General features: G+C 30.8%; 4 protein-coding genes and 1 long non-coding RNA gene across 5 annotated transcripts; 3 read left to right on the forward strand and 2 right to left on the reverse strand.

Moving 5' to 3' along the window:
- The first annotated feature begins 2,218 nt into the window (after positions 1–2,218).
- Positions 2,219–3,650, forward strand: LOC108471622 (photosystem I chlorophyll a/b-binding protein 3-1, chloroplastic). Its single transcript, XM_017773215.2, has 3 exons — positions 2,219–2,566; positions 2,659–2,720; positions 2,797–3,650. Exons 1-3 carry the CDS (start codon positions 2,426–2,428, stop codon positions 3,410–3,412), a joined length of 819 nt encoding a protein of 272 aa, XP_017628704.2. The 5' UTR covers positions 2,219–2,425; the 3' UTR covers positions 3,413–3,650.
- A 16,145-nt stretch (positions 3,651–19,795) lies between these two features.
- On the forward strand, positions 19,796–22,807 carry LOC108473942 (transmembrane 9 superfamily member 12-like). The gene is made up of 2 exons (XM_017775773.2): positions 19,796–20,115; positions 20,451–22,807. Exon 2 carries the CDS (start codon positions 20,526–20,528, stop codon positions 22,503–22,505), a length of 1,980 nt encoding a protein of 659 aa, XP_017631262.1. The 5' UTR covers positions 19,796–20,115; positions 20,451–20,525; the 3' UTR covers positions 22,506–22,807.
- Positions 22,808–26,186: 3,379 nt separating this feature from the next.
- LOC108473135 (uncharacterized) lies at positions 26,187–30,112 on the reverse strand. The gene is made up of 4 exons (XR_008273769.1): positions 29,869–30,112; positions 26,990–27,066; positions 26,833–26,887; positions 26,187–26,260 (listed from the first exon to the last, which is right to left on the reverse strand). It is a non-coding gene; the product is annotated as an uncharacterized LOC108473135 (long non-coding RNA).
- Positions 30,113–37,851: 7,739 nt separating this feature from the next.
- Positions 37,852–41,270, forward strand: LOC108471107 (uncharacterized). Its single transcript, XM_017772692.2, has 5 exons — positions 37,852–38,075; positions 38,524–39,592; positions 39,694–40,033; positions 40,190–40,262; positions 40,883–41,270. The coding sequence occupies exons 1-5, from the start codon at positions 37,998–38,000 to the stop codon at positions 41,066–41,068; spliced, it is 1,746 nt and encodes a 581-aa protein (XP_017628181.1). The 5' UTR covers positions 37,852–37,997; the 3' UTR covers positions 41,069–41,270.
- Positions 41,271–61,930: 20,660 nt separating this feature from the next.
- On the reverse strand, positions 61,931–65,259 carry LOC108474184 (glucose-1-phosphate adenylyltransferase small subunit, chloroplastic/amyloplastic). The gene is made up of 9 exons (XM_017776108.2): positions 64,759–65,259; positions 64,359–64,655; positions 64,005–64,274; positions 63,700–63,879; positions 63,111–63,214; positions 62,914–63,025; positions 62,676–62,774; positions 62,462–62,581; positions 61,931–62,251 (listed from the first exon to the last, which is right to left on the reverse strand). The coding sequence occupies exons 1-9, from the start codon at positions 65,014–65,016 to the stop codon at positions 62,135–62,137; spliced, it is 1,557 nt and encodes a 518-aa protein (XP_017631597.1). The 5' UTR covers positions 65,017–65,259; the 3' UTR covers positions 61,931–62,134.
- Between the last annotated feature and the right edge of the window lie 6,830 nt (positions 65,260–72,089).

The raw sequence follows: 72,089 nt of genomic DNA on the forward strand, positions 1-72,089 counted from the left end.
TTAATTTTGGAATGACAAATACTCTTATTTGTTTCGACGATAACTACATTTGTGCAAGTCAACTACAAGTGGTTAGAAAATATTTCTAATTTTTATAAATTTATTTAAGTTCATTATTAAGTTGCTAAAGAGATTGAAACTTTTTTTTTTGTTTTTTTATAATTAGGCCGAAGATTAGATTCTCTAGACATGTATACATAATTTATCTATGAGGCCGTTGCATATGATTGAACCTTATTTGGAAGTTGAGAGATTCTTGCATGTGTCCTATATGCTCGGGGTGTAAATTGGACCCCACACTTATTAGCGTGTTGGTGGAAAGATGGAGACCTGAGACATAAACATTTCATCTTCCATGTGATAAGTGTACAATCACATTCAAATACGTTCAATTACAACTTGTTTTACTGGTGAATGAGTCAGTCATTACTGGATCAGTGGTCGTTGGCGATTGGAGCGGCATTTGTGAGCAACTGTTAGACAAGGTGTGAGAAGTTTTGATGGTGGTCGGATAGAAATGAAATGGTTGCAAGACAATTTCCAAAATCTCAATGGGAGTTCAAGTCCCCTTGAAAGAGAACAACACGCCCAAGTGTACATCCTAAGGTTAATCGGAGGTGTTCTAATGCCCGATAAATCTCGAACACTTGTACATTTAAGGTGACTGCTACAACTCGTTCGAAACTGGTGACAAAGTTGGGGGCAAGTGTACTGTCAAGGGGCGAGCGACTATCACATTGGACAAAAGCTGGAAGTCATTTCAACTCGACAACAGTTGCTGTAATTAAATCACCGACTAATAACTACAATCGTTGTCACCCTGACTCGATCTCCGGCTATTGTTGCCACCTCGACTTGAACTCAAACTTCTCTCCACAGCCACCATTGCTTCCCGTTTTCAGTGCTTTTGCATCCAACTTTGTTACGAATCTTGCTTTTGGTGGAGATAGAGAAAAAAAATAAATTGGTTATAGTGGAAAGCTCTTAACTTTTACCCTACGATTATCATCTCAAACTTTTGCATCGGGTTTATAAACCATCCTCTTTCAGTGAGGTGGAAATTGAACTCGTGACTGCATAATCACTGTTAGGTGGACTCTCAAGTTATACTCCAAATAGTGACCCCACATTAACATCAGTCAAATAGGAGCCCCACTTATACTTCAACCCGTGACAGTATATGCACCGTGAACTCGAGGCCTAAGTTGCAATATGAAAGGCTTCTAAGGCAATGGTTTCATCCCAACGCGACAGATGAAATGTATGGGTTTCCGAGCATTATCACATCACCCGTCAACTGAAATATACCTTTAAGCTTTCACAATGTCTATTTTAAACACAAACACAAACATAAACACAAATAAATCGGCCTACAATTATTTCCGACCCTAAACCCTTAAAAACCTTAACTAAACCCTAAGATCCATTCACTACCTTAAAAGCCCTAAACCTTAACAAAACCTTAACCGAAACTTTAAACAAACGCTAAAAACTCGACCAAGGAGAAAGAGCTAGATGCGTTTTCTCCTCACTCTCCAAAATCAACCTATTCCAATAAATATGCTCCAAATCGGTTTAATCACTCAATTAACTTTAAAATTCAACATTTTTGCCTAATTTAGCAAAAAATATGATGATATACTCTGTATTTTTATTGAATGTAAGATTAAGTCTTTGTATCTTATTTTTTCAATCTAAAAATTATATTCCAATCATTATTGTAGTTGTTACTTGTTAATTTGAATTTTTTTATCAATCATATAACTTACTCAACATGTCAAATTGACAAGTTTTGATAGAAAATATTTTTATAATTTTAATTATTGATTTGATGTTTTAAAATCAAAATAATTGAAAGATTTAATTTCTAAGATTAAAATTTAAATTTTATCAAAGAAACTAACAACATATTTTAACGTATCTGATACAAGCGTATTAGAGAGTTCCTAATTATGAAACCAAGCAAATTCCATTTTCAACAAAAAAAATAAATAAATAAGACGATTTTTTTTTAAAAAAAGGGCATTTTCCCTCGTGGAAGATACCGCTTAATGTTTATCTCAGAAAATCCAGATTTTTTTGTTGAGACCTGAGTGAGAAACTCAACCAGGGAAAGAGCAATGGTGGAGAGCCAGCCAAGTGGCACTTAAGTTTCATCTGTCAGCTACACCCACATCATCTCTTATCAACTTAATCAAACCACATATTACGTGTACAATCCTTGTTGGACACCCAGATCCCAACCTAATCTCAACTATGACTCAGGCTATCATTTCATCCCTCCACCAGGATTTTTAGGCCCCCCAAGTAGTGGCTTAGATTGACCCTTATTTCCTGCCTTAGTTTCATTGAAGGCGGGACTCTCAGACTACTCTTTCGAACCAGCTCCACCATCACCCCCAAAAAACAAAGCAAATTGTAGAAGATGGCAACACAAGCACTTGTATCATCGTCTCTTACCTACTCAGTGGAGACTGCAAGGCAGATTCTTGGAGCTAAACGACAAATTGGGTCTTCAAGGAAAGGATCCTTTGTTGTTAAGGCAGCTTCGACTCCACCCGTTAAGGTCTCATTCTAACCATGATCTACTATTGTTTTATGTTTTGGTTGTTGGGATTACGTTCTGATGATGAATTTTGTTAATGTGGCATTTTTCAGCAAGGAGCTGATAGACCTTTATGGTTTGCATCTAAACAAAGCCTTTCATACTTGGATGGCAGGTAAATGTTAACAGATGCAATCATACATGCAATTTGGGGCCATCTCTATGAGTGATCTGATTTTTCTGTTTAACAGCCTTCCAGGTGATTATGGATTTGACCCCTTGGGACTCTCAGACCCTGAAGGTCCAGGAGGGTTCATCGAGCCTAAATGGCTAGCCTACGGTGAGATCATCAACGGGCGTTATGCTATGTTGGGTGCAGTAGGTGCGATTGCCCCTGAAATACTTGGGAAGGCCGGTCTTATCCCAGCAGAAACAGCCCTCCCTTGGTTTAGAACTGGTGTGATCCCACCAGCAGGGACATACAACTATTGGGCAGACCCTTACACTTTGTTTGTGTTCGAGATGGCACTCATGGGATTTGCAGAGCACAGAAGGTTCCAAGACTGGGCCAAACCAGGTTCGATGGGGAAACAATATTTCTTGGGGTTCGAGAAGTACCTTGGAGGGTCTGGTGAGCCGGCATACCCTGGAGGACCACTGTTTAACCCACTTGGTTTTGGGAAAGATGAGAAGTCATTGAAGGATTTGAAGCTGAAAGAAGTGAAGAATGGGAGATTGGCAATGTTGGCAATCTTGGGTTACTTCATACAAGGGCTCGTGACAGGTGTAGGACCATACCAGAACCTGTTGGATCACTTGGCTGACCCTTTCAATAACAATGTCTTGACTAACCTCAAGTTCCATTAGATGAAAGTGCCTATATTTGTTCCATGGAACTACCCCCCCCCCCTCCGGCTAAAAGCTCCATTGCCAAATCCCTTTCTGCTCCTTTCTTGATCTCAGTAAAACATGTGTAAATTTATTCTGTAATCTGCGAGAAAGAACTGAAATAGACTTTGTTAATGCCACTGTAATATCATGAGTTTCTTTTTCATCTCTGTTGCTGAATGATATATATAATGCATATATACACCTATATCTCAAACTCTGTATCTCATCACATGATTAATTGTGTTCCAGTTCTTTAAGTTTAATTTACTTGTAAATCTAAAATCACCTCTGTAGCACAAGCAATGTCAAGCCAGTTGCAGTAAGTGGCATATCGTAAGTTACCCATGATGCTTGCTTATCTTTTTGTTACACATCCTAATATTTTTTTCATTAAATAAATATAATTTTAGATCACTTTGAGAGCACAAGGCTTCACAATCGAAAAGTTTATATGTTTTAAAAAAAAAAATCAACATAATGAAATTTGTCTATAAAATTATCATTTGAAATTTTTGTGAACCCGATGCCGAGAATTACATTTACTTATCTTATATCCTTCATGTAAAAATGATTAATTAGTAGCATTGTGATAATATTAACAATCTCCAGATTATTAACTTATATCTTAATGTGGTTTTGAAACAATTAGATAGTTATCAAAGAAGTCATCAAGAATTCATCTCATCGTTTATGACTTATTTTCAAGAAAAATGTGTTTATATGAAAGATGATATCTAATAATTTAATTATAAAATTATTATTTAGGTCTACAAATTTGTATACCTTACTTGTCAAGGCATAACCTAGACACCTAGAGTCTTTTATATCAAGTTTTGGTTTTCTAAGATTTGGAAACCTAATCAAGGCAAAACAACTCTCGACTTTAAAATAACTCAAATTTAGTTTATAACTTTTTCTGTAATGGCCCAAGATTTACGGACACCGAAAAAAAATAATATTGAGCCTCCGTCTTAATAAATCGAATTAGTAAATAATTATTAGGAGTAGTTATAAGTCTAGTAGTGAGCTTAATTAGGTTTTAATTAGGTGAATTTAACTTAATTAATAGTAATTAAAAAAAGACTAAATTGAATTAGGGAAAAAATCTAATTATAGATTAATAGGAAATAACAAGGACCAAATAGGCTACTAAGCCTATTTGGGAAGATGAACTGTAAAATGGAGTAAAAATCTAAGATTTTTACTTAAACAATGATTATATAAATATTTAATTTAGTTATAAAATTTTATTAAATCGATTTAAAATAATTAGATTTTTATATGATAAGTATAGTATGATTTTGACAAGTGAATGGTGATAAAATATGCAAATGTAATAATAATATGTATATAATTGTAACATAAATATTAATTACTTTTTATTTAAGTAAATAGATATTTCTTAAATTAATATTATTGTTATTATTATTATTATTATCAAATAAATTGAATTATGACAAATGCAGGTTGGAGATAAAATACATGTGTAATAATATGTATAATACAATTGTAATACATGTATTGTTTATTAAAATAGATATTTATTATTTATTTATTGTTATTAAGTAAAATATATTTATTAAATAAATAATTTTATATAAGATTTTATATGACAAACTAATTAAAAGGTGATAAATATAATATAAATATTTGTTAATAAAAGATATTTTATAATAATAATTATTATTTTATAATAATTATTATTAATTAGTATATATATATATATATGAAAGAAATGAAACAAAGAAAAAAAGAAACAGCAGGAAAAGAAAGAAAGAAAAGAAAAGGAAAAACTAAGGGTTTAAGGTTAAAGCTTTGATTGGTAAGTTAATTAAGCCTTTTTTACTTAATTTTTATGTTTTAGAAGCTTTAAAACAAAGTTTTGTTGAAATAAAGTTGAGGTTTTGGAAGTTCATAGGTTTTTAAGCATGGTTCATGTTGAACAAATTGTTGAATTAGGGATTTAATTGAATGAATTTCAAGTTAGAATTGATTAAGGGATTAAATTGTAAAAGAAGTTATAAGTTTTATGTTAGAGGGGCTAAATTGAAAGAAACTTGAGATTAAGGTTTTACTATGAATATTTGATGGTTAGGGTGAATATGATAGGAAATTGAATAGAAATGAAGTATGAATTGAGTTAAAAAAGTAAATGAGTTAATTAGGATCAAATTGAAATCAAGGTTTGAATTAAATAGAAATTCAATTATTTATTGTGAATTAGTGATGTATTAATAGTATAAATTATTTTAATTTTCATAGCTAACAAGGAACCCAAGGCATCGGCATTGAAAGGAAAGGAAAAAGTTATCGAGGAGTAACTGAATAAATCCGGGTTTGTATTACCATAATTTAAATTATTTACTATTAATTGTTATATATAAATTATGTACTTGGTAAGTGAATATGAGGTAAGTGACTTTATTGAATGAATTTGGGAAAATAGAATTGAACGATGAATATGTGTTGATATTGTATTATATTTTGAATTGTATGTGAATGGATATTAATAGTATATTTGAATTGATTTGAATGATTTGTGATTAAAATTGAAAGTGAAAGTGAAATTGAAATTGAAAGTGGTATGAATTGTGAATTGAAAATCCCTATTAACTAGTCGGGCTAAGTCAGATATAGTTGGCATGTCATAGGATTGGAAGTGTTTAGGGATGCTTCGACCTCGAGTTGATGATACACTGGGTGTCATTATATTACTTCGGATTGATTCGATGAGGTACTGGGTATCAACTTACTTCGACTAGGCCGATGAGACACTGGGTGTCAACTATTACTTCGAACTATCCGATGAGGCACTGGGTGCCATACTAGAGTGTTTGGTTGGATCTGTGTATCCGCCAAAGTCCGAGTCTGTTAATAGGGGTAATTAAAGGAAAGGTTAAATTGAATAAAATGAATTGATTCAGCCATTGAAAGAAATGTGAAAATGGAACATGAATTTAAAAAAAATGTGATTTGAATGTGGGTATAAAAATAGAAAGCATGAACTAATGGTTCATGAGATGGATAATGGCTCAATATAAATGTATATGATTTCAATTGTTGATTAACTAAATTGAATTGTATGAATATATTGAGAATGACAAGTTTATGTTTGAATTGGTCTAGTAAAAATAAATAAATAAATAAATAAATAAAGTTATATGATTTAATGATATGATTATTATGTTTATAATTTGAATTATGATAATACCACTGAGTATAAAAATACTCAGCGTACGGTTGTTTTCGTGCGCAAGTTAATAGGTGTTCAGAGTCTCGGTTCAGCATCTAGGCAATCCCGACTCCAGTGCAAAACTCGGTGATGTATTCTTCTTTTGGTAAAAGTGGCATGTGCATAGGTGTTATTTTCGTCACTTTAAAATGCTATATGATTTTTTTTGTAAAGAATAGTATTTGGTATTTTGGTGTTTAAACTAATGAAATGGTATGAAAATTTATATGATATACATGGTATAATTGGTGCTAAATTTAGAACGGAATGAATGAAATTTTAATTTAATTATTAATGGTAATATAAATGTTCATAGAGTAAATTATTAAATTAATGTTATAGGTATGATTTTAGTACGATTAAACATGAAATTACATTCGTTGAAATATTGGTTTTGGATTGGTTCTGGTTTGAAATTGCAGGGAAGGTTAGATATTTATAAAGGGGTTATATTAAGTTTAAAAAAAATCCTCAAAGCACCCGAACAAGTCCTGATTCCCCTCTAATACGTATTTTGGGCCTTGAGAGTCTAATTAAGGGACTTTATAATTATTTTATAAATATAATATGTTCGATAATTATTTGAATATTAATCGTAAATTGTCCGATTGTCCGGTAATGCCTCGTAACTCTATTTCGACGACGATTTAGGGTTAGGGGGTGTTACATTTCCAAATTTCATAAGATGTTTTCAAGGACTGATTTTGTGGTACTCTATTGAGAATATAATTAGCAATAAAAATTAATTAGCAATAAAAATAAGTTCTCCTATAAATTTTTAAAGGCACTAGTGTTATGGGCCGTGATTCAATGTCTGTGATCATTGTATAAAGAATGTCCTATGGAGGTCAATCTATTAAATAAGACTCATTTGACCTACTTGAACAAGCCCGATTCAAAGAACAAGTGACGAAGCCCATCTACTTGAAGCCTTAGTGGCCCAGTGAAACACTTATAGAAAATTAGAGCTATCTTGGTAAATAGGGAAAGTAATCTTAGAAGATTTGTAATATGATAAGATTTGATTTTGTAATCTTGGGGTTTATGCAAATCCATTAATTGTAGATATGCTTCAATCTTGCCCGTCGATGTAAGGCTAGTTGTACCGTTGGATTTGGGGGAGCTCAACTATAAATAGAGTGACTCCCCTTCATTTATTATCATCCATTGTATTCTATTCTTTGGTTAAAGAATATATTGAAAGCATTTACTCAAACACCTTGTGTGTGTTGTTTTTTTTGTGGCTATTCTGTTTTTTTGAGCTTTCTTTTGTCTTTGAGTTACTTCCACTTTAGTTTTCGGTGCCTTAGAGAATTTCTATCGAACATTCTCACTTTGCGAGAGTTAAGCTGACTTAAGTAGATTTGAAGCGAAGAAATCGCCTAAGACCGCATAGATTACAAGAAGAAAGGTCTAAGCCCCGTGACAATTGGTATCAAAGCTAAGATTGTGAATGCGTCGATCAAGATGACGAAAGAATTTGTCGATCAAATTGAGCCAATATAGACCCACGGAAGGGCTAGGAAAGTAAGTTGATCGAAGGACATGTTATCGTCTTTGGAAGGACAAGTGGTCAATCTTGAGGAGTTAGTAGGGGATATGAGGGAGACACTCAAGGAAATCAAGGGACGCACTGCTGAGGGGCTACATTCATTGGAGGCGCAGCTCAAGGAATTTGTGTTAAAGTTTCTCAATTCCAATGTGGAAAAGATGCAAGGAAGGCTCAATTCTACCGAGCATAAGCTAACAGTAAGGGATGATGCTCTCGAGGCCATGGTGATGGCTTTGAAGGAGGAAACAATGGCCACGACAAGGGCTTTGAACACGAGAATCAAGGAGCTTGAGGAGAGCTTGCCGTGTGTCAAGCCATCATGGGAAAAAGAGTATTGGGTGCAACACTCAATCGTGAGATAGATGTACCAAAGCTGAAAGAGTTTATAGGGACAAGGTCCACAAGAGATGTGAACAACTTCTTATGGGGAATGGAGCAATACTTATGTGCCAAAGGCATCATAGACAATACTACTAAGGTAAACATTGTTGCTATGTATTTCACTAATGTTGATTTGTTATAATAACATCGTAGGTCCACGGATGAGAAGCTTGGATGAACCGTAATTGGGATTTGGGAGGAGTTCCAAATGGAATTCAAGGCACAGTTTTACTCAGATATGCTGAGGACGAGGCTCGAGAAAATTTATGTAGGCTTACGAACGAGGCACAGTTAGGGAGTTTAGTGAACTCATGCTCCAGATTTTCTATTTGAGCGAGGAGGCATTTTTATCCTTCATAGATGGGTTGAAGCTATGGGTGAAGCAAGATTTGCAACATTGAGGAGTCTAAGAACTTACCAAAGCCATGACAGTAGAGAAACCCTTAATTGAACTTGCTTCAAGGAAAGACAAGTTTGGGTCTTCCAAGCCCAATGGAAGGACAATGATAAGGAAGATGAAAAATGACATGGAGAGTATGACAACATAATAGTGGCAACAGTGGCAATGGGAAACCACAAAATAGGAAGTGGAAAACTAACAACAATCTGAAGGAGAAAGGTAAAGAGATAAAATGATTCATTTGCGAAGGTCCGCATATGGTAAGGAATTGTCCCAAGAGATCTTTGTTTTTTGCGATCAAAGGAGATGATGAGTCAAAAGAAACGTCCATAAAGCTTGGTTTGATCATGAAGGGTGTCAAAGCTAAGAGGGCTAAGAGGTATAAGAAGAAACTAGCGGAGTGCTTCTTATGTTGTGGGTTGCATAAGTTGCGAGATTGCCCAGAGTGATCTAAGTTATTTGCAACCAACAGATAAGATAGATCGAAGCCTAAGGAGGATAGGCTATAGTGTTGGAAAAAATCCAGTTTGCAAATGGTTTTCTTGCACAGTGGAAAAATTTTTTTTTGAAAACTGAACTGATTTGTAATATTTATAACAATAAATCAATTATCAAATTTGCACTTGTGTTTTCGACTAGACAAATCATTGTTGTTTATGGTTTTTAACTGAATGCCCTTCTCAACTATTCTCGTACCAAATGGCCAAAAGGACTGATTAGACATATGTGATTAGGGTTCAAATGGCTTCTAATTAAGTTCCAACTTTTCGCCTATTAATTATAAACTCATTTAGTTACAAAGTCATTCCACTATAGTATCACGACTGAGCTCTTATCCAATGACCTTGTCATAAGTGTATTACCATCACAAGATATCCTTAATCTCTTTGAGATAATATTCGTTCTCCCAATATAATCATATTTTATCTCATGGTAACCATTACACCCTCCTTCATGAAAAGTCAATTATTATCAAGTAGTAATTAAGTCATTCATCACAAAGACGAATGACACATGGTCACGTTTACTTTTCATCAACCATGTAATGCTAATAAGATGATATCATTTACCCATATTTTAGGCTATGAATTCCATTGTTGTGAATGACGTTACATACTGTAGAAGCCGTCGAGCTAACACACTAGCTTTCGTTTTCTTATCTATTTGAACTCAAGTTTGTACTTACACCAAAATATATGAGTCACACATACATAATCTGTCATCCACTCAGGATTTCGGTATGTTACATTGTAAATGTCACAAGTGAATAAATCCATAAACAAATTTAGGATCTATTTTTCTTTGGTCCAATCAGTCACATCTATGTCCCTATCTTTTGGGAGTCATCAGCTCTGATGCCCAAGACAAAGCATCTTCCTTAATTGGACTTGATAGACAGTATATTAGTCTTTTAATCAATTTTCTCATTTTCGATTAGACTAATGGCATGTTTAGGATTGTCTACTAATATAAGTTATCTTTTTGTATTACGATTCGACTGCACAATACCACTTAGTATTACTTAAACATTAGACAACCAATGAGGTCATATTTGTTTATATTTTGCTTTGCATGCAAAAAACATGTGAGGACATTATACAAAGTAAATTAATGTAATTCATGAATTATTTTATTAACCAATCTATTCAAAAAAATTACAAGTGTGTATAGACGAAAATACTACACTTAAGGCATCAGATCCAACAGTCAAAATTGGTTAATAAAGATTGAGGCACAGACCAAATCGCTCTCTTGATACAAAAAAATGATAAAAAAAAATTATTACTTGTCATCTCTTAAGATATAACAAGCCTAATCACCCATTATACACCTTACCATTAGAAGAATAAAGCTTTTAAAATCATGAATCTTTCTTCACCAAACAAATTACAACTTTTCAAAAGAAAAACTTAAGCGACTATCATTTTAATAGATATTATCCTAAAATAATTTAAAAGAGAAATTAAAATTTTATTATATTGTCAATATCAAAGTCTAAGATAAATCTCAAATAATTTTATTCCTCTAAGATGAAAAAAAAACTTTTTCAAAGAGTGATTTAAAGTGAAGAATAATCTCACTATTTATATAGAAAGAAAATAAAATAGTGCATTTTTATTTTATTTTATTTTATTTTGGTAAATAGTGTATTTTATTCTTACTAATTAAACTTAAAACAATTATAGAGTAATTGTAAGTCTCAACAATAAATGATGATACTTAAAAGGAAATCCATCAAATAATTGGTAAACCCATTTTATAAATTCACGAGAGACATTTCGATAATTTTCTATTTTCCTCGATTTTTCAACAATCTTGATCTAAATTAATAATTTAATTCAATTTATTAATTTAGATAATAAAATATTCATTTCACTTAATTTTATCATTTTGATATTTTTATAAAATTGTCCCTAAAGTTTTACTTTTATTCAATTTAGTCCCCGAGTCTAAAACTAGCAAATTAACCACTTTAATGTAACCCATGCTAACTAAATATTCATATATATCTTCCTCCTCCTCCTCCTCCTCCTCTCCATTCCATATCCTTAATGTATATATAATTCCACTATTTTCTCATATGTTCATATCAAGCTGTCCACTTGAGTCATAGTAACTAAATTATTTATATCTTGAGCTAAAAAACTCTAAATTAAGAAACACTTGATGTTTCTGAAACTAGAATCAAATATCTTTCTACCATAAAATTTTAAGAATTTATAATTCAGCCAATAAGTACAATAAAATCTTCAAACTTACCCCTATTCTGTTGTTTAACAGTTTCGACCTTTCCTTACAAAAAATTAATTATCTTTTAGCACAGAACTTGGATGATGTTTCTGTTTGTTTCTCTTGAAAATAGGCTCATTAAGGATTTAAAAATATAAATTTAAGTCCCTAATTATTTTTCTCCAATTTTTTATGATTTTCCAAAGTCAAAACAGAGGAACCCAAAATTATTCTGACCTTGTCTCATAAAATTTATTATATCTCACAATTTACAATTTCATTGCTTACACTGTTTCTTCTATGAAAAACTAGACTCAATAAAATTTAATTTCATATTTTATTCAACCTCTAATTTGATTTTCACAATTTTTGGTGATTTTTCAAAATTTAACTACTGCTGTTGTCCAAAACTATTTTAGTGCAACATATTGATGACCAAATTTATAACAACCTTATTTCCATTCTTTACAATATTTCCCATCATTTTCTCTTATTTCCCTTCACTAATATATCATGAACATAGAACCTTATATAAGAAAACTCCACCTTAACATCATTTTCATGCTTTTGATATTACCTTACATGAGAAACTCTACTTAAAATATATTGAAGTCTTAAGGTTCTTACCTTGTCCTATTGATTTCAATCTTTAACTTAATTTTTCTCTCTCCTCTAGCTTCTATTTCTTGAACCCAACTTGATATTCTAACTCCCCTTAGTCTCCTTAACATTTTTCTCTCTTGGTAGTTATGGAAATTCTTTTGATTTCTAGGTGAAAATGGTGAATTTTTGGTGGAAGGACTAAATTGTAAATAAAGCAAAACTTTCTTTCTTCTCTTCCCTTCTAACGTGAAATACATGGAAAGATGATGGATGATGTGTGTGTGTGTGTGTGTTTTTTTTTTCTACACACACACATATATATACTAAATAAAATAATAAAATAATCATCAATATCTTATTAAAATATTAATAAAATAATATTTATCTAATTAATTAATTTAAAATATCATCAACATAATAATTACATTCTAAAATTCTCTCTTACTAATTGACCATTTTGCCCTTCATAATCTTTTAAAATTCCATCATTGAGTCTTAATTTAGAAAAATTATGATTTAATCCCTCATAATTCTTTACCTATTCGATTTGGTCCTAATTCATCCATTTTCTTTAGTTTCTAGATTATTTCACCCCTAAAATATTTTCACTATTGGTCCTTTAACTTTTTATATTTACACTTTAACCCTTCAAATTTTGAGTATTTACTATTGGGCAATAAAACTCTTTCACTTTTACAATTTAGTCCTTTCTTGAATTTATAATGTAATATATAGTAATATACTTCCCAATGTTGACATAATAAAATTTTCCTTTTTTCACTTTATTTCCATACTTAACTATATCAAGGATAATATCTTACTTTCTTATTGTAGTAATTTTGAGGTATTACAACAAAAGATAGAGATAAAAAAAATTAAACCACAAAAACTCGAAAACAAAGAACCCTCAAAACTTAAACACAAAATTATCTAAATGTGTTATGAGTTCTAATATCTAATGAGTGTTTTTCTCTAAGGTTGTAAAAGAGCCTATTTATAGGCTAAATTCATAAGTCAAAAATAATAAAATAATCTAAACTAATTAGTGTGTGATTGAAACAAGTAAACAGAATTTAACTAAAAGATTATTTCTAAAATTTGACTAAAAATAGGAGTCATATTTAACAAATCTCCACCTTGACTCATATTTCCACAACGCCATCTTTGCCAAAGCTCGCCACGAGCTTATCTTGAACTATGCAAGAAATTAACTGAGTCGAATCTGTGCTTAGAAACTGGAAGACTTCTAGCCTTCAACTTGTACACTGCCAAATCAAAACTAATCCGGGTCTGATTTTCACGAACACAGTGCCCTAACTTTTCAAAACCTGCATCTAAAAGAGAACCTCTCTTTAACGAAATGGTCATACATTTTTCCATCCTATGACCAAGTTGCCTCCACTCCAAACGAGTTGACTTCGACTCTGTAACGGACGAGGGACGTCTGATTTCACCAGTCACTGTAGAACCTTCCAGAATATAAAGACTGTCAATTCTTTTACCTTTTAATAAAACGAGAGTTCCATAAGATACTTTAATGCCGTTCGATTCCATATTGATTCAGCTTCCTTTCAAGTCTAAAATACTTAAGGAAATGAGATTCTTTCGTAAATCAGGTACATACCTGACATCTGAGAGTCTCTTAATCGTCTTATCGTGTATCCTAATTTTAACAGTACCAATACCAATTACCTTACTAGATGAATCGTTTCTCATGCGCACAACTCCACCTTCAACCGAACTGTATGTGGAGAACCATTCTCTATTGGGACACATGTGGAAAAAACATCCCGAATCTAGGATCCACTCAGACGTGAGCTTGGAGTTATCGCTCGTTGACACTAACAAGAAATCATCACGCTTTCATTGGCCAAATTAGTACCAGCTACATCTTTCTCGTTACTCTCAGCAGCTCTTTTATTTCGCAGTTTATAACAATCTGCTTTAACGTGACCTAACTTTTTACAATAGCGACACCTTTTATCTCGTTTCTTTGATGCTATCAAAACGGAAGCTTGCTTATCTGCCTTGCTATCCAAATGAAGCTCATTGTCAGGTTTGTCTCTACTCAACAAATGACCTTTCACATCTTCGAACGAGAGTTTGTCTCTGCCATAAATCAGGGTCTCCCTGAAAGACTTGTATAAACGGGGTAAAGAGCACAATAATAGCATATCTTGATCTTCATAATCAATATGAAATCATTTAAAAGAGTAATGAATTGACAGTGTGATCTCTAAAAAGCTCATATTCATTCATGCGAAACGTAAATAGATGTTGTTTCAACAGTAAACGGTTAACCAAAGACTTAGTCATATAAAGAGTTTCTAACATTTTCCACAAGACAGATGAGGTCTTCTCCATCAATACCTCTTGCAATACCGTATTCGCGAGGCACAACTGGATTGCAGACAAAGCCTTTTCATCAAGCTCTTACTATTCTGTTTTATTTAGATTCTCAGGCTTCTTCCCGATAACAACCTTTTTCAAACCATATTGAACTAGAATTGCCATCATCCGAACTTGCCACAAATTGAAATTTGTCTCACCATCGAACTTCTCAATTTCAAATCTTGTTGCTACCATATCTGAATGGGCTGATCTATGAAAATTAGACTAGTTCTGATACCACTTGTTAGGATCGACCCGATTAAGCAACGAATAAGTAAAAATAGTAGAAGAAATTGATAAATTGAACACCCAAATTTAACGTGGAAAAACTCCTCCAAAGAGGATAAAAAACCACAGGCAAAGATAATTTTACTATAATGGCAAAAGAAACGAAGAGTACAAAAGATGAAGATAAAAAAAAAAACTAAACCTCGAAAACCTGAAAACAAAGAACCCTTAAAATGTAAACACAAAATTCTCTAAATGTGTTATGAGTTCTAATATCTAATGGGTGTTTTTTTTTAAGGTTGTAAAAGAGCCTATTTATATGCTAAATTCATAGGTTAAATAATAATAAAATAATCTAAACTAATCAGTGTTTGATTGAAACAAGTAAACAGAGTTTAATTGAAAGATTATTTCTCATTTGACTGAAAATAGGAGTCATATTTAGCCACCCATATTTTGGGCTATGAATTCCACTGTTGTGAATGACGCTACATACTGTAGAAGCCGTAAAGCCAACACACTAGCTTTCGGTTTGTAATACCCCATACCCGTACCTGAGACCGGGATAGGATACAAGGCATTACCGAAATTTTCAGAATAATTTCAATTAATTTATATTATTTAGTATTTCATTTTCATGTTTCATATAACATCTTTTTCATATATTCAATTCAAAATATCATATAAAATACGATACAATACTTAAATTTTTATATTTACATGCTCATTCAGGGTATCCGAACCTACCTGACTAAATTGCAGAAATACCAAGATTTAGGGGCATATTGGTAATTTACCATTTTCCCAAATTTCACCCAATCTTAAATTGATAATTTCATTCAATTTATTAATTTAGATAATAAAACAATTTATTCCCTTCAATTTAGTCATTTTTGACATTTTTACAAAATTGCCCACTTTTATTCAATTTAGTCCATGAGCTTAAAACATGCAAATTAGCCATGCTAACTGAATATTCATATATATATTTTTTTCTCCTCCTCCTCTCCATTCTACATCCTTAATGTATATAACATTCTTGTAAGTACGATTTCACAATTTACTTATTAATGCTCACATCAATCTGTTCACACGAGTCATAGTCACTCAATTATTTATAATTCGAGCTACAGAGCTCGAAATTAAGATCCGTAAATTTTCCCTAAAACTAGACTCACATATCATTCCACTATAAAATTTTGAGAATTTTTGGTTTAGCAAATTAGTACAGTTTATTCATTTAAGTTTCCCCTGTTTCACTATCCAACAGTTTTGACCTCTCTTCACTAAAAATTAATTATATCATAGTACAAAACTCGGATAATGTTCCCATTGATTTCTATTGAAAATAGACTCATTAAGGATTCTAATCATATAAATTTGAGACTATAATTAATTTTCTCCAATTTTTTGTGATTTTCCAAAGTCAAAACAGGGGAACCCGAATTCATTCTAACATTGTCTCACAAAATTCAATATATCTCATAATTTACAAATCTATTGCTTACATCGTTTCTTCTATGAAAAACTAGACTCAATAAGCTTTAATTTTATATTTTATTCATCTTCTAATTCGATTTTTACAATTTATGGTGATTTTTCAAATTTAGTCTACTTCTGCTGTCTAATATTGTTTTAGTTCAAGATGTTTATTACCATTTTTCCTCTAAATTTCAAAGGTCATATAATTCAGTCCTTGCTCAATTAGCCCATCTATTAAGCTAATTTTTCTCAATTAACATTTTATTCCATCATTATAAACTATTACACAACCTTTGAAAATCATCATTTTAACACTAAACCTTAATTCACAACTTTTTCACAATTAGGTCCTAAAATCAATTTCTATTGAAATTACTTGATAAAATCATCAAACAACAAAATCAAAGCTTCAAATTCATTTTATTTCATCATAAACAGCCAAAATTTATCATTGATATCTTTTAATTTTGTTCATAAAATAAAAAACTAATGAATTAAATACTTGGACCTAATTGTAAAAGTCACAAAAACATAAAAATCTCAAAGAAAAGGGTAAGAATTGAACTCACATATGTCAAAGTATGAAAAACCAGCAGCTTTCAGACCTCCGATGGCGTTTTTGCTGAAGAAAAATGATGATATCTCTAGATTTTTCAAATTTGTCTTGTTTTATATGTTTAATTTGCAAAATTTCCCATTTTGCCCTTGTTTCTCGTTGTCTTTTTTGCTGATTTTCTTGCCCAACCGTCCAGCCCATACAATTTGGGTCCAATTCCTTTTAAATCCCTCCTTTTTAATCACTTAAACTATTTAATCACAATTTAATAAATTTTGCACTATTTTCAATTTAGTTCTTTTTAATTAATTGACTAACCAAACGTTAAAATTTTCTAACGAAACTTTAATACTAACTTAATAACACTCCATAAGTATTTATAAAAATATTTATGGCTCGGTTTATGAATCTGAGGTCTCGATACCTCGTTTTCAACCAAATTTACCTGATTAATTCTTTTAAAATCTCAAAATTCACTAATTAAAAACAATTCTTTTAAGTTCGCACTTGGCTATAATTATTATTTGTTAAAATTTCTAAACATACTCGTCGAATTTAGTAATCTCGAATCACTGTTTCCGATACCACTGAAAAATTTGGCTGTTACACGGTTCCTTATCTATTTGAACTCAAGTTTGTACTTTCATCAAAATATATGAGTCATACACACATAATCTATCATCCACTCAGGATTTCGGTATGTTACACTATAAACGTCACAAGTGAATAAATCCATAAACGAATTTAGGATCTATTCTTCTTGGGTCTAGTTAGTCACATCTATGTCCCTATCTTTTGGGAGTCATCGGTTCCGATGTCCAAGACAAAGCATCTTCCTTAATTGGACTTGATAGACGGTATATTAGTCTTTTAATCAATTTCTTCATTTTCAATTAGACTAATGGCATGTTTAGATTTGTCTACTAATATAAGTTATCTTTTTGTATTACGATTCGACCGCATAATACCACTTAGTATTAGTTAAACATTAGATAACCAATTAGGCAATATTTGCTTCTATTTTGTTTTGCATGCAAAAACCAGGTGAGGACATTATACAAAGTATATTAATGTAATTCATGAATTATTTCATTAATCAATCTATTCAAAAAAATTACAAGTGTGTATAGATGAAAATACTACACTTAAGGTATGAGATCCAACAGTCAAAATTGGATGACAAAGATTGAGGCATAGACCAAATCGCTCTCTTGATACAAAAAAATGATAAAAAAAATTTTTATTACTTGTCATCTCTTAAGATATAACAAGCTTAGTCACCCATTATACACCTTACCATTAGAAGAATGAAGCCTTTAAAATCATGAAACTTTCTTCACCAAACAAATTACAACTTTTCAAAAGAAAAACTCAAACGACTATCATTTTAATATATATTATCGTAAAATAATTTAAAAGAGAAATTAAAATTTTATTATATTCTCAATATTAGAGTTTAATATAAATCTCAAATAATTTTATTCTTACAGAATGAAAAAAACTTTTTCAAAGAGTGATTTAAAGTGAAGAATAATCTCACTATTTATATAGAAAGAAAATAAAATAGTGAATTTTATTTTATTTTATTTTGGTAAATAGTGCATTTTATTCTTAATAATTAAACTTAAAACAATTATAGAATAATTGTAAATCTCAACAATAAATAATGATACTTAAAAGGAAATCCATCAAATAATTGGTAAACCCATTTTATAAATTCACAGAGGCACGTGTGTATATATATATATATATTTTTTTGTTGAGCACTTTAAGCTTTTTTCCCCCAGGTGGTGACAAATGTTTAAAGGCAAACAAATGATGGTATGTCGTAGAGAAAGACAAAGTTTATTTGACAGTTGGCCGACCTTTGAATTGAATTGCATTACAAGGATGTAACTAAACTACTTACTATTTACATTTTAAAATATAGATACCTTTCCATCAAATTTAACATTTTTTTATTCAATAACACTCTTGTTTTAATAATAATTAATGCTAATACATGTGTCATTATTTTATCTCTAGAAGACATGGAACATATAAAGAGGCATGTTACTCTGTTAAATACTAACGTATCATTCATAAGGTAGTTTATATATTAAAAAGTACTAGTTTTTATTAATTTTGAAATAATTTAAAAATATATATAAATTTAATGGTTAAAATATATAAAAATTAAATAGAACATTTAAATGACTTTTTTGATAAAATTAGAGAATTAAAAAAATTATTATACTTAAATAAAATTAATAAAGATGGTTGCGGTTCATCATGAATCAAGACAAAAAGTTGATGTCCTTCGTATGTGTAAAGGAATTAGATGGATAAGGTTAAGGATGGTTGGAGAGAAGAGTTCTAAGTGTCTAAAAGTGGTTTCTTCAACCCCATCCAGGTATTACGATTAGGTTTAAATATAAGAGACAAAGAGAATCCATACATATTAAATTTACTGACAGTAAAATTATAACATTATAGGTTAAAGATGTGACTTTTAGGATAGCCGAATAATCAATGAGCTCAAAACTCCATGTACATCTAGCAAATGCGGCTCAGCGAGGGTATGTCATGGTATTGCCTGATGCTTATGGTTGTAAGATTCATTCGACGAAACATGTGTATGGCTCAAGAACTTCAAAAAAAAAAAAAAAAAAACAAATTTATTGTTAAGAAGGTGCCTTGGTTTTTAGGGTATTTAAATTATAAGTTAACGGTTTAATTATCTTAGTACCAATTAACTCAGTAGTTTATTATATGTATTGATTAAACAATAAAATAAAATATTGTAAACAAATAAAAACGGTAAACTCAACCAAGGCAGATCTAACTGGAGTTACGGTAGTAGCGGTGAAAATTAAAAAGTCGAGTCGACGCCTCTGTTACTCTTATCACAACTTTCATTGGCCAAAATTTTTTTTACTTTGTGTACCCATGACCCTAATCTCCGATTTAATCTGTTGAAAATACTCGCAAGAATCCCGGTAGCTTAAACCATTACCAAGGAAAAGGAAAAGTTAAATCCATAGGCCTCTGCTTCGTTACCACGCGTTTTCCGTGGTGTCCAAGGATCCAATATTTCATCAGTTTCAGTTCCTATCGAACTTCAACCACCCTAGATCTGTCTCAGGTTCTTCTTCCAATCTTCTTTTCTTGTTTATCCATCCTTTTACTTTAATGAGTTTTTGTTTCTATATATGATCTGCCATTTCGTCATCTGTTCAGTAGTGTGATTTTTCTTTATGAACAATTCTTTGAGAAGTTTTTGTTGAAATAGCTATTTTTTTATAAAGTATTTTGCATTTTGCTATAGGGATCTGCTGCTTTTAATGTTTGATGTAATGAAATTATTGTATACGCTGGCATCTGGGGCTTTTTACTTTTTGGTGTTTTGCTATTTTAATTAATGTTAAGTTAGGGATAAATTTGCATGGTAACCGATCGTTGAATATTTCTTTTGTGTAGACTTATTTGTATCTTGGGTGCCTCGGGTTACTGTAGCTTAGGTTCGAGCCGTATACTGCAATATCTGCTATTACGATGGTTTTCCCAGAAAGCAAGATGCCTGGAGTTTGCTGGGTTTTTCTGTTACTGCTTCTGTTTGCTCATATTTGTGATGGGTTTTACCTTCCGGGAAGTTACATGCACACGTATTCGACTGAGGATACTATATTTGCCAAAGTTAATTCCTTGACTTCCATTGAAACCGAGCTCCCTTTTAGTTATTACAGTCTTCCTTACTGCAAGCCTCTTGGTGGAGTAAAGAAAAGTGCCGAGAATCTTGGTGAACTTCTCATGGGAGATCAGATTGATAACTCCCCTTATAGGTTTCGAATGAATGTGAATGAGTCTCTCTATCTTTGCACCACCAGCCTCTTGAATGAGCACGAGGTTAAGCTTTTGAAACAGAGGACTCGTGATTTGTATCAAGTGAATATGATTCTAGACAATTTGCCAGTGATGAGGATTGCAAAACAGAACGGGGTTAACATTCAGTGGACTGGATTCCCGGTTGGTTATTCTCCACCAAACAGTAATGATGATTACATAATCAATCATCTCAAGTTCAAGGTTTTGGTTCACGAGTATGAGGGAAGTGGTGTGGAGATAATTGGAACTGGGGAAGATGGGATGGCTGTGTTTCCCAAAGCTGATAAGAAGAAAGCTTCTGGTTTTGAGATTGTTGGTTTCGAGGTGGTTCCGTGCAGTATTAAATATGATCCAGAAGCCATGACTAAACTTCACATGTATGACAAAGTTTCCTCTGTGAACTGCCCCTTGGGGCTCGACAAGTCGCAGATAATAAGGGAACGAGAAAGGATCTCTTTTACTTACGAGGTTGAATTTGTTAAAAGTGATATTAGATGGCCATCACGGTGGGATGCTTATTTGAAGATGGAAGGTGCACGCGTGCACTGGTTCTCAATTCTAAATTCTCTAATGGTGATCACTTTCCTTGCTGGTATTGTGTTTGTCATCTTCTTGAGGACTGTGAGGAGGGATTTGACAAGGTATGAGGAACTGGACAAAGAAGCTCAAGCACAAATGAATGAGGAGCTTTCTGGGTGGAAGCTTGTTGTAGGAGATGTCTTCAGAGAACCAGATTGTCCAAAGCTTCTCTGCGTGATGATTGGAGATGGAGTTCAGATTATGGGAATGGCAGCTGTCACTATAGTTTTTGCTGCCTTCGGTTTCATGTCACCAGCTTCACGAGGAATGCTACTGACAGGGATGATTATTCTTTATCTTTTCTTGGGTATTGTGGCTGGGTATGTTGCTGTACGTCTCTGGAGAACTCTGAAGGGAACTTCAGAAGGATGGAGGTCTGTTTCGTGGTCCGTTGCGTGCTTCTTTCCTGGAATTGTCTTTGTTATCCTTACGGTATTGAATTTTATTCTGTGGGGCAGTAAAAGTACTGGTGCAATCCCCATTTCCCTGTATTTTGTACTTTTATCTCTCTGGTTCTGCATTTCTGTGCCTCTGACTCTCATTGGAGGATTCATAGGGACCAGAGCTGAAGCTATTCAATATCCTGTAAGAACCAACCAGATTCCTCGGGAGATTCCTGCACGCAAATATCCATCATGGCTTCTTGTTCTTGGTGCTGGGACCCTTCCATTTGGAACCCTTTTCATTGAACTCTTCTTCATCCTATCTAGCATCTGGCTTGGCAGGTTTTATTACGTGTTTGGCTTCTTGCTTATAGTTCTTCTACTACTGATCATCGTTTGTGCCGAAGTGTCAGTGGTCCTTACCTACATGCATCTTTGTGTCGAGGACTGGAGATGGTGGTGGAAGGCTTTCTTTGCTTCGGGTTCAGTATCACTCTATGTGTTCCTCTACTCCATTAATTACTTGGTCTTTGACCTACAAAGTTTGAGTGGTCCTGTGTCAGCTATTCTTTATCTCGGGTACTCAATGATCATGGCGATTGCGATAATGCTGTCAACAGGCACCATTGGCTTCATCACATCATTCTATTTTGTCCATTATCTCTTCTCATCCATCAAGATCGACTAAAAGTTTCATTTGGTGATCTTCATCAACTGGTAGAAAAGACATAGGCATGTAAGAGTATGATATATCGGTGAAGTTGCCATTGGTAGCTAATCATGTTACACTCATCAAAGAGACACTCAAAATCATTCAAAATTATATGTTAATTTTGGTGGTGGTTGAGTGTAGGACCTGAGAGATTTAAAAGTCTGATTAGTAGTTACGAGTTTTTGTTTGGATTACATGTAGGAAGTTGTAGTTTGTTGGACGTTAAATCTTGTATTTTATCTCATATTTTTAATCAAATAGAAACATTTACTTTCTAAGATCACAGCCATGGACCATGGTCCTTTTAATACTTCTTTGGCTCATAAAAAGACCAACCATAATAATGAGGTTAAGAATATACAATTTAATTTCTTTGTTTAAATTTCCTTCATTCTCTCTGGATAGATACGAAGGCTCGCTTGAAATGTAGAAATGTTGAAGCAGAAATGTGTGGGCAAAAATATAGATTTAAAAAATGGTTTAGACAAAAAAAATATTTGTTTTCTAATGGGCGGGTCTTGGTAGATTTTTTTTAGCTTATGCCCAGTCGGGCCCGAATTAGTTGTTTTGATGTTGTTTCACTAATATTTTGTTATTATATTATTATTATTTTGTCGTTATTATTTGGATATTATATATTTTTTGTTTTCTTGTTTGAATACTATATAACATTTATTTTAATGTTTTAGGGTATTTATTTTTTATATTTTTAAAATTTATTTTTATATAAAAAAGTAATCTAAAAAATTTATTACGGGCGGGCCGAGACAAGTTCGAGTTTAGCATTTTTTATTTGGGTCGGGCTCGAGTAAAATTTAAGCTTATTTTTTGGGTTGGGCTTAAAAATTTGCGCTAGCTCGGCCCTAACCTAGCCTGACCCATGATCAGATTTAATTTAGTCTATATATTTTTATTTTTAAGAATTTAGTCCTCTATTTTTAGATTTTAAATTTTAGGTCTAATTATTAACATTTATTTTGTTAAATTTGTTGGTGTGCCATTTTGAAAAAAAAAACTTACTTGATAGCTATGTAATTAAAAATATGTTGTAATAAATTTGAATTCAGTAAAATAATTTTAACTGTGTTAACAATTGAATTTAAATTTTAATATATGTAATACTAAATTCTTAAAAGTAGAACTGAAAAAAGAGAAATGAAAATCCTAATTAAATTTCAAAATTTATTGAGTATACGGAAATTTACGGGTTATTATTTTTTTGGTGACAGAAAAAGTACTTAAACTAATTACAGAGTCTAAATTGTCCCCCCTAGCGGGCAGACCTCATACAATAATAAATCATATGTTCTATGTTGAGCTAGTTTAACCAATCTATCAGCATTCTATTTGTTTTCTCTAGAGATATACCGAATGTGCTGACTAATCCGCGTCAGCGGCTGATGGATTCTACTGATCAAAGCAGAATTAGAACCATTTGAAGGCATCTCCTAAGTAGCTTTAACTACCTCAAGATTATCAATTTGAATTAAAACGTTGTCACAACCACGATCAATTAAGAGAACCGAGCCATCCAAGATGCCCCACAACTCAGCATAAAAAACGGAGCAATTCTCTAAATATCTATTAAAGCCCAAAATCCACTCCCTATCTCGATTTCTCGCTATTCCTTCCGCCGCAACAAATCCAACGTCATTCATGACAGACCCATCCGTATTCAAACATGCTCAATTGCCACCTAAATGAAGACATGATGACATACCTTGCGACGTAATCAATGTGCTCTTATTAAGAGAGACATATTGCCTTGCCCAACTCTACGACATATTGATAATTTCATTAGCATTTCGGGTAACCCCTTGAAAAATGAAGAGATTGCGATTCTTCCAAAGGCACCACGCAATAATCCCAAAAAGACATTGACAGTCCACATCTCCCAAGCACCAATCCTGTTGAATCTGCAAGTTTAAAACAAGTCATTACTGCAAACTGCTTGAATAGAATTCAACTGGAATTAAAAAATCTCAAATATTCCTTGCTACAATACAGTCCCTAAGAACATGGATAACTTCTTTGGAAACATGACCACAAACCCCACAAGTCGAATCATGACCTAAGCCCCTGCGAACCATTTCCTCATTGGTAAGCAATCGATGTTTGAAAACAAGCCAAATGAAAAATCTAACTCATTGGGGCCCTTGAAATTTCCAGGAAATGTGTCACCTTAAATATTTTGATTTGATTTGATTCGTAAAATGAGAAAGTGAATTTGTCATACAACCATTAAAACTCCACTTCTCCTTGATAAACTCAGAAAAATCCGGGTGCTCAACCCATCCTGTCAGAAAACGAAAAGGACGCCCCTTTGGAACATACAATTTAAGCTCCTTTGAGTCATCGTCTTCCTGCTTCAATGCCCTTGAAATCCTAGTAAGCTGCCCCTCACGAATATAATGAATCCGGATTCACCGTCGTGAAGCCTGAAACTGCCAGCTCAATATCAAAATTTCTGGTATTCAAATCTAACTCGGTACTTCAGCATAAAATGATATCATCTACCAAAAAGTTAACAGTACCTCGGGCTTTTGACCCGAAATACATGGTTTTCTTTTAGCTTCATAGATTTTCAATGAGCAGCCAACTTTTGGCGCCATTTATCATTCTCAGCGTATATATCATAAGCAATTCAAGCCACTTTAACAAGGGAAAATACTATTAAGGAAATGCAGCAAGAGTTTCAGACTTAACAGTTATTTCAGTCTTATGCAAGGATGGAAAGCCCTTAGAAACATAAACTGGGTTTTTTCAGTACAGTTTTCTTTTTCTTGAACGGTGCTACGGAAACCTTGAACCTTGTCCTACTTCAACCAATCTTGGAGATCGTTATAGTTAATGCAACCATGAAGATTGTCAAAGTTAAAGCTAGCATCGAGGTTGATTGGTTCATTATCATCCCAATTCAGAAGGGCTTCTATCAGGTCCTCATCTTCTGTCTCACTGCCAGGAAGCACAGGCGAAGTTTCCTGATGTGAACTTGCAGGATAGCTATTTGGAGTCGACAAGCTTTCAGATGCAGGGTAAAGAGAGGTTTGAGGCTGATGTCCGGAAGGAGGTACCTCTTGAAGGCAGGGATTGGCTTGGCCTGTCGGTACATCATATGTAGGAGGACAGGCGTTCTGCTGGTTAACATAAAACTGTGATGATGCCGCCACCGTTCCAAAATCAGATGGGCCAGGCATTGTTGCGAATGTTCCTAAACCAGACGAGGATTGCCCTTGCCCATAGGGAAATGCATTTCCAGTAGCTGCACCGCCTAAATGCTGATTGGCCAGTCCAGGGTTTAGATTCATCCTTTGTGATTCCATATACCATAGATAATGCTTCTGGGCCTGCAAAATCATTGCTTTGGATGCTGAACAAATATATCTAGTTGGCCAAAAGCATAAAAAACAAACAAAGAACATCTAATCTAAGACTTCCCATAAGGGATTTAAGTTAAAACAATTGAAATTTCAATTTCTACAAAATGATTATAAATTTCCTAAACAAACTCGCCTGAAGTTGCATATAGAGTCTTCCACGAGGTTCCTTTTTGGGTCCTCGATTTCTTTTAGCTTTAGCTCTCCTGCATAATGTATGCCAATAAGCCACAATAGAGAATAAAAATCTTAAACCAGCTAAGCAGATAAGCAAATTAAACCTGTTAGGCTCCTTGTTCTGAGATGGTGAGTTCAAAGGTCTGAGGCTCCGCGCGCCTCCTTGATGTTGAGAAACTGCCGTTTTTAGAACACATGATCAGCTTGAATATGTCATTCACAAGTTGCTCATCTAAGTTCAAACATCAGTCTAAATAAAAATAAGATATTCCTTCATGTGTTTTGAGTTCAATTTGTTTTGCTTTCCGTCACATTCAAAGGTGGGACAGATTATCCTGAAATTTCATATAATGCACTAGAAATTTTTTCTATTACATGTCAGCTGATGCACAAAGTGAACCATAGAGCAACGGAAATAAGGCCGAGAAATATCATAAAAGCCTCTCATTCATAATTGTACATACAATCTAAAGTGAAAAGCCATTGAAATTTTCCAGTTAGGCTTCTATAATTGTACATACAATCTAAAGTGCTACTATAATACAAATACCAGTGAATGAAATGTTCCCATCTTAGAAAGTTGGGGTGCTAGAAAACATCCAAACTGTTACCGTTTCCTAATTAAAAGATGGTCTTTGGAAAGAAATGATATCGAAAAAGTTGTTAAATAAGAACACAATAAAAATGAATCAATTCGCATGTTTAATATAACATTAAGAATGAAAGCGGGTAGATATAACAAGACCTACCATTTTTGGATGTGTCCTGCCAATCCTTCACCCAAAATTTTCCCAGTCTAAATTTCTGGAATTTAGTAACATTAGGGGAATAAATGATAAACCCTCATAAGGAAAGTTGGTTTTAAGGGCTAAAATGGAAACGCGTAAGTTAAATATAAACACTTACTTGTAAATGACTCTTAACATGGTAAAGATTGAGTCCATCTAAATCCATCAGGTCCAGAATAGTCTTCGGTGTTGCTTCTGAAAATAAGATTTATGGTCAGTTCTATGGATAATTAACAGTTACTTCAGGTGCAAGGTAGCTTACCAGCAGCAACGGCAGAGCCCCACAGTAACTCTAAGAATTCAGTACTATTGAGAAAAATATATACACAGTTGAGTTTCAGAGACCAGAAAGCACAAGCCAAAGTTCAGTTCATGCATGAGGACTACCCGGTAACACATGTCATCCAAAACAGAAGAAACAAGCATGAAATTCTCTAGTAGCAACTTACGAAAGAGCCTGAACAGGATCCAAATTTAAATCACAAAAGAATATGGAAATTACATAAAAGCAATTACACAAACAACGACCATAAAAGCAATAAACTAGTAGTTAAGAAGAGGTGAAAGGCTAGGTGGTTGTCATCTAACAATTAAGGTTTACATCCTCTCGTAATTCTCTTTCTATAATCTCACATATATTCTGTATTTGATTAAAGAATGGTCTTTCATTCAGTTCCATCCATGGCATCATGTAATGGTTCATTCGTAGAAAAAAAGTTACTTACAAATGGAGCTCACACCTTATTGCAGGGTCAAACTTTCAGCTAATAGAAAACAGGTCTAACAATAAAACAAGCATAAACTTGCATTTGTTCCCATCAGCAGGCTTGTAGAGTTGCTCTATTTTTCGGTAACGTCAACAGTTAGAATAATGGGAACAAATCCAAAGTCATCAAAACATCTGTGTAACGGTATACAAGCCGACAAACTTGCAGTTGGTATCATCAAAAACATTATTGAAGAAGTCACTTTTCTTCATCATACATCATTGATGCTAAGTAAAACCGTTAGGGAATGACGTAAAGTATTAAACGGAAACTTATCCAAAAAGAGCACGACAAAATACAGGTTGACCACCTTTCTAAAAACATCTGGCAGTGTTCAACAATATTCCTAGAACGAAATGTAACAGTTCCGCAAATATATATATGTGCGTGTGCATGCACACATGCACGCCCGCTCGCCCGCCTACCAATTTAACATTTATCATACAGTTGCTAATCGACAAATATTTCATCAGCAGCCATCAAGAAGCTATACAAAATACCTAGATTACAGTTAACTCGATCTAATTTAACACATCTGCATAGAAAGGTAGAAAGGCACTACAAAACCTATATGATCAAAAGAATGTCACTTTTGAGCCAATCTTATTTGACATTATCAAAAGAACATTAGTTTCTTTTAAGCAGGCAAAGGTAAGCAATGAGAATGATACGAATTTACACAAAGGGAGAAGAGAAGGCAGAAAACCATCTGTCATAGATGATTTCATTTGACCGTACCTGCTCAAGAATACAAGCTTAAGCAAGATAATAATTACATATACTCAAACAAAGAAAGGAACCTAGCAACATGCAGTTAAAGAAAACAAGAAACTATATGAGGGGAAATTTTTAATATGGATTGCTGCATCTTTGAATGCTTGAAACATATGAATTTTGTCTGAAGACGAAAAATTAGAGGAGGTCCATTTCTCTAAATAAGGATCAAAGAATTCCAGTATTAAATAATTTAAACACCCTTAGATTTGATGGAAAGTAGTAACACATGCTAACAGCAATCCCACCGAACTTACTTCCCAAACAAACAAGCATATAATACAAAAAAAAAAATTATGGAAAAGAAAAATCTTCGAAGTTTGAGCGAGAAAAATGCAGCTAGAGGGGAATTCAAGCATTCAACATAAAATCTAAAACCACTAAGGCAGCCTGGGGTGCTAGATGCATGTTAGAAATGGATGAATATATGAAACAATCTCCCCTTGGACATGTTAACACTTAAAACAACATGCAGGTTATTTCAGATTGATATAGAGGGGAAAAAATCAAGCAATTTTACGAGTGACTCTCTTGTGCCTACTACACATCAACAAAGATGAACATGATGCAGTCGTTCAAGTATTCACATGTTATATCCATTATCAACTGATCTAACATTTTGGCGACAATGAAGTAGAAAATAAGTGGGGGGAAATGAACACTGACTTTGAGGACCACCAAGCTTGTTGACAGCATCAACGAAATAAGCATGGAGTTCATAAGTCCATCGAAGGCGAGGTTTAATCTCATTAGTCACCATGAGGATAGGTTTCTCCTTTACCACCACCTCGTTATTAACAACCTGATCATCATTAATCTCAACAGGGATAGAACGTCCCTGAGTTTCTTGCAAAGCAAGCAATGTGTTATGACCACCGCCCTGAATTTGGTGGTGGTCACCTTGGTTATCCCCATTCACATCACCTTCATGACCATCCACCGCTTCTTTTCCTTTTTCCGTTCTTTTAAACTCACCAGGATTTTGGTTCACAACATTGTTTTCCATAATCGAATCACTCTTTCACTTCCGCTCTACAACTCAGCCTACAACTCTAGCTCCTGTTTTTTTTTCCCTAAACAACACTGTCTTACAGTGTTGTTGCAGGTTAATTTGCAACAAGAAAACAAGGCTACCCAAGATATAGAACAGGGAAATAAACAAAAACATGGCAATAAAACATACATTACCCGCACAAAACAAGAACAAAAAGCTGTGGACCCACAGTAACTGTGGGGGCCACAGGACTAAACAGCAATAAACAGAGAGAAATTAGAGTAATAAATAAAAAAGTTAAGAACAACAATCCGAAGTTAGACACAACGGCTGATTTGTAATTATCTTGATATTGGTAAAAGAGAGAGTGAAACTGCGGAATAGTGGAAGGGAGACTTTTGAACTAGGACAACCAAGGGAGAGGAAATCGAGGGGAAGGAAAGGGAGGAGGGATAAACTTACGTTCCAGGTGGGTGCCAATGCTGACGTTGGTGGCGGAGCATGTGACGTGTACGGTGGGCCGAAGTGGTGGTGCAGTGAGTCAGCAAGAAAAGGGAAAGGCATGCGTTTAGTTTGGTGAGTGAGGTGCATGGGAAGAGAGGCGCCACGTGGAAGAAGAAGTTGTTCGGAGTTTGGTTTTTTGTACTTAATTACAGAGTCCAGGTGGGATTTGGCATTTGAAACTGCCGTCGATGGTGACTCAATGGTCATTAATAAGAGTAAATCCCCCCTATCTTTTACTAGTCAAAAAAGATTACCCAATTCTTCCTTTCTTCAAATACTGTCTTTTTCTTATTGCCAAATTTTCTTCATCCAATTTGGAAAGGATATGAACAATTTTTTTTTTTTTGTAATTTTGAGAAATTAATCCAAAGGCTAAACTACATACTTATTGTAAATTTTTGTTTTGGTCAACAAAAAAGAAAATCTCAATAATAACATTTCCACTTTTCTAATTTTAGTCACTAAATTAATTTGAAAAAAAAAAAACAAAACTACTTTCAAAACGTAAATGAGAAATTTAACTAAAATAAGTGTATAGTAATATTCGCATTTGCTAAATTAAGTACAAGTGACTAAAATCAAAAACTATCAAAAATAATGCTATATTTCAGAAAAATTTTGATGGTCAAAACGAAATGGCAAGTAAATAGTTTTTGTTTTCTTTGAATAACTTATAACCCATAAATAAGAGGATAATGTGCTTTAATACACTCGAATTTACATTTTCCTACATTAACAACAATGTTCATGTCAGTTGAGTTAAGATTCAATCGGCAAAGGGAATAGTTTTATATATAACTAGATTTGGTGAATTTTTGTATGAAACAAATTAATAAAAAAATATTATATAAGATCCGATTGTGGTTTTACTTGAAATGATGATATTGAGATAGTAAAAATTTTAATAATTTAAATTCAAATCTTATTATACTTATTTATTTTTCTAGATTTTATATAAAATTATAAAAAAATCTTAAATGATATTTTAGTCATTATACAATTGAATTGATGTCTAATTGACTCGTAATACTAACTTAGTTAGGGCTTAATATATAATATAGATTATATAAATATTTTTTATTATTTAAATTATTGATTGAGTTGATATCGAGAATTAATCGAACATCGATTGAATTAAAAACAGGACTTTTATTTTATTTTATTTTAAAATTTCAATTAACTCCTTCAAAATTTTATAAACTCTCATTAAATCTCCAAAGTTTTGAAAATTTAATTAGACCCCACTTTTTAAAAATTGTCATTAAACCATTATAATTTTAGAATTTTAGTTAGATATCAATATTTCAATGATAAAATCCCCACTAGTTTGATAAATGATATAAAAATCAAGTTAAGATAGTTGAAATAGGATAGAGAAGTAATTTAATAATTCTTAAATATTTCTAATGATTTTCATAGAAAAGTGATTTTTTTTTTGCATTTCTCTAATTTTGTTAATGGAAAATGACTTTTTGGTTAGCTGAAAATAAGTCTAATTTTTAAAAAATTGTCTTTCTCTTTTGAGAAAGTGTAAATTATTTTTCGAAAAAATTCTCATACGAATAAAGTTTTTATATAAAAATTAACTCAAGTTAAATATTATAATAATAATTTTTAAATTTATTTTTAAAAATATTAAAAAATTAAAATATTGATACCAAATATTAATTTTCAGTATCATCAAAATATACATATTTATAATTAATGTAATTTATTATTTTAATAAATTATTTGATATTATATTATGTTTTAGTAATAAAATTCAAAATTAATTTTAAATTTTAAATAATATTCTAAATATTTTTATTGAAAATTATTTTATTTTAATATTTTAATAAATACATTATAAATTATAAATATTAGTAACGAATCTTTTATACTATAAAATATAAATATGAATATTTACTTAAGTTCTGCTTAGCTTCGTTTATGCCTTCCGTTTTTAATGTGATACTGTCCACTCTTTATACATGCTATATATTAATTTCTACTTAATTTTAATTAGGCATCAGTTATTATTATTAAGTATATATAATATATTATCTTATTATAAAATAGATGTCAATTGTCAAGGGGAATGCTTCTATAATATTCCGTAACAAATGCAATTTATATTGTGTTTGTTTAACTAAAACAATTTTAAAATAATTTTAACAAAATTTGCCATACAACAAAATCTATTTTACGCATAACATCCAAACATCAGAAAATCAATTTATTTTCCAAAATTTATTTTTAGAAATTGTTTTTAATTAAACAAACACACTCAAAATTCGCGAAGAATTAAAAGAAGGGGGATAATATAATTTTTTACCCCTTTAATATCTGTACTTTTTTTTTTTCATTTTGGCACTTGAACTTGACAATTAGATCCATTTTGGTATCTGGAGTTGAAAAAATATAAAAGTTTAGTGATGTGTCACTCTAATATTGTATCACATCTTGGTTTTTTAAAAAATATTTAAATTTTCTAGTGATGACATTGTACAATATTAGAGTGCCACACCCATTGTTTTAATATCTTACCGATGGTTGAACAATCAAACCACTAATTTTCGATTCAATTGATTCGACTGTCAGACCAATAATAATTAAATAATTAATTAAAAATTATAATAAAAAGTTATTAAATTGGTTCAACATGTTCAACTGCTTATTTTTGTTCTAATTTTCTATTTTTTTATCAATTTCATGTAGTTCCTAATTCAATTGATTCAATCTCTTTGTTTGGACTGTTATACCAATCAGTTCTCGATACAATTAGTTCGATTGACCAATTCAATTTTATTCTAGTAACACTAGTCACATCATCAAATCTTAATGAAATTCAAATTCAATGACCGAAATGAATCTAATTGTCAACTTCAGGTATTAGAGTGGACAAAAAAAGTACAAATATCAAAACGAACTTAGTTGCCAAGTTCAGAAGTAAAAAATTATATTATCCCCTGAATAAATTATTCATTTACAATTTTAACTACTTTTACCAAAGCTTTTTTTAAATATGTTTTATATATATTTATTTTAATTTACACAATTTATTATCTCCATCAATTGTATGTATTAGTAATACTGTTTATTGAGTTTCAAATGATATATTTCATTATCTATTGTATGTTACTTTAAAACACTCATCTATATTCTAAATTCGTGGTTTTCACATGCATATGTGTGTGATAGGATTTCTTGTTAGTATATTATAACCCTTGACTGAGTTGGTGTCACAGGTTAACCGACTTGATACTCGGTTAAGAAATGACTGCTGTACCCCTTTATTAAATTAGTACTATTATTATTTTGATGGTCTTTTAGTCTTTTCATACTTTTACATGGTTTTTAAATAAAATAACTAAAATTAAAATATCTAGGAATTGAACTTGACTTTAATGGATTTATAAACAAATTTTTACCACCACACAAAAATAATTTATGGGTAAACTTAAAAAGTTAACTTTTAACATAAAATATTTTCTCTCAACTAATTTGTGTATCTATATCTATTTATACCATCATTATCTGTACTATCAATAAAATCTCTAATTATGTTAGTATTACGAGTCAATCAAGCACCAACTTGATTAGAGAAATTACAAAATGACATTACATAATTAAAATAAATTATATTATTTTTGAGTACTTTAGTCTTTATTTTAACAAAAACCAATAAAAATATGCATATTGTAGGAGTTGAACATATGCCAATTAAATTAGTAAAATCTTAAAATTACTATTCAACAAAAGTTTCATTTTATTATTTTTCATGTTTTTATTTTAATAGGCACAATTTATTACTTTCATTAGTTGTATAAAATCTTTAACTGAGTTGGTGTTACCAGTCAACCAAGCACCAACTCGATTAGAGAAATTACAAAATGACCTTTTATAATTAAAATAAGTTATATTATTTGAGGGTACTTTAGTATTTTTATTTTAATAAAACCAATAAAAATATACATATAGTAGGATTTGAACTCATGCTAATTAAATTAATAAGATCTTAAATTTACCATTCAACTAAAGTTTCATTTTATTATTTTCGTATGTTTTTAAATTACTATGCACAATTTAGTCTTTTAATTTTAATAAAACCAATAAAAAATATACATATAATAGGAGCTGAATTCACGCTAATTAAATTAATAAGATCTTAAATTTACCATTCAACTAAAATTTCATTTTATTATTTTCATATGTTTTTAAATTACTACGCACGATTTATTACTTTCTCAGTTGTATAACTATACTATTAATAAAGTTCATGACTGAATTGGTGTCATGAGTCAACCGACACCAATTTAGTTAGGAAATTACAAAATGACATTCCATATTAAAAAAGTTATATTATTTGAAGGTATTTTGTCTTTTAATTTTAAAAATAAAAATATACATATGATGGGATTTAAACTTATTGCATTAGAAAAGCTTTAGATTTATTACTCAACCAAGACTTTATTTTGATTTACAAATACATTTTAATTTTATTATGCACTCTTTGTTATCACCATCAATTTTATATTTATACTATTAATAAAATCCTTGTCTAAGGTGATATCACGAGTCAATCGGGCACCAATTTAATTAGGAAAATTACAAAAGTGACCATATGTATTTAAAATAAGTTAAAGGCACTTTAGTTTTTATTTAAAAATAAAATAAAATTGCACATTGTTGGATTAGAACTCATGCTATACACAACAATAAAATATTAATTTACTACTAAACCAAAATTATATTTTAATATAATATTTACATTTTAATTGTATTTTAAGTATGTAGTTTTCACAATTATATGCGTGTGATAGGTATACTAGTATTGATAATGTTATTGATTGCGATAGTGTCACGAGCTAACTTGACATCAACTCAAGAATGATGATAACACTGTGATAAACAATTGTGATGCATTTAATATTCTTTATTTAATGTGTTTACGTGTTTAAATTCTATAATACTCACAATTTAATTTTTTTCTTTTTAATATCATACATATTGCATGCGTTATTATTGTTAATTAGTTTCTAACCATACATTTCATTATTTATTGTATGTTGTTTTTAAATACATCTTTATGTTCTAACTATGTAGTTTTCGCATGCATACATGTGTAATAGAATTTCTAATATTTATATAAAGTGCTTTATTGAGTTTAGTGTTACGACTTAACTCAACACTAATTCAGATTAAGAAATTACTTAAAATCTTCTTTTAGTAAAGACTGTAATATTAATATGATCGTGTTTTTCATCTTTTATTATTTTTATATGAAATGTTTAAATAAAATAACTAAAAATGCAATGTCTAATGATTGAACTAGAGTCTAAAAAGTGTTTAATCATAGGCAATTTACCATTTCACCTACAACTTAATATACAAAAGCGGATACAAGGGGGGGCTGGCAGTGCCCTGGCCCCCTAAAATGGAAAATTTATATTTAGGCCTTTGAAATTTTTTAAAATTTTAAATTAGTAAATATAAAATTATACTTTAGCTCTCTTAAAATTATAGAAATTTATTTTTAATCCTTTAAAATTATAAAGATATAGACTATAAAAATTAAAATTTCATTTGGTCCCTAAAATTTGTTATGACTTAGCCCTTGTTAATATACACAATTTTTTATAAATATAAATTTAATATTACGTTTTCTTTTACATACATAGTAGGTATGATAAAATTTAGATTATTTTATTTGTGTCACTCACATAATAAATGTTATAGAACTATAATATTTAATTTTAAAATTTTGAAGGAAAAAAATTACTCATCTACAATATATATAAAAGAACAATTTGAAGAAACTTTTAAGTTGGATTTTTATCGTATTATTAAATTGAAATATTAAAATAATTAATTATTATTAAAATAATTATAATTTAATTTAAATTTAATAGTTAAAATTTAACTTAAACTATTGTGATAAAAATTGTAAATAATGATATTTTCATTATCATTGTTAAAATAATTATAACTTCATTTAGATTCAATAGTTAAAAAATGTTGAGGTAAAATACTATGATAATAATTATGGCACCTCAAGTTATAATTTAATAAATTAGATTTAATAGTTAAAATTTATAATTTAAATAGGATAACTCAATTAAATAAAAGATTGATGTAAAATTGAGTTTTAATTTGGATTGAATTAATTATTATAACCATATAATAGAGAAGAGATTTTATATACCAATTATTGATTAATTAATATTAGCATTGTAAATCAATTAAAAGTTAAGTTTAGTTATATAGATAACATTCATTAAACATATTTAACCGAGTAACAATTAAGAAAAATTATCAATATAAAATTTATGAATTATTAGCATTAATAAATTAAAATATCTAAAAAGAACAAAGAATGAAAAGACATTATTAAAATATATTTGCATAACATAGACACAAGAAAAAGATGAAAGATTATTTTAATAGATCACAAGAGCTTTAAACGTTGGGTTGATGATGTCACTCGTCTTAGAGTTGTGGGCGGTGGACCACAACTGCCCGTGGTCAGTGGAGTTGTACTAAATCCTGGGAATATAGCTTTCAAGGAGTACTGAATGGGCTTTTTGTCTTCCTAAACTGACGCTTTAATCTTTTTATTTCATAGTCTTACCCTTGTTTATTTCATGCTCTTCGAGTATTAAAATGAATTTCCTAAAATTACATTAAATTTAATTAGTGAAATAAACTTTAATTGAGAATTGGTTAAAATATGTAATAATTTTTATATTTTTTATAAATTTAAAATTTAGTTCTTATATTTTATTTTAAGAATTTAGTTTCTCTATTTCATATTTGAATTTAAATATAACTTTTAATAATATTAAATTTTTTGTTAAATTCAAATTAATTGTGATGTCATTTTGTGTTACATTACTATCAAGTGAATATTTTTTATTTCAAAAGGTCATACCAATAAATTTAATAAAAAATTATCGGTGTTAACAATTAAATTTAAATTTTAAAATTTAAAAAATAGAGACTAAATTCTAAAAATAAAACTACAAACAATTTTCTTTCCGCATGTTACAAATTGGGAGGAGGTGACAATAACAGGTTATAATGTGCATATAATCCCTGTAGTTTCTTAAAATAAGAATTTAGTCCTTTTACTTTTTAAATTTTAAAATTTAAGTTTAATTTTTAACACTGTTAATTTTATTTTGTTAAATTTAATGGTGTGACTTTTTTATTGGTACATTATAAATATTGTTATTATTAATTCAACCTAATTTTAAAATGTTTAAATGTTTGGGTTAATTATTATTTGGTACACTGTGAGATTCGTGGCTGGCCCTCCCAGCAATGTGATTTTCAATATTCGAACATGTGTCTCCTTATAAAAATGCAATGTAACTTACCATTACACCAAACACTTTCACATTATAAACATGAGACATATTTTTTTTGTCACTCATACTATATATAAAGTAATCTAATAAATATAAAAATCTAAAATGCATTCCTTTTAATAGAAAAACCTAAAAAACATTAATCAATCGATAAAATCTCAAATTTACATATAAATTTTAATTCAATATGTTATGTGATATATCAAGTTTGATTTAATAATTATACACATAAAATTTTGATTTTAATTTTGAAACTTTTATTCTTTATTTAATTGTAAACATTTTAGAAAATAAACATATCTAATTATTTATATATAACGTCTAAACAGTAAAATATTACTAAATTAAAAATGGTGTGAATAATTTATGAAAATTAAATTAAATTAAAATTATATATATAATTTTATAAAATTAAAGCTAATGTATTATATTTCACATTAAAAAATTAATATTTCTTCACTCAATAAATTCAAATGTTTATAGAAAGAAACAATAAGAAGCTTAGTCGGTCCAAAATAAATGTGGGCTGGGCTGGGCTGGGCTTGGAGAAATTTGTACATAAATTGAGCCATATATAATGAGGCTCAGCTTTCATTTTCCCTCTCAAACGAACCCCAATTTTCCCACTCAAAAGTGAAAATCCTAGAAAATTTTCCATACGCTGGTGAATCAGCGATTCAAAATCTTAAAAATAAACCAAACAGTGAGTCGAAGAAAACCTTACATTGAGAAAAAAAAATGAAAACAAAATCTCGTGCCGTTAAGGGCAGAGCTATCGATCCCATACCTCCTTCAAACTTCCGGCTCCTCTATCAGGTACCTTTCTCTTTCCTCTCTTTTATTTTTATTTTTATTTTTATTTTTACTCTTGCTTTCGTTTGTTTCTCTGGAATCCACGACATCAAAGCAAACAATTGCGAGATTTTTGCTTGTTTTACTTCACTTAATAGTTTTTATTTTCCTTTGGAGCCTGAGAATTTGTGTATTCTTATTGCGTTCGTATTATTTGTTGTGTTATACTCCTGTTTAAGATTGAATATTTATATAAACTTTAGCGCTATAATTTATGTCTATCCACTTTTCTCGGCTTTCAATTTTTGGAAGTTTCAATTCTTTCACCTTGCCAAGTAAAGCCTAAGAGTTGAAGTCTTTTTCTATGTACTGTCAAAGTGTGGATGTGAAAGTGAAAGTAATCTGCATGTTTTCGAAATGTCTGCATAATATGACTTATTTCCTCATTTTTTTAAAAAACATTTTGGTACAGGATGAAGCTAATGAAGAATGTCGTATAAATGGAAATGATGCCGGAGTATCAGAGGATGCCGGTTTTAATCAAGATAAAGTTAATAATGATGATGATGTTGGTGGTAAGGACGATGAATTTGATGATGAAGATGAGGAGGAGGCTGATGGTGGTGGCAGTGGCGGAGGCATTTCTGGTCATTATGATAATGATGTGATTCCTGATGATGTTGATAAGGTGGATGAGGATGAAGCTAATGATGAATATCATATAGATGGCAATGATAACGGAGTATCAGAGGATGCTGGTTTTAATCAAGATAATGTTAATAATAATGATGATGTTGTTGGTAAAGATGATGACTTTGATGATGAACATGAAGATGAGGAGGGTGATGATGATGGCAGTGGCGGAGGCATTTCTGGTCATTATGATAATGATGTGATTCCTGATGATGTTGATATGGAGGATAAGGGTGATAATGTTGTAGTTCAAAATTTTGTTGAGGAGGTGGATGAATCCGCAGGAGTGAACTGTATGATAACAGATTTGTTAGGAGGAGAGTTTGGTTACAGCTGCAATGGGAGAAGCGGTCAGGTCTTGGTTTGCAGTGAAAATGGCTGCTCAATTGCTATACATAAGATGTGCATTAATATTGAACCTCAATTTGATGATACTGGTAAATTCTACTGTCCTTATTGTTGGTACAAGCGAGAAGTAGCAACGACCGAGGAATTGAGAAAGAGAGCCATGTTGGCGAAGAGGGAATTGTCGAACTTTATGCATTTCAAGCGGGATGGTGGAAATGAAGAGAAGCTGGAAGCTGGAGCAGAAAACATGAAAGCGGCAAGTCTATCAACAATGGCAGAGGAAAAAAAAGTTGGTGAGTCTGGAAATAGGCTGAACAATGATGCTAATGAAACAATACTTTATAATCAGGAGCAAAACATGTGCGTTGAGTCTGTAGGCAAGGGAAAATCTGATGATGAAAATATCTCCAAGGCTCATGGGTTTGACAACAATGTTGTGGATGGACATCTGCTACAAGAGGAGGATAAAGAAAATACTTCTGATAGTGAAAATGATGGAGGTGATGAGGATACCTGGTGTAAACCACCGTATCACCCAAACCATTTTGAAATTGTGAATGATGCACTTTGTTTATCAATTAAAGGACTTCTAACCTTACAGGTGTACTGGAAGACAACCAAGGGAAGAGTGGAAAGAAAGAGCCAATGTTTCCAAACGCAGTGGGAAATGCTATGGCACTAATAACCGAAGATGCTACAGCTAAGGTGCCTGCAATTGAAAGTTTTGAGTTTCTATTACCTGATTTGGATACTGGGACACCTGTAGTGCGTCAAATGCGCATCAAACACACAGCTCAGAGGGCAAGACCTCAGAAAGTTGATTCACCAAAGAAGTCATCCTTCCAACCAAGTATCAGTGCAATGGATGAGAATACAAACCAACAAGGAAAAGCTACAGCAGCAAAAAACTCTGTTCAATGCCAAGAGTTAACCAAGCGAATGTAAGTTGTTTGGGGTTTTACATCGTGGTTAAGGTAACATGCTAAAAGGAACCATGTTGTGCATGGTGTATTTGTTGCTAGACTGTAGTTCGTGCTGTGGTTTTTTGTTGATTATCATTATACTGAAATTACCTTGTTTTTCACTCTAAATTGCAGCAGGACCCCAATATTGGGTAATGTAAAACGTAGGAGACTACCTTGGACAGTTGAAGAGGAAGATATACTGAAGGTATATGGTTATGAACACTACAAACATATCTTTTTTAAATTCTTTATTTGTTAACATGTACATATTAACTTTTCGGATCGATTCAACTTGATTTATGCTACATTCCTGTTTCCTTTATTTCATTGTATTTGAAGCATAAACTTTCATTGATCATCTTAGTCACCCCTTGGCTAACCAATAGATTTACTATGATGTGTATAATAATTTGTAAGATTCCCCACTTACATCCTTCCCTAATCTAGTAAAATAGCATGTCTCACCTCAATTCAAGATCGCAATGTAGACCCCGTTAAATAATGAACTTTTTAAACTTGTCAGCTTCAGACAGGCACATATACACAAGTATAGTTTTCTGAATAGCGCTGATGACTAACAAAATGATATTGCTGTATTGTAACAATGGTTGAGAATCGGTATTGAATATCTTAAACAGTTGAGGCATGCCTCTCTTCGGCCTTTTTTGCCTTTACAGGCACACGGTCACTCAGAGGTGCTTTACTAGATTTGCTGTGCCCTATGTGGGACTACACTGAATTGGGATGTACATGCTAGCAGAACTCGAAGAATTATCATTGTTACATCAGTTTCTTTTCTTGACTGCCATATGTTTGTGTTGGCAGGAGGGAGTGCATAGATTTTCATTGACAATGAACAAAAACATCCCCTGGAGGAAAATTTTGGAATTTGGTCATAATGTTTTCGGCACAAATCGTCTGCCTGTTGACCTTAAGGATAAATGGAAGAAGATTATGGCCAAAGAGGACCCAAAAAGTAACAAGGGGGTACTGATTGCATTGAAGGAATAAGGTGATGTTTGTAGATGTTAATATGTCCATTTTGGAGCAACTATCTCTCACTAAAACAGATTGGTGGTTGGTATGTTGAAAAGTAGAGGTTATTGTTCTATAAACTTGATAACCTCTTTTGCCTTAGGTTATGGAGGAAGTTGCTACAATGTTGTAATTTTTTGAGGAACTTAGTAAATATGAAATTTAGCATTTCCTAGAATCTATGAATGGCCTAATTTCACATGATTTGATGTTTCTGATTACGCGATAGGACATTGGAAGTGTACAAAGTATTTGTGATGGGTCAGCTGTTGTGGAGATAGTAGTACCAGCCATTCAAAACTAATTACATGACTAATACAACTATTCAAAATTAACATTTACGAGTGTTCTAACTATTGCTAAAAAATCATCGCCTTCATCAAAATTGTGCACATGAATAATCGGGTCATGTTGTCCCCTCTCTGGACTTGATTTTGGAGTATAGGGCGGCCATTCTTCGACGGACTGTCATTAATGCACATCAGCCAAACCATTAATCAGAGCCAATAACAAGCCCTTTATAAAATTTTTGTATCAAAAAATAGGACCATCATCTAAGATTTGTCCATAGGTTTGGCCTAATTAAAATTTTAGACTTGTTTGTTAGGTCCCAGCTCGGCTTAAAAAATAAGATTAAAATTTTACTTAAGCTCATCTAGATAAAAATGTTAAAATCTAAGACCAAATTAATTTTTATTTATTTATATTTTAAAAATATAATACATCAAAATACTAAAAATATTAAAATAAATATTTCTCAACAAATTGAAAATAAATTAAAAATATTTATATTTAAATAACATTAACATAAGTGCAACTTAACAAGTAAAAGCCTCTAAAATATTAACAAAATTAACTATAAAACAAGAGTAATACAATATCAACAAAATAGTAGCAATATAATTATGAAATAGCAAAATAGTGAAAACAACAAAAAAAATAGTAACAAAACAATAAAAAAATAGGAAGAAAAAAAAATAACAGTTTTTTTTTTACATATTCGGGTCGAGTCGGGTCGAGGGCCAAGAAAGCCTCACTCGAGGCCTGACCTGTTTTCTAAACGAGTCTTATTGTTGTACCCAAACTCAATTTTTGAACTTATATTTTTATCCAAACTCTACTATTTTTTGAATGAGCCTTTGGGTTGAGTCGGATGACCCGAACCGACCCGACCCATGGGTCTACTCTATATGCTTTGTTTCAATCACCAGCAATAATACTACGTGTAAGAAAATTAGGCTAAGGAGGATCGACTTTGCATGTATGCATATATAATAAATGAAAAATTGAAACCGAAAAAAAAAAAGGAAAGGAATCAAAGGATATATATATTATAAAGAGGGGAATTCTTGGTTCAACTAAAGGAGGCCATGACACATATGAGCTCATCAATGATAAAATTAGTAGAGAGGATAAAATGATAGTATGGACTCTTTATTGTTTTCATTTGATTAGTTTATAGTTTGTAATAAAATTAATCAAGCTTACGAATACAAGAAGACGAAACATATGATTGGCGTGGAAATGAATGTTATATTTTGTTGGTCATTACGCATTTATTCGCCATTTCCTTACCCCCATTCAACACTCTACGGACCCCTTCCCCTCCAATGCCTTTCCCTTTTTCTGTTTTTTTCTTAAAGATTTTCTTTAATAATTCTTTTTTGGTCTGTCACCATTCAATATCTATAATCCTGTTAAGTCTCATTGAATTTGAAGTTTAGTTAAGTTCAATCCCTAAACATGAGTAAAATTCTTTCAACGTTATTTTCTCTGTTTACAAGATTCAAATTTAAGATTTTATTTACGGAGTATCAAGTTTTAGGGTTGAATTAATTTCAGATTGATCAATTTTTTTTTTTAGATTTTTAAATCATTTGTGATAATTCAATTATCGTTTCTTTTCATGCTAATTTTAGATATTATATTTTTCAATTTTATTTTGATAAAATGAGTTTTATTTTATGACTTTTGAACATATTTTGGTGGTTTTAAATTTTTTCATAAATATTAGTACAAATAAAAGAGAATCAATAACTCTTATATAATACTTTTTCAAAAATATAGAATATTTTTACGTTATTTTCACTATTTAAAATATAAAATATTTATTTTACTTCATACATAATTAAAATTTTATAAATTAAATAAAATTATACTTCAATTTGATTCGGGTAATGGCAATTTTTAACCTGTGAATCAACTAACGTTCAAACACTATGGTTTGAATCAAAATTTCCTCCTTTTTTTTTTTTCCCTCTCCTATCAAACTTTTCACCATTCAACCGAAGACACATCTAAAATTTCTAGCTTCAAGAATTTCAAAGTTTAAATTTCTTCGCTACCATTTTTTCTCCCTGCAAAAGAACCAAATAAGTACGAAATTATATTTTTATTTTGAGATAAATCTCAAAATAATACATGAACTTTGATCAAATATATAATACTATAATATAAACTTTTATTTTGTACAATTTTATATATGAAATTTCTATTCGATTCAATTTTCACAAATTACTAACACAAATTATTAATATAGAACTATTTTGCATTTACATAATATTGCATATAAAAATAATTATATTTATCTAATATATATAAAATTGATACATTTATTTCTATAAATATACAGTTGAATCAAAATAAAATATTTATTTATATATTTAAATTACAATTAAAATTTCTAATTATATCAAATTAAAATTCATATATAAATTTGAGATTTACCCTTTTTATTTTCTTCCTTTTGAAAAGCTATAAGTGACTAATTAGTTAGTGTGTATAAGACCACCTAACTTAAAAATTGTTTTCCATTTTCCTTTGGAATATTAGTTTTATTTTGCCAAATTTTGATAAAGTTCAGGCTTATTGTTCTTATTATTTTACCATTACCAACCAACCAAATGAATGAATGTTTTAAAACCTTATGTATTCCTTTGTTGAAGTAAAAATAAAATATATTTGAGATTATAAAAATATTTTAAGTATTAAATAATGTTTATACTATAATTCATATATAGATAATTATTCTATACGCACAGAGTGAATCAAGAAAATTTTTAAGATGGGCCAAATTTGAAAATGACTAAACATGTTCTTTTTTATAGGAGATAAAATATAATTTTATCATATATAAAATTTAATAATTTAATAATTTTAGAAGGTTTAAAATGTAAATTTCAATTTTTAGGTTGGGATCTTTGCTTGCCTCTTTTGCATGTGCCCTTGGATACCTTAGGGCGAAATTTTCTAACTTCACAATTAAGGTTAAGAGACCACCATGTGTCTCATTTATATATATTTTAATTATTATTTTAATATTAATTAAAAACACTTGTCTACGTATTAATTTCATTTGTAGAGGTAAAAATTCTACCGTTTGTGTATAGATAATTCCTTAATATTTTTAAAATAAGAAAAATTTTGTATACTGCCATTGAAATTTTTAAACTTTACATGTAGGGTTGAGATAATGACGAGTGTTTAATAGAGTACACTAAAATCTTATATATATATAAGAAATGAGACATATAACAATTTTTAACTTTGCTTATGTAATTAAAACAAACACCGTCAATATACCAAATACTAACCTATTAAAATTGAATGAGTATTTAATACACGAGTAATTTACCTTTTTATTCCACAATAAACTTTAAAAATTGTCATGTGTCTTTTCTTTTAAATATTTATTTTTAAATTTTTACTGTAAACATTTGTCAATCTCTTAATCCTAAAATCTCTGCTGTTAATATACCAAATAATTTTTTTAAAATTTTATTAAAATATTAAGCTAATAAAATTAAAATGATTATATATTAAATTTAACTTACAAAATTATAAATTTTACAAAAAAATAGAATTAAAAATATATTTAGGCCAAACGTAAAAAGAAAGTAATATTAGAAAAACATATTTGGCGGAAAATATTAATTATCTTATATTCTTTTTACAATACAAATATAATACAAATTACAATAATAAATTGAGTTTAAATAAGTATAAATAGATTAATATAAATTATAGCGGATAGGTTTTATAATATTGATTAAAGTAAATATATACTTTTTTCAAATATTATTATTATTTTAAATCATTAATTTAAACAAAAATATATACAAATAACTCGTAGATCGCACGTAAATGTAAACTAGTATATATATATATATATATATATATGTATTCTCTAAATAACTGTAAATAAAGGCTAGTTTAAAAGCTTTCATCTCATTTTTCCAAATTATCAAAGGACCAGTCATGAGCTGTAGGCTTTAGATATTAATTTATTGTGGAACTTTTGGTTTTCCTTTTTCAAATAGTTATATAAAGCCATTTATATAGTGAAAATAGTGGTGGTTGAAAAGAAAAATAACTATTTATTTTTCCTTTTATATTAATATTGCTGTGGAAAATTATCTTTCTTACAAATAGTTATATTTTAATTTTTTGTATTAGGTGTAGTTGTAAGTCACGAAGCATTTTTAAAGAGAGAATTTAGATTTAAACCATGAAAATACCATTATTTGAAAAGGAAAACCATAAACTATACTAGAAAAATTAATTTTCATGAACTGTAAATAAACATATATCTTGGTTTCACGAAATAAAAAAGTTCGACAAATATTAATCCTAGGTTTAATATAATTTTGGATAAATTAAATTTAAACTAAAACATACGGAGTAAATACTTATGAAGCAATTTACTCATTCTCAAAATAAGTGCGGCAGTTTAGGTTCATCTTGTTAAAAAGTGATTAAATAAGGATAATTAAATATGATGGTAACTATTTTTGTTAATAAACTATAGTGTAAGGAGTAATTTAGTCACTCTCAATATAAATGGGGTAGTTTAGTCTCAATAAGGACAATTAAAGACAATATTAATTCACAAACCTCGAACATGAAATGTAAAACAAATATGAAAAATATAAAAAAAAAGAAAAAAAAAAGAGATAATGTTGAATATTTTTGTTAATAAAGTATGACATGTTAGAGATAAATTAACCACATTAACTATTTTCATTAATAATCAAATATGCTAATGACACATTAAATTTAGAAATATGGCTTTCAGAGGATTGTACAAAGAGATTGGTTAGTTACATTGATGTAGATTGAGTTGGTAATGTAGATGATAGAAGGAGCACGTATGGAGGATGCTTCTATTTGAGATCAAACTTGGTATCTTATAGTATAGCAAGAAACAAGCTTCAATTTCCTTATCAACAACTAAAGTTGAATACATTAATGTCAGTAGTTGTTGTGCTCAACTTCTATGAATGAGACAAATGATGGAGGACTTTGGAATTGCATCACCATTTCATTCAAGAGCTTGTTGAAAATGTCATTGTTGAATTAAAGTATTTGTCTATTGAACATCAACTGGTCGAACTCTTCACCAAAGCTCTTAATTTAGCCAGATTTAAAGCTTTAAGAAGCTTAGTTAGTGTTTGTTGAGTTTCAAACTTGATAGCTAAGGCAAGGCATCCAAACTCCACTCTTAGATGTCTGTTTACTTTAAGGTTATGTTTTGGTGTTTCATGGCGCCTCGAAAATTTCAATTTTGGAGGGAAAATTTTCCTTATATTTTACCTTCCAAAAATTGAGAGGGAAAAGGAAAAACGATTTAATCTTAAAAATTTGGGTATTTAATACCTTGATTAAGTTGCAATTAAACACGCCTACTGCTCCCCATTTTTTCAGAAACCAAATTCTTTTAAGAACCTCTATGCGTTCTTGATCTATTTTCATCTCATCCTTATTACCTTATTGTTTAAGAAAAAGTTTCTTTTCCACTTACAATGACTCGTGTAAAGGTCATTTCCAAGGATGGTTCTGATGGTTAATCTCGACAAAATACTCATTCTACTAAGAAGGATCTTCAAGTGGTACCCAACAACCAATGACCCTTGTACCAAAAGTTTCATCATCTGATATAGTTGCATTTGTAACTGCTCATGATGGAGTGCCTCCAGTTCTTGAACAACCATTTGTTGATGTTTTCACTTATTCGCTTCCTAAAATTCCCAAGAGGATGAATTCTTCTACCATTCAAGTTTCTAAAGTAGAGAGATGTGAAACCTGTAAAGCTGAACTTCAGTGAATCTTGAATACATGAACGAAGCACGAACTCAAATAAAAAAACGAAGCAATAAGACAAGATTTCAAGACGTGTATCAATCCACTATCTTTAAGGTTCTATTTGCCCCTACCCATACTCGGTATGCAAATGAGTTTCAAGCAAATGAACCTCAATGATACAATAAAACCCGGTGCCTACTTAGGTTTTGCATTGACAAAAATAGTCCATTCAGCACTAAGCAGAGTATAATAAGAAAATCAATTTCTATAAAGAATTTCTGCAATAATTTTTTATAGAACAATCTAATAATAGCAGAAGACGAAGGAAGAATAGAAAGAATTTTTGAGAATTTTTGGTATATTTTTCAAATGAAATCCACTTCTATTTATAGTAACTTTCATGTCTCTTCCTAAAGACATAACTTCCAATAAGTGTCTCGAGTAATCACATCTTTAAAAGAGACATAATTATTCAACTGATATCTCATACTATTCAATTTATATTATTCAGTATAATTATATTTCTTTGTCAAAAATCAAGTGATATAACTTTTGATCAATAATCATAAGACATTACACCCTTTCATTTATAGTTATTGGAACACTATAAATATTTGAAAATGTTCTAACAATCTCCCCTATTTTAAAAATATTTTAGATTTTGATAATATTGGACATCAATTTGCATAGATGAATGTGTCTTACGATTGAACCTTCGCTTAATGAAAACATGTTAAAGTTAATCGAAATTGCATTGTAGACTAAGCTTTGAACCAACTATTCCATTTAATTAACCGAACACATCTCATTCAATGATTTCAACGCTAGTCAATGTATAGTATCTAGGGACACTATTATGGCCATGTGTCTGTGTCCTCTTTTCATAAGTGTTGTTAGAGCCAAGCCCTTGAACTCCTAGAAGCAGCCACACTTCACACTGACATAGGTAGATCCCATCAAGAGTGTTCATGTAGTTATAATACTCCAACATATTTATGTTATGGGTCCATTAAGAGTACATTACACATCCTTCCATTATCATTATGGGTAACTAGCACTTTAATTTTAAAATGGATTTATTTATAGTGCTAGCACTCACATACTAATCTACCGTAATTTGATATGTCAAATTAGACTCTCCATTGAACTTAATGAGCTTATTTTCAAGCAAATTAGTTGTCTTAGCTTTACTTTTTTTTTATTTTTAGTTTTTGTTGTTAATAAATTGTTTTTGTGAGTTTTATGTCCTTTTTGAAACCCAAATTGGTCAAACGTGTCATGGGGGACCAAACGATGTAATTGAATTAGTGTAAGAAGTCAGTAATGGTCCAAATGTGAAGAAATCGTCTTTAGAAAGGGGTATCACGACACTGAGCCATGGAGGTTGTGATACTCATGACAGTGCTAAAGTGAAAGAAAATGAGGTCAACTTCGGTGATATCGCAATACCAAGGATGGGTATTACGATACCAAGACGCCCTAAGACTTCCAAGTGCGATATTGCTTAGAGTATTGCAATACCGTTGCCTGACGAGACAAAAAATGACTACAGAAGTATTTCTTATCCAACACGAACTCCAATCACAATTGGATGTTTAAGGGCATTTTGGTCTAATTTCTTGTGTTTTAATCAGATAAAAAACCACTTTTTGGCGAGAAGAAAGGTGATTGTTTTACTTTAGTTCTTTTTTTTTCATCTTTTTAGCTTTGTAGTTGTCTTCTTCAAGTTATCTCTAAGGTTTTAGTTACTTTTCTGGTTTTAGTCAAGTTGGTAGTTAGCTAGTTAAGTTTACTGTAACTTGGTCTTATTTTCTATTTAGTACTCAAAACTCTTTTATATTTTCATTTTAATCCCAAGCTCTTAATATATATATATATCATCATTTTCTTTTAAAGCATAAAAATTTGATCTTTGATAGTATTTGTAACCTCCATTGTTGCCTACATCCTCTCTTTCAAGCATTCATCAAGAAATTATTAAGCTTTCTTAACCCTATTTCTTGTGCTTAATCTATTGTATGATTTGATTGTTTATTGGGTTGTTGTTTGTTTAGAAATGATGTTAGGTAACTAAGTTTATGGTGATATCTCATAAATATTCAAGTAATATTACTTGTATAATTATAATTCTTTGTCAAAAAGCAAGTGATATAACTCTTGATCAATAACCAAAAGACATTACACCCTTTCATTTCTAGTTATTGAACACTATAAATATTTCAAAATATTCCAACACAACCATGTCCAAGACGATTGAAGAAATGGATTGATTGATTTAACATCCACCTTATTTTGAAAATGACCCTGTTTTTGAAGTTGGTTTGGACTTTCATTGATGTTATCATCGAACAAGGTAATATTGTTTCTAGGGGGTGAGCAAAGTCTAATTCGATTCGAAAAATTTAATAAAAAATTCAAAATTTGAATTAAATAGTTTGAGTTATTCGGATCAACTCAAATAAAAAATTAAAATTTTCAGTTTAACTCGAATATGAATTACACAATTCGAGTTATCCGAAAATCCGAATAAGAAAAGGTAAAATTACATTATTTTGATAAATGTTCACCTTTTTTAAAGTTAAAAATCAAAACCATTAAACTACATTGTTTTGATAAATGTTTACTCATTAAGTTAAAAGACAAAACTATTATATTGTTTATGTAGTTAAATAATATTGAACTTCGTCTACTAGTTAAATAATTAGTCCATGTAAATGCAACATTGGGTATAAATAATAAGATTCACTAATTTGACTCGACCTGACTCGAAATTTTTTGACTCGATTTGAAAAAAAATCAAATTAAGTTCAATTGCTAAAATATGATTCGTCAACTAGACTAACTCAAAATTTTTTGACTCAATTTGACTCGACTCAATCAAATGCTCACCCTTAATTGTTCCGCTTGATACTTCCCATGATTCAACTACTTCTGAAATTGTTGATAATTCTGCTGAAAATTTTGTGACCAATATTATTGAACCTAACATTGGTAATTTTGATAATGTGGATTTGAAGTATGGCTTTGTTGATCCTCCTCTGTCCAATCCTATACCTGGCCTAGCTCTTGAAAATTCTCAAGAACTAGATGTTGTAATAACATCAGCCACAACTACTCATGTGATTCGGGGTGTTACAGCAAAAGTGATTGTACAGGCCCAAATTTGCCTGGGCCCATACACTTACAAAACAAAAAAAAAACAAATAATACAATGTCCAAAAATAACAGGTCTAATTTATAAACCTAAAACCCAAAATACTAAAACTAGCCCTAACCCACTATACTTAAACTTTTTTCAGAAAATTTGAAACCATAGCTAGGTGCGTCGTCGCTGCCCTCGCCACGTCACCTCCGTACCCGCCGTACACCACCGCATGCCAGCAAGTCGTACTTGCAAAGAAGACAATCAACAACAAAACAAAAAAAAAGGAAAACAAAATGTTGTATTTTTTTTTCTTTATTGGCTATAAAAAGCCATAAAAAACAATGTATTTCTTCTTCTCTTTTTGGGTTTTACTTACGAAAATACAGAGAATAGAATCAAAAGCAGAGAAAACAAATTCGGAAAAGGTCTTTTTTTTCTATTTTTTATTTGATTTCGTGCATTTTATTTTATTTTTATTTTTTTAAAACAACAAGAAAGAATAAATAAAGAAATACAAGAGGAGAGGTCGAAACTACCTGGCCCTTCGCGTTCTGTCGCCGTTATGGAAGAGGTTTGTCATTTTCGATGAAAAACGACCCCTTAAGGGTTCGGGGATTCAAAAAGCAAAAAAAGGATTTTTTTTTCTGCCGCCACAGTGGCCACTTGCCGGAACCTTAGGCCGGAGTAGGGAGAGGGTGAGAGGAGTTTGAGAGATTTCTTTTGTTTTTTTTTTTTTTTGGAGAAGAAGGTTGAAATGAATTTAAAAAAAAAAGGATTTAAATAACATTAGTGAAACGGCGCTGTTTCACTTAAGCCTTTTAACGCCAAAACAGAGTCGTTTCATGCTCAACCCGTCCGACCCGACCCGCTCCAGCCTAGGATCCGAGTGTTTTTAATCGGAAGAGCTAATTGCGCTTTTAGCCCTTCCGCTTTTTTATTATTTTGAGATTAAGTTTTTATTTTAATTTTTGCCCCTTAATTTATTTCGTTTCCAATCAGGTCCATATCGAAGCTACGCGTTTTGGAGGGGGATTATTTCCCATTTTGGTCACTCCTTATTATTCGTGTGTTCGATTCGGTCCTTTTCTTTTTATTTTTATTTCGAATTTGCCCTGAATTTCTGTTTTAAATTCAATTTAGTCCTTTTTTTTAGTTATTTTGCTATTTTGTTATTAAAATTAATTATTTTATTTTTATTATTAATATTATTATTATTACTATTACTATTGTATTACTATTATTATTATCATTATTATATTTTCTTTTTTGTATTTACATATAAGTTATTATTATTATATTAAATAATTTGATATTATTTTTAGCACATTTATTTTATTTATATCTTTTAAATAATTTCAAACTTTAGAATATCTATTATTTGTATTATTGTTATTATTATTAATATTACTATCATCATTATTAATATTATTATTTTAAATCCCTCTTTTACATGATAGTTATTTATTTACTCGATTACCATTAGTTTTTTAAAATTTGAATTTCTTAGCTTACTTATTATTTTTCTTTTTATGATTAACTTGTTCATTTTATTCGTTCATTCTCGTTTTCCTTGTTGTTGCTTAATGCATTTATTTTGTTACGTATATTGCCATCATGATTTATTTTCACCCTAAATTCATAAAAAAAGATTCTTTAATAAAGGCAATATTTTGTGTTTGGAAATTTGAGAGATCGTGCCCTAACGTATTGGGTTTGGATTTTTCTCATTTGACCCAAATGACCGAATATCCTTTTAAAATTAAAAAGTATGAGTTTTGAAAATCAAAAGACAAGCTTATTCTCGAGGGTTTAAAATGTCATGTCCTAACATACTGGATGTGACATTTTATTACTTCGGGATAAGAAGATCCTTAGCACCTACTTCGATTTACCCAAACATTTTGTAAAATTAACATTAATAAAAAAGGAGGATCGTATTTTTAAATTCTTTACGAATTTTCAACTTTCGACATTAAGACATTAATAAATCAATTAGGTACCAATTTTGGGCGTTACGAGAGTGCTAATCCTTCCTCGTACGTAACCAACTCTTGAACCCGTTTTCTCGAGTTTCGTAGACCGAAATCGTTGTTTTAGTAAAACAAAACATTTTATTAAAACAAACAAATTACTGGGTGATCCGGTCACACCTAAACAAAAAAGATTGGTGGCGACTCCCCATTTTCATTTTTAAAATAAAGTCGACCCCTTTTTTTTAAAAAAAATGGTTTCGATAGTAATTAACGCGATTTATGTCTTTGATGTTAAGTTGTCAAGACATATAAAAATAAAAATCTACTTGAAAATATAAATTAGCATATAGTTACAAGTTGGGTCATATCCATAGAGTCTAAAAATAACTTTATTTTTAAATAAAATAAATAAAATAAATATAATGATGGGTTTTAGAAAATAAAAACTTATCAAAGAAAGCAATAATTAAAAGTTGAGGAAAAATCATTTAGATAAAGCTCTAGCCAAAGATAAAATCTTTATTTGATTCATAAATCCTATCATCGATGCAATAATATATTCAATGCTTTTAACTAATTAGTTCTAGCTGCTGACTCAACGCTAAACAAGCCATCTCTTTTTATCTGTTTGATAATTAAGAGGCAACTCGTTTGAAATTGCTTTCCTTGCCAATCAATAACCTTGTAACTTAATGCTCAAGGTTTAATTTAGCAGTAACATTAAGAATGAGAGAGATCTAATTTAACTAACAAATTCACCTCAACGAGGTTTCTTTAAGCTATATCATACATCTATACCACATAAATCATGACTACGACATACATAATTATGCAATTTACCACAAGTATTAGAATGAATTAAACAATTCTGGATTTAATTATTCTAATTGACAATACAATAATTTTAAGTTATCAAATACTAGCTGAATATCCAACAAACCTAAATCAAACTACTAAAGAACAAAGAAATATTAAGAACAAATCAGATCTCAAGAATTTATAAAATCAAACTTTGAAAATCTTTTGACTAGAAAAAAGAGTTTAGCAAATCATAAAGTTGAAGAATACAATAAACAAATAGAACGCAATAATATTAAAAAATAACCTAAATCAATTGTATCTAAAAATATGAATATAAAATATTTATAAATTAATTAAAAAGTTTATAATTTTTTATAACTGTTAATTCAAACTCGGATTATTTTTAGAAAAATGAAAACCTGAGTTCATAAATTTATCATTTTAGACAATTATTTGATTAATTTATAAATAAATTATTTAATAGAATTATAATTGAGAAAAATTAACTATTATATTATATAAATATGAAAATTTATAAATTCGTTAAAAACTTGCAAAAGATATTGAATTTTTCTTAAATTTTTGTACATTATATGTTTGTAACGCTTTTAAACAGTATAGTAATTAAATATTATATTAAGATATTAATTCTACAAAATAAGGGTTTTTACCTCAATATTATAAAAAAAAAATTATACACGAAAATGGGTTGTCAGCCAGATTAATTACGAAAATGGTATATTTTTTTAAGTCATGCCTACCTGACAGGCGCAATCGATTTTTTTAATATTAATTTTTTTGTTTAAAAAATTATTATTATATTATTTTTTAATATTTATATTAATATGTATGTAAAAATATGAGTTTTATACGGGTAAAAAATACCCGAAACGGGTCAAGCCTGTCAGGTAGGCATAGAGGTGTGCATGGGCAGGGCCGGGCCCATAAAAAATTTTCAGCCCGTTTTCAAGGCCCGGGCCCAGCCCGGCCCCAAATATGGGCCTAGAATTTTGTCCAAGCCCGGCCCGAGAAAAAAATGATAGGCCCAAGCCCGGCCCAGCCCGGCCCGGCCATATTATTTTTTTTTTGCTTTTTATTAAATAAAAATTTTAAAATATAATAAATCAAATGCATTTAAAATATAAAACAAATATTAAAACAAAAAATAAAAAATGGGACTAAAATAATCTTAAAATAATACATAAATTAAAAATATAATAAAAAGTAATTATATTAAAATTAAAAATTAAAAAAATTAGAACTAAATTAAGAACTAAATTATATTAATAACAAAAATTTTACAATATCAAAATAACATTAAAAACAACAAAAAAAGTAATGTAAAAAAACTAAAGTTACTTAAAATTTAAAATAAAAAATTTAATATTAAAATCGGCTGGGCGGGCCGGCCAAAAAATATTGCCGAGGTCTGCCCATTTTCTAAACGGGCCTCGTTGTTTGCCCAAGCCCATTTTTCGGGCCTATATTTTTACCCAAACCCTCCCATTTTTCGGGCGGGCCTTCGGGTCGGGCCGGGCCGCCCGGCCCATGCACACCTCTAGGTAGGCACGACTAGTCTTGCCTGACAGGTAGGCGCGACACCCCCACCTACTGCTGTTGTTGCTACCGTTGCTTTTCTTTGCTTCTCAAGATCTTGCTCATTTTTCTCCATGCATAAGTCATCACTCATGGAAAAAAAAAACTTTATGGGGGATCTTATAAGCATGGTCCCCCCATATTGAAGCAGCCACCGATTGTGAGAAAGAAATGAGAGAAATGAGAATGAGAAGAAGAAGAAGAAAGAAAAGGGTAATGTATTATTTTAGTAATTTATTATAAAATTATGGTGTTTTGTGAGTTTTAGCAATGTAAATTTTTTAAAAATTGTATAATTATTTTGTTAGCAGTTTATGATTAGGTTATAAATTATTAGTTTTTTGTATTTTGTTATAGTTTTTGTTTTGTTAATAATTTATGGGATTAGGTTACAAATTGTTAGTGTTTAGTGTATTAGTGTATTGTGATTTTTTAGTAATAATATATTTTTAAAAATAATTTTATAGTTGATTAGGTTATATAAATTGTTAGTGTTTAGTAGTTTAGTGTATTAGTGTATTGTGATTTTTTAGTAATATATTTAAAAAAATAATTGTATAGCTATTTTATTAGTAATTTAAGATTAGGTTAAATAAATTGTTAGCGTTTAGTGGTTTAGTGTATTAGTGTATTGTAATTTTTTAGTAATATATTTTAAAAATAATTTTATAGCTATTTTATTAGTAATTTAAGATTAGGTTAAATAAATTGTTAGCGTTTAGTGGTTTAGTGTATTAGTGTATTGTAATTTTTTAGTAATATATTTTAAAAATAATTTTATAGCTATTTTATTAGTAATTTAAGATTAGGTTATATAAATTGTTAGTGTTTAGTGGTTTAGTGTATTAGTGTATTGTGATTTTTTTAGTAACATATTTTAAAAAATAATTTTATAGCTATTTTATTAGTAATTTAAGATTAGGTTATATATATTATTAGTGTTTAGTGGTTTAGTGTGTATTAGTGTATTGTGATTTTTTTAGTAATGTATTTAAAAAATAATTTTATAGTTGTTTTGTGTTAGTATATGATTATAAATTGTTAGTGTTTATAGTTTAGTGTTTTGTGATTTTTAATGTAATTTTTATATTATTATATATTTATTTGATAATTTTTATTGATTTATTAAAATGTTGATTAAATTTGTTGTTATATAATTTTATAGGTTATTTGGAAGTTCTTCTAATTAGGTATGTTTCTAGTTCTTTTTTTTTAATTAGTATGTTTTTATATTTAGATAGTTTATATGTTTTTAATTATATTATTATTGTTATCTAACATAAAAAAATTGTAGGTAAAAATGAGAAATTGTGAGATATTTACCGTGTTTGTTTCTAAAATTTGAAATAATTTATTGTATCTTTTGAAATAAGAAAAATGAATTCAATTTTTTGAATTGCGATTTGTAACAAATGGGTTCTTTGATTGATAATACAAATCACATATCAAGTACCGTTAAGGAGATGGTAATAAAATTTTTATTTCATAATCATGTTATTTGTTGAATTAAATTATATTTTATTAACTATTTCGTTAATATAATAATGTCAGGAGCCGTACCGCATATTGAGAGGCCGTGTTAATAGTATAGGGTTTCAGCCAGATGAACGCCTAATACCGTTCTTGGAGTTAGCTGGGGTCGGATCAGCAGCATTGATCCGGACTTTTGATTTGCGATATGACTTGATTTCCGCTTTAGTTGAGCGATAGCGTCCAGAGACCCACACATTTCATTTGCCGTGCGGGGAGTGGACCATCACTCTAGAAGACGTTGCAGTACAGCTCGGGCTCCCCATCGACGGGAACGCGGTCACGGGCGTAAGTTCGATCTCCAGGCCGACAACCATTTGCTATGAATTACTTGGACGCTCGCCAAGTTAGGGGAAATTTGCTAGTTTGAGGTTTTCATGGCTAAAGGTCAATTTTGAGTATTTGCCGAGTACTGCCAATGAACGAGAAGTGATGCAGGCCGTTCGAGCTTACATTATGCACCTTACAGGGGGTGTACTTATGACGGAATCAAACGGCAATACTGTTGACTTGATGTACTTACCCCTATTATCTAATTTGCATAACACCCGTTCATACAGTTGGGGGTCCATGGTGTTAGCCATGTTGTATCGAGAACTTTGTCGGACGACAGATCCTTCTGCGATGGACATAGCCGGATGCCTCATACTGCTGCAGTCATGGACACTTTACCGGATGCCATTATTGGCATCAATTAGTCACCAATCAAATATATTTTCACTCGTTAATAGGTGATGAATTTTTATGCGTTATAACAATTAGTTGACTTTTTTTTCGGATTATGTTGTTCTAACAATTTTTTTCTTAGATGGAGCACAAATCCGGGTATTGGAAAGTTATACACTATTCCAATATACCGTCTGATGATCGAGAATCATTCTGGAGAGGGGGTAAGTTTTTCCAATATCAATTTTATTTTATTATTTTATTTCACTCGACCTATGTTAATATAAAAAATGTGATTAATTGTGCAGTTCATTTGGATGCAGTATTCTATTCTAGAAATTATGGCGGTTATTCCATCGTCTGTCCGCGTCCGCTCAAACTTATGGTGCATTAGCGCACCCATTATCAATTTTCAAATAGTGGAGCGGTATAATGGCGATTGAGTACTTCGGCAGTTCGATTGCATTCAATATATCCCGAGTCCGCCAGTACGATTGGGGGATATCTAAGGGATGACCAGGAGGGGGAGGCATGGGCTTGATTGGGGAGATGAGCATGAAGAATATATTACGATGTGGAACAACCGGTTTGGAAGGGTACCTCAGATGGATCGTGGCTTGGATCTCCAGCCCTCGTTACAGTACCTACAGTGGTACTGTGAGATAGGGAAACCATTTTTGTTTGGTGGGCGGTCGATGGTAGTCCCCCGCATACGACACGAATTGGGCAACATCTTCCAGATCCGCATCATGCACCAAAGCCGGAGCCAGAGCTGGAACTACACTTTAGAGGTAGTTCTTATCATCCAAATTTAGGGGGCGATGTCTATTTCTCGGGCTCCTCAGGCCATGGATATCATTCAAAGTTTGATATCTTCAGCCCACTACCACCTCAGTACTCCAGTCATCTCGGCTCATATTTATGTCAGTACTCTACTCCTTCCGGCCCGTATCCACCCATATACTCAACTCCTCTGCAGGTTTGTAAAGAAGAATTCCCACGACTCCATATTCTCTTGGCAAATGCAATCGGGAGCACGTTATTGTTCCCATCCTGAGCAATCGCTAGAAGTAAGATCTGTGTATATTTACCGTATAGCATTGTCCCATTTACTTGCACAAACGGCTTGCAGTGGGGAAATGCATGTACACATGGATCAAACGTCCAGGACATCCGTTGAAAAATTCTTTTTCTCGGTTGTAATTGCTCATCCAGGCTGTAATAAGGTTGTGTCTGCAACTCAATGGCAGTCACTGGTACGTACTCCCTCATAGCGGCAATCCATCCCTGCAACTCATTATATGATGCATCGAAATCTCCGTACAATTGTTCCATTGCCATCTGTTTAGCTATCCATGCCTTCCGGTATGACACTCGATACTGGAATCGTGCCTGTATTTCGACAATCAGTACCGAAACTTTAATGGTCGGTATGTCTTCAACCATTGGCATGATACACGTACAGATAGTTTTTGAATCAAGTTTTCGATGATCTTCTGTCATACGTGATGAAGTGCATGTGTGAGGCCCAATAAATTTTCTTATATCCCATATCTGCGACTTTTGGATAAATGCAGCTCGTATCCGCCAATTGCATCCTTCCGCTGACTTCTAACACTCTCCAATATATAATGTCGGTTTAGACACGACGACTTTATAGTCTACTGATATATTCATACTATATCGTTTAATGGCAAATACGCACTGTTCCTTATTTTCGAATCTCTAGCCCACGAACAACTCCTCAGGATCAGAATATACGGCCATCCGATGAGCAAATTGTATTTCAGGGTACTCTGGGAACTCGGCTACATGCGCCGCATCGGGGTCTATCCGAGACATGTGTGCCCCAGGATTATTATGTATCAGAATACGACAAATCTGGTTCCCGACTGAAGACGCATTAACATTTACTTTCTCATTCATGCCTTCATCGTCAATATCATCCGGGACCTCATCCACGTCGGGATCACTTTCACTATCGACTTCATGATCAGAAGGATCACTACTATGGTATACATCATCACCAACCACAGCAGACTCGGGTGCAGCATTAAGATCAATGTCAATCCCATGTATAGTTGATTGAGTACCAACGTATGATACCAAAACCACCATACAAGGTTCTTGAGCTCCATCTTCTTCACCTAATGGAGGGGGATCTTCAATTTCCTCCACACCAGCTAACTCAGCAAATAACTGAATCGGTGTATTTTGGTTGTTCCAAGTCCCACAATAAAAAGCGACCATTGTCTCCACGTCTTCATCGTCTACAAGTTCCATTTCGATGAATTTTATGGGATCCGTCGAAACTGGAAACTTGTAGAAAAGTTTCGAGATCCTTCTCCCACAACGTTTATAAATTTTTTCACTAATTTTTTCCTTCATATCATCAAAAGAGATATTTCTATTGAATCTCATTGCTACTTGTTTGCAACATTTAAATATACATCCTACGCTTGTTGTCAAAATTTCTCCATCAAAATAAACGCATACGAAAAAATGATTCTCTATATTCAATACTAGATCTGTTAAAAAATTTTCAAAATTCTCAAAATAGTTTCGAATAGCAAAAAAGTTACATAAAATTTGTAATGCAAAATTTTTCATTCAGAAGCTAACAAAATTATTAATCTAACAAACTTTTAAATAATAAAATTTCTAACAAAATTCTACATTCTATTTAAAAATAAATAAATTAAAATACCTTATCATTCTTCTTGCTTTCCTTTCTTTCCTTCTTCTCCCTCTCTTCTTACTTATATTTTGTTGCTAAATTTTCTGTATGTTCTTCATCTGATTTTCGGGGGAATATATAGGGGAAAAATTAAGCATGTGGGCCCCACCAGTTGCGCCTACCAAGAAGGCACAACTAGTCGTGCCTATCAGATAGGCTCAACTAGTTGAGCCTGTTAGATAGGCGCAACATGTATGTATACTTTTCCCGTCCATATACACGGGTTGTATACTAACCCGAAAAAAAAATATATAATAATTTTTTAAACGAAAAAAATTTAATATTAAAAAAATCAGTTGTGCTTGTCAGGTAGGCACGACCTAAAAAAATATATCATTTTCGTAATTAATCTAGCTGACAACTCATTTTTATGTATAAATTTTTTTTATAATATTGAGGTAAAAAACTCACAAAATAACATCTCTTTTTTAGGAAATATATAATTTTATTTATTCAAGTGTAATTGGTTTTTGGAAAAAGAAAACATCACTCAGGTAAATTTATTGGTGAGTTATGGGGCTTGGTAAGTGGCGGTTGTTAATTTTGGGAAGGAGTGGACACCAAACATCCAAAGGCTGGAATTTATTAAATTGCAGTCTATTTACTGTGAAATAGCTAAATTATGAGAATAGTCACTTTCTATTTAACTTAGATTATATTTTAAATTATTTATATTTAAAAAGGTTTTTTACCCCAATATTATAAAAAAAATTATACACGAAAATGAGTTGTTAGTCAGATTAATTACGAAAATGGTATACTTTTTGGGGTCGTGCCTACTGTGCACAACCCATTAATTTATTATTAATTTTTTATTTAAAAATTATTATTATATTATTTTAATATTTATATTAATATCTAGATAAAAATATGAGTTTTATACGGATAAAAATACCCAAAACGGGTTGAGCTTGTCGGTAGGCACGACTAGTCGTGCTGACAGTGAGCACAACACCTGCACATTCATTTTACAAAAATTAGTCTTATATCACTTTTGGTCCTCTACTAGGCCTAAAATTAAAATTCTATTTTATACTTGAATTTCTACAATAATATTTGGTCCTATTTTTATAATTTTTTTAGCTAATTAATATTGTTAATTACTCGATAAAATTTTTGACGTGTTTAGTTTAACAAAACAATAATATGTTAAACTGTAATAAGTTTTAAATAATAAAATTTCTAACAAAATTGTATTAAAATTTTTGTTAATTACTTTGATAAATTTTTGATTAGTTTAACAAAACAATGATATGTTAAGTTGAATAAGTTTTAAATAATAAAATTTCTAACAAAATTGTATTAAAATTTTTGTTAATTACTCGATAAAATTTTTGACGTGTTTTTAAACAAAATATTAGTTTAACAAAACAATGATATGTTAAGTTGGAATACATTTTGTTAGAAATTTTATTATTTAAAACTTATTACGACTTAACATATCATTATTTTGTTAAACTAAACACATCAAAATTTTATCGTAATTAACAATATTAATTATCTAGAAAAAATTATAAAAATAGGACCAAATATTATTGTAGAAATTCAAGTATAAAAATAGAATTTTAATTTTAGGCCTAGTAGAGGACCAAAAGTGATATAAGACCAATTTTTGTAAAATGCAAAGAAAGAAAAGGAAATGTGCAGGTGTGTTGTGTCACCTGTCAGCACGACTAGTCGTGCCTACCGACAAGCTCGAATTGCTTTAATATTTTTATCCGTGTAAAACCCGTATTTTTATCCATATATTAATATAAATATTAAAAATAATATAATAATAATTTTTTAAAACAAAAAAAAAATTAATAATAAAATAATAGGTTGTGCCTGTCAGGTAGGCACGACCCCAAGAAGTATACCATTTTTGTAATTAATCTGGTGACAACCCATTTTCGTGTATAATTTTTTTTATAATATTGGGGTAAAAACCCATATTTAAAAATTATATTTTATATTTTAATTATTTATATTTGAAAGGTTATATTTTAGTCATTTGCTTTAATCTATTATTATATTCTAGTTCTTGAACCGTTAATTACCATTAATATTATAATATTAAATTAATATAACACATTAAATCATCTTTTGAAACAAAAATTTTAAGTTAAATAATACAATTAATTCTCATATTTTTCATTTTGAATAATTTAATTTTTATATTCTTTTTAACTTTTTCTTTTTCATTCTCTTTTACTTCTTCCTCTGTTCTCCTCCATTTTTATCTCTTTTAATCTAATTTTTCTATGTTTTTTATTTTTAAATTATATAAATATAATTAAAATGTAATCTGTATTAAACAAAAGTGACTATTTTAATAATTTACCAGCCATTACCGGCTTTATTTCATTTTATTAATATAATTATACTACAATAGTTCAAATTTATTAATATATTATACTACAGTAGCTCAAAATATACATGATAAGGGAAAAAAGTGGAACTGATTTGCTATTGCATTACTTTCTCTATCTAGAAACACTAATGGTGGTTTGCTGTATCATAATGCAATCTTCTCAGATTACAGTTCCACTAGGAATCAAGGCATCCTTGATTACTGTCACAATCCCACTCTTTATGAAATATCCATCGGTTTCCCTTGCCGCTTCTTGCACGTTTTCACTGTTTATGATCTGTAAATACCAAACATTCATTAAACAAATAGTTCCAATTTTGTGAGTCAATCATAACTGCTGCAAAACTCTGTATTTTTCCTTTTTTTTTACTATTGCCACCGACAATTTCATCACAAAATTGGCTCAAGTGGTCTGTGAAACTCATCTCTCTTTCCAAGACTCTGTTGAAACCATAAAAAAAATTAACAAGATAAAATCATGACCTACCTTCACATTGTCTCCAATTCGAGCATTCTTGTCAATAATGGCTCTCTTGATATGTGAACTCTTTCCTATACCAATTGGAACACTGCCCTTTGCAGACAAAAACCTCCTGTCTGCATCAGTCTGGAGAGACAATCGAGAAAATACAGATTACTCATGGTGACTCGCAGATTGAAAATGTGTTTATATATATATATTAACTCCCAGGTTAAGCTACCTCATAATAATCTGCTCCCATTAGTAAGGTATCTTCTATGATTGCACCCTCGGAGATGCAAGATCGAAGACCAACCACAGAATGGTGAATTTTACAGTTCTGCAATCAACCAAAATATCCGGACCATTAGCTACTAAAAGTACTCTCTAATTCCCATTTAGCCTGTGAACTTTAGTAACCATCTCCAACTAGAAAAAAAAAACCAAGCAGATTATCAACCTAGCCCCAAGGAACTCACCTTAATAACGCAACCCTCACCGATAACACTATCTGTAACATCAGCATCAAGCATTTTGGATGGTGGCAAATATCGAGGCTGTGTGTAGATTGGAGACGAACGGTCATAGAAGCTTGGAAGAAAGTTCAAAACCATTAAGGCAATTAAATAGATTACCAAGCTAGTCAAATGAGCATGCATTGATGAACCAGAAATACCTGAAATCCGGCACTGGCTTTTTGGTGATTCCCAGATTTGCGTTATAAAATGCCTCAATCGTACCAATGTCCTCCCAGTAGCCATCATACAGGTAAGCTTGCACCTAGATAGGTTAACAAGCAATTAGAGCTCCTAAATTAGTAATTCCATGCGATTAGAAGAAAAATCATTGTGACAAGATAAATGGACCCCGTCATGCAAAACATTCTAACACCGAAGCTTCGGTCAAGCATACATAATGAACATACTGTAAGAGTCTAGGGTATGCTCCATGAATGAGAGTACAATTTCACTCAAACTGCTCACAAAATGAATGTATATTTGGCAATGATCTTATTGTTCAAAACTGTTCATTGCTAGAAACAAGACAAGACCGGATTCAATCTCAAGATTGTTCAAATTCTTATTAATGCTGCAAAAGTGGCTTGGTGAATAAAGAAGTACCAGATAAGATGCCATATATATCAATTGTCAATCTTAAACAAGATAAAAAAGATGGGTTACCATACACTGAAAAGCAAACACACAAACTACCTTACTTTGCACATAAGCCATTCATAGGGAGGGATCTATGAAAAGTATACTTACCCTCATCCCAATGGAAGTAGCACCTGGAATTATTTCACTTCCAAAATCATTGGCTCCCGGAAACTGGTCTCGAAGAAGATTCAACATCACATTTTTACTCACAACATATATGCCCATGCTAGCAATGAAAGGCATTTCTTTTGCTCTCTCATCATCAAGCCCTAAAATTGTAGTATCAACCTAAAACAACAACATCAAAATCAGAACCAGAATTAGACCTTGAACTTGAACTAGAAGAAAAATAATAACAGCTCGTAAGTCTAACTTCAATACTTCATGTTTGAATCTCAACTGAACGAGGATACCTGCATAGCTTTTAGCTGGTCGCCTTTTGGTTTCTCAGCGAATTCGATGATTCGTCCTTCTTCGTCAATCTTCATTAAACCAAACGCAGTAGCCCGTTTTTCATCCATCGGCAATGCAGCTACAGTGATGTCGGCATCAGTCTCTCTGTGCGCCTGAATAAACCTTTCATAATCCATTCTATATAAATGGTCCCCAGCAAGAACCAAGAATTCCAAAACATTATGCTCCTCAAACAACCACAAATACTGCCTCACCGCATCCGCTGTCCCCTGCATAATCAAACAGAAATCATTTTACAAATCAAAATCCAAAAAGCCAGAAAGAATTTAAAACCCATTTCAGTAGCAACTAACCTGGAACCAGTTCGGGTTCTCAGGACTCTGCTGAGCAGCAAGAACCTCGACGAACCCTTCGTTCTTGTAGCCACCCATGTTACTAGCATAAGCGCGGGAAAGGTGGCGGTTCAGAGAAGCAGAATTGAATTGAGTCAGAACGTAGATTTTGGATATGTTACTGTTCAAACAATTGCTAACAGGGATGTCGATTAGTCTATAATTTGCTCCTAATGGAACAGCCGGCTTAGCTCTCTTCTTTGTTAGTGGGTATAGCCTTGTCCCTGCTCCACCTCCCAAAATAATCCCCAAAACACTCTGCCAAAAACAATCAAATTTCCAATTTTCAACAACAACAAAAAAGAAAAAAGTCTCACTTTCGGATCAGACAAAAGATTCAGAGAGATAAGCTAAGACTTACTCGACTAGCGTCGGGGTCAAGACATGTCTGCGAGTTCTTGGAATCTGAAACTGCTTTCGGTGAAACAATTGAAGCAGTCCGTTCCGTTCGGCTACAACCAGTAGCTATTTTGAAAACAAGTTTATCACCGGACAGAGCAGACGCCGAGAACGACAAGCTCCGAGGAGCCGATGACTTACGGCTCGAACAAACTGAAGAAGCATTGAACGAAGCTGTAGAAGGCAACCTCAAATCACCGATGGCAGCCATGCTCACCATTTGTTTTGCCCGGATTTCACTCTAATTGCAACGAAAAGATGCAGGTGGAGTGGCATTTTTAAGGTGGAAAGAGGAAAGGATCTGAAATCGATCACACCTCGGGAATGGATTTGCCATTATTTTTTGATAAAATTACAAGCTTCACCTTCGAAGATGGTTGATTTGTTTCAGAAGAAGGGTGTTATTGTAATTACGTAATAATTAAATTGATATTTTAAAAGACTAAGAATTAATAATTGGGTGGCTGTCATTTCACAAGCAGACATCAGTCACATGATTATAGCATAGATCAGAGACATTAGACACCGTCCGTTTTATGACCTTTTTTTTTCATTTTAAGTAATAAACCAAAAAAAAAAAAACCTTCTGATCAAATTTTCATGCATGTCGAATTTTTAACATAAAATATAATTATAATATATCATTTATTAAATAATTAGTTTATTAATTTTATACTTTTTAGATTAATTCGGTTTAATCAATATTATTATAATATATCTGAATATGTTAAATAGAAATTATAAATAGTTTATAAAAATATATTTTTATATTGGAATTCTTTAGAGTATGCATGTGAAAAGTGAAGGCAAAAAGAGCATGAATCACGTACGCTGATAATTTTTTTTAAATTGGTAATCCTTACACGTGACTTTGCTAGATTTCTTTCACATCATTTTATTATATTAATATTAATAATAATGATAATATATGAATAAATATATACATTTCCTATTAGTTTATACCTCCGAACCATCATCTGCAACATGATATTGTTTAATGAACTAAGATTACAGAATGTTATGAAAAATAAATTTAATTTCGTATATATAAATTATATTAATCGTACTTGTTATAATTTCATATGTAGTAATGCATGTGGTAAGTTTAGGAGATATTTGAGCAGTAAATTTATCATCAGTAAATCGAGAGATCGCATGTGAGCTCACCCTCTTGAGAGGACTATCTGAGTAATGATTGGCCTGGTGTTCATTGAGAACATAAAATCGTTTAGTCACTAAATATCATATAGACTCAACTATTTTATTCCATCAAAGTCAAAATGAAAGATAGTGTCTGTCTTGTCACAAACATCTCGTCCTATCAAAGATGATTAGATAGCAAGTTTAACATGTTAACACCGTATTATCTTCCCAGAAGGATTTAGCTGTACCTTCCTCCCTAGTTTTGGAATTTGAAGGGACATCATATTCCGAGTCACCCGATTGTGCGCCAGCATCAGAATCACCATCACCATCGAATTCATAGACCCTGCACAAACATTCAATGTTAGCAACGAAAACACAACTCAACTAAATTAGCAAAGCTCATGAAATGGCCTTAAGTTTAGAAACAGTGAGAGGAAACATAATAACAAGAGGAGGAGAATAAGAAGAGCCCCATATAGTAGAAAGTATGCCAACAGCAGCAACAATGGCCTGAGGAGATGAAGGTTCTCGGGCAAGAGAAGTGGTGGCCAAGCCATCAGTAATGGTGAACAGATGGGTAAGGTTGTCCACGTCAAGGATCAGCCTTAGCGGTACTATTACAAAAATTAAAAATAAATTAAAACAGACATGGATCATTTATTGATCCCGGCTTGTCGTGTTAAAAAATTCCATTGAAAGTGTACAGAATAATAACCCTTATATATTCTTTTATATATAAATATCCTAATTAGCTAACTTCACATCATCATCCCTTATGTATTCTTTTTCGATGTAAAATATTTATTTTAAAGGTATGTATTTCTTTTTACTTAGAGAAATATTTTTTAATCTTTAGAAATTTACTTGCAATAAATAATTTAAATTTATTTATAATATCATTAATAAAATTAAATTTATACAAATTTATAAAATAATTTTAATATAATTAAAATATATAATCAAACTCGTGCATCGTTAGGTAAAAACTAATAATTTAATATTTTTATAGTTATAATATCATTAATTTAAACATTTAAATAATTTAAAGGCATTTGTATTTTAAACTTTTATCTATCTAAACTATTATTTAAGTTTTTAACTGAGTTGGTGTGGTGGGATTTGATGCTATGTACATTACTAAAATATTAATTTTACCACTAAATCAAAACTTTATTATAATAAAATATGTATATTTTTATTGTATTATGCATACTGTTATCTTCATCAATTGCATATTTATACTATATATAAAATAATTTCTTGAGTTGATATCATGAGTCAACTTGGCACCTATTCAATTATGAAATTACTAAAATATTTTTATTTTAAAGGGTAATTAATAATTTTATAATGATATTTTAATCTTTTCATACTTTTAGATAATTTTCAAATAAAACAATTGAAAAACATTCTTTAAAAATCAAACATAATATCAACAAATTCAAGTAAAAATCTATTACCACTCTATCAATAATAATTTTTGAAATAAATTTATAAATAAATTTTTTAATATAAAACATTTTCATTCACCCACATCGTGAGTGTAATAAAATCTAGTATTGATAACATTGTTGATTGAGTTGGTAGCATAAGTCAACTCCACACTAATTTAAAATTGATAATAATGTCATAATAAATTATTGTAACACATTTATTATTCTTAATATCATGTATTTACTTATTTAGATTTCATTTTATACATAATTTAATGTATTTTTCATTTTATATGTTATTATTTCAAACCATCCATTTCATTATTTATTATATGTTATTATTAAACTAATATTTGTATTTTAAATACATAATTTTCATTCATAAATGGATTGATAGAATTTGAATTTGAATTAAATAATTATATTATAAGAATAAAATGTGAAATTAAAATATAATATTTTAAATGAAAAAATTAGTATTATAGTACTTTTTTATTTTACAAAAATTTTAAATTTTTTAAATATTTTATCTTGATCTTATACTACACTTGTTAACTAAATAGTCTAAAACTCTACTCTACCAAATATTTTCCAAAAAAAAAAAATGAAGAAGAAGAGAAATTCAATAAGCAAATGCAGAAATGGGGATGGAACGGCAACGGGCTTAGGGCAGCGGGTGGGTTAGACGATGTAGGCTCGTGAAATGTGCGGTTGTTTTGGTGGATGTAGTTGATAGCGATGAAAGGCATGGGGCCGACGGGAGTGGATCAGAGATGGGGTGGGGGTTCAAATAAAAACAAAACAGGGGATTTGTACATTCTAATCGAGGTTTGAAGTCGACGGCTATCCATTGCTGTTCGATAAATCAGGGAGATGTTGATATACACTTTCAAATCTATAATTTGCTACTGCAACAATCTTATACTAACCGTTGGTTTTGGAAAGGCCAATTATTTCTCAAGAAGTAAACATCTTATTAATAGGCTTTAAATGGAATAGATTCATTTTTTTGAGTAAAATAATAGATATATATTTTTTTAAGCACAGATAAATTTATTCATTATTTATAGTACTGTACTATATTCATTATTTAAATAAACGCTTTTGAGGTCAAATTTTGGGTATTTTGAATGGCATGATTATTTCGTTTAGTAATGATTTTAATCGAGTTGTGATTTATACTGATAATTTGGAAGTAGTTCAAGCCTTACAGGATAATTTCTTGGGGGATTCAGGTATTACAATTTGCACGAGAGTCCAAAAGATCATGAATACGGAAGGGCGTTGGATGATTCGACATGTTCTCAAAAAAGATAATCGTGTTGCTGATTGTTTGGTTAAATTGAGCTCAGAAAAGATGACAAGTCTCCAAGTTTATGACGAGTGTATGCCTCAAAAATTCTAATTCAATATAAAGCTAGAAGAGTGATTGATCAACTTAATCTGATATAATAATTGTTTATTTGTTTATTTCAACCAAAAAAAAGTTCTAGCATAGTTAAAATTTTGGTAAATGTCATATTTAATTTTTTGATACATCAACAATAAATTAATTCACGGTTTAATTTTTTCTCTCAATTTAAAATATTTTGATATTTTTTATTTGAGTATTAAGTAAAGAATAATATTTTGTATATTGTCAAAATAAAAAATTTAGACTCCACAAGTAAAGTTCAAAGAAAACTAGTGTTGACTGATAAAAACGGAGAAATGAGAATTGAATCGAAACTAAATTGAACAAATTAGAAGTATGAGGATTAAAACAATTAAAAATCGCAGTGGACTAAATCAAACAAATAATAACTTACATTCAAATAAGAATATTAATTGAATCAACATTAATGCATAGACTTATGTTTTGTAAAATGAATATTTATTTGTTATGAAATTTACATTATATATTTAGAACTACTGTTTATAATTAATTTTCATTTGGAAATTAAAAATTTTAGCACTTGATAATTGAAATTTACATCTGAAAATTAAAATATGTTATTCTAATAAGGGTATTAATAGATATGATAAAATGTTGTTTGTAATTAATTCTTGCTTCAATTTGATATTAATAAAATTTAGGAAAATGAGTTATGCAGAAATTATTTAAATAGTTTTAAAACCGTGTTTTATTTATAATATTTTTTTAAATAACAAAATTTCAACTTCAAAATTTTGGATAAAGGTAAACTGTCAAAATAGTCACTTTTATTTATCTCAGGTTACATTTTAGTCACTTATGTTTGAAATGTTACATTTTAGTCACTTACGTTATCATGTTGTAACATTTTAGTCACTGAGCGTTAATTCCTGTCAACAGTGTAACGTTAAGCTCACGTGACATGTTAAATCATCATTTCAAACGAAAATTTTAGCTTAAATTATACAATTAGTCCCTGTATTTTTTCATTTTGAGCAATATATTTATTTTTATGTTCTTTGAACTTTTTTTAAAATTTTCCAGTCTCTTCTCATTCTCCCTCTGTTTTCCTCTCTCCTTCATTTCTTTTAACGTAGTTTTTTCTATATTTTCCCTTTGTTAAAACTAGACCCTATACTTTTATTTTTTTTGAACAATTTATTTTTTTCTTTTTATTTCTTTATTTTCCTTTTCTTTTTCCCTCTATTTTCTCTCTTCTCATATTCTTCATTGTAGAAACATAATCTTTGCCCACCAAATAAACTATATCATTGTTTCTCACATAATTCCTAAATTGAATTTCACTAAAATAAAATATCAATCATTGTTAATTAAATCTTGATTTGAATATAACCTAATTTTGAAACTAAAATTGAATCTAACTAATCAATATAAAAAAACCATATCCCTGAATCAAATCTAAATATAAATTTAATTCTTTATATTCAAAACATTTTTCCATTTCCAAACTTTTAAAAATCGTGTAGATTTTTCCTTTCCATTCCTTTTATTTTCTGACAAATAAAATTAAGAAAATGATAAAATTGATCTAAAACTTCTTGGATATTTCCAAGCAAGCTTGATTTAAACCCGAGCATGGATGAACCGAAGAGAGAAAGGGAGCATGGAACCAAATTGGTTTGGGTAAAGTTGATGGTAAGTTTTGCATAATGATTATTTTATTCATTGAGAGTGCAGAGCTCGTTTGAAGAATCTGTGAAATAGTGTAATTTCGAGAGGGCGAGAATATTGTAAGTAAGATAGATAAGATGGTTGTGGGGGTTGATCAGGAGGTTAAGGGAATAGGCTCGAGAAACTTTGTTGAGGGTGGACTGCCATAAGTCACGACTAACGAGATCTTTGAGTGAGTTAAGCTTGTGGACTAAGTCATTGAGGGATCCAAATTGGTTTGCTAAAGGGATGATGGACGATGAGTGTAACAGCCTAATTTTCAGTGGTGTCGAAACAGTGATTCGAGATCACTAAATCCGACAAATGAGTAGGAAATATTATTAATTTAGTGAGTATAAGTTAAATCTGAAGTTAGGAAAAATTTTGAAATAGTGAATAGTGTACTAAAAATAAATATTAAAATAATTGGAATCGAAAACGAGGTATCGAGAACTCGAGAATTTTAAATGGAGCCATAAATATTTTTATAAATATTTATGGAGTGTTAATAAGTTAGTATTAAATTTTCGTCAAGAAATTTTAAAGTTCTGATAGTTAATTGAACAAAAAAGACTAAATTGTATCAAATACAAAATTGTGGGAAATGATTAAATAGCTTAAATGATAAAATAAAGAGGGTTTAAAAGGAAAATAGACCCAAGGTCTCTTTGGGCTGGACGGCAAGGGCATGAAATCAGCAAGAAAATAAGGAGAATTAAGGGCAAAATTGGAAAATTACAAAATTTACTTAATAAAGCTAGGACTAAAGTGGAATTATCTAGATTACTCTTTATTTTTCTGTATTCTCATCAGCAAAAACGCCATGGAAGAGTTCCCTTAAGCTGGTTTTTCATTTTTTTTACTTCAAGTAAGTTCAATTCCGGATTATTTCTTAAATTTTTTGTGTTTTTGTGACTTTTACAACTTGGTCCACTTGTTGAATTCATTAGTTTTTGATTCTATGAAAGAAATTGAAAGTTTTTATGAATATGTGCTGGAATTATATGATGATTTGGCATGGAATTAGAGCTTTAAATTGTTTATATGCTGATTTTATTGAAAGAATTGAATAGAAAGTGAATGTTTGGGACCTAATTGTAAAAGAGTTTGAAGTTAGAGTTTATGTGGAAATTATGACTTTCAATAGTTATGAAATAACTTATAATGTCTAGTAAAAGTATTAATTGAGAAAATTATCTTAATTGGGGGGTTAATTGATCAAGGACTGAATTGTATAAATTGTGAAATTTGGGGCAAAATGGAAATCATCATTTTGCACTAAAACTGTTTTGGACAGCAACAGTAGTCTAACTTTGAAAAATCACCAAAAATTGTATAAATGGAATTAGAGGATGAATAAAATATGAAATTAAAGCTTATTGAGTCTAGTTTTTATAGAAGAAATGGTGTAAGCAATAGAATTGTAAATCATGAGATATGATAAATTTTGTGAGACAAGGTCAGAATGATTTCGGGTTCCCCTGTTCTGAATTTTTAAAATCATAAAAAATTGTATAAAAATAATTAGGGGCTTAAATTTATATTTTTAGAATCCTGAATGAGTCAAATGGGAACATCATTCGAATCCTGTACTAGGAGATAATTAATTTTTAGTGAAGAAGGGTCGAA

The sequence above is a fragment of the Gossypium arboreum genome, chromosome 11, assembly GCF_025698485.1.
Source record: "Gossypium arboreum isolate Shixiya-1 chromosome 11, ASM2569848v2, whole genome shotgun sequence".
Lineage (NCBI taxonomy): Eukaryota > Viridiplantae > Streptophyta > Magnoliopsida > Malvales > Malvaceae > Gossypium > Gossypium arboreum.

Bases quoted from the DNA above. Each gene is read 5' to 3' on its own strand.
- LOC108471622 (XM_017773215.2), top strand. From the start codon at position 2,426: ATGGCAACACAAGCACTTGTATCATCGTCTCTTACCTACTCAGTGGAG. The intron at 2,567-2,658 runs GTCTCATTCTAA...GGCATTTTTCAG, and splicing joins CTTCGACTCCACCCGTTAAG to CAAGGAGCTGATAGACCTTT. The intron at 2,721-2,796 runs GTAAATGTTAAC...TCTGTTTAACAG, and splicing joins CTTTCATACTTGGATGGCAG to CCTTCCAGGTGATTATGGAT.
- LOC108473942 (XM_017775773.2), top strand. From the start codon at position 20,526: ATGGTTTTCCCAGAAAGCAAGATGCCTGGAGTTTGCTGGGTTTTTCTG.
- LOC108471107 (XM_017772692.2), top strand. From the start codon at position 37,998: ATGAAAACAAAATCTCGTGCCGTTAAGGGCAGAGCTATCGATCCCATA. The intron at 39,593-39,693 runs GTGATGAGGATA...CTAACCTTACAG, and splicing joins TGATAGTGAAAATGATGGAG to GTGTACTGGAAGACAACCAA. The intron at 40,034-40,189 runs GTAAGTTGTTTG...TCTAAATTGCAG, and splicing joins CAAGAGTTAACCAAGCGAAT to CAGGACCCCAATATTGGGTA.
- LOC108474184 (XM_017776108.2), bottom strand. From the start codon at position 65,016: ATGGTGAGCATGGCTGCCATCGGTGATTTGAGGTTGCCTTCTACAGCT. The intron at 64,275-64,358 runs GTTAGTTGCTAC...TTGATTATGCAG, and splicing joins AGAACCCGAACTGGTTCCAG to GGGACAGCGGATGCGGTGAG. The intron at 63,880-64,004 runs GTATCCTCGTTC...TTGTTGTTTTAG, and splicing joins ACCAGCTAAAAGCTATGCAG to GTTGATACTACAATTTTAGG.